A 72,089-nucleotide genomic window follows, 5' to 3' on the forward strand; every position below is an offset into this window, starting at 1 on the left:
CTGTGTTAGGCCGTGGCCAGCACAATGGATTCCTGATCTCACTTGCGTCCTCTCTGTGCTACCGGAGCATAAACAACCGCTGCTTGTCCAGTGTCCTTTCCAAGTGCCTTACCCTTCATAGGATTATAGAACGATAAGGCTGGAAGTGACCTCAGGAGGTCATCAAGTCCAGCCTCTTGTGCTGAGACAGGACCAAGTAAACCTAGACCATCCCTGAGAGGGGTTTGTTCAATGTGTTCTTAAAAACCGCCAGTGACAGGGGTTCCACAACCTCCCTTGGTAACCCGGCCCAGTGCTTAATTATAGCTAACTATGGCCTGGTTCTGAGGGCCTCCGTACCCTCAACTCTCCTTTGAGTTGTTGGGAGTTGAATGAGCTTATTCTTTCCCAGGACGTGGCTCTATATTAGCACTTCTACATAGATCAGTTTAAAAAAAACATCCGAAGGAGTAACTTTCTGTGTTAAAAGGTAACTCCCGTACACAGGGGGAGGACTGAGAGTGAAGCCTCCTTAAAAGTTGATGTGGGATGCCCATGGTTAACATATCAGCCTGGATTTGTTTATTTTTATCCTTGATACAACATTTAATGTTGCTTAATTCTGCCCCAAGCAGTAAGCTGGCTTCCCAGAGAAAAGAGTGCTGTCATCGGAGCTTTTGATGCTAAAGTTCCTCAGACAGCCGTGTTCAAAATCTCACTTCAGAGGGCGGTTTTGTTTGGGTTTTTTTTCTTTCACTATAATCCACAGACATCTCAGTTCAAAACCTACATGGGAAATTCCCTGGAGGATCTTGCTGTAATTTGAGAAATTCAAATTTCTCCTAGTGATTTTTTTTATTGCCTTTTAAAAACTTGTGATAAATAGTTTTTCGCGTTCAAAGGGCTACAGTGTCAAAGCCATCAAGGTAATCTCACTGCCTTGAGCAGGAGCTGGGCACTTCCTTTCACACAGCTAACTATCCAATAGCATCTATAGGCTCAAGATGAGTCCAGCAGCCTCATTATAACCTTTATTGTTGTTCTTGTTGTTTGTGCTAACTACTCAGGAGCCATGAGAGATCAGGACTCTGCATCCTATGCCTAGCTCTGCCACCGGTCTGTTGGGTAACCTTGAGTAAGTCGCTGCCCCGCCTTGTGCCTCAGTTTCCCCTCTATACAAGGGAGATAATGATACTGACCTCCTTTGTAAAGTGCTTTGAGATCTACTGATAAAAAGTGCTATGGAAGAGCTAGATATTATTATTATTATTAACAGTATTTCCAACCCCAAGCACTCAGAAATCATGTGTCAGGTCCACCCAAAGTCATGAGATTAACTTAGCGATCATGAGCTGCTTTTAAAAAAATACATTTTGAGGTTCTTTTTATTTACTTTCTGGTTCGAGCCTTTAGTGGGCACTAAGGTCACATTTTCAAGCTTTCCACTGCAACCATGAGGGCTGGAAAGTTACTTTTCTATTTCATGAAAACTGGGATTCTCATGGAATCACCAAAAAGAACGAGGAGTACTTGTGGCACCTTAGAGACTAACACATTTATTTGCGCATAAGCTTTTGTGGGCTAAAACCCACTTAAGCCCACAAAAGCTTATGCTCAAATACATTTGTTAGTCTCTAAGGTGCCACAAGTACTCCTTGTTCTTTTTGCTGATACAGGCTACCACGGCTACCACTCTGAAACCTGTCATGGAATCACGTGACTCCAGCTGCTGGGGACTTAAGAAAAACAGCAAATATCACAGTAAAATCCCACTTTACCTTGATCCTGCAATTGGGCCTGTGTGCGTAGAGGCTTCTGTCCGCACGGTGAAATCAATGGCGCTCCAGGGAGGAACAAGGGGCCACCCGCTTTGAAACTCATGCAACATCAGAGCCATAGAGCATTAAGTAATTGATAGCGTGTGGCTGGACTGCTGAGCTTGTACTGAGCCACAGTGATTTTAGCAGAGCTCCCTGCGCATGCTGCGACCTGCCTATATGCTGTCCGTTGTGGCATCTGGGGGCCTTAGGGTGACCAGACAGTAAGTGTGAAAAATCGGGACAGGGGGTGGGGGGTAATAGGAGCCTATATAAGAAAAAGACCCCAAAATTGGGACTGTCCCTATAAAATCGGGACAACTGGTCACCCTAGAGGGCCTTACTGTGTAAATATGGGTGAGTTCTAATCATGTAACTGAAAAAGATTCCCTAACTGATCCTATGAAGGACTGTTTGGTAGGACTGAAGAGAAGCCTTAAGTCTCTGGGTACATGCTAACAGAGTGGTAGTCTATGGAACTGGTATTGCTGTAGAATAACCAAACACAAGACATACATGCCCGGGTTGATTTGGCACATCTGTACTTGAAAACACGATTGCAAAAAGGCCTTTCCAAAGAGAAGTTAAGAGCTTCTTTGTATCAGTCCATAAAGCCAGGTTTATCATGATAAATCAATGCTACTCATTGCCATTGCTGTTCAGTGTTGGTTTTTGCTGAGCGGATCCAAACGTCAAGTTCATTCTAAAGGGATATGAAATTGCGGCTTCTCCACAATCAATGTTTCAACTATTGCTATCAAGGGGCAGGCCCGTGTCCTAGCACAACACAAAAGTTCGTGGTGTGGGCGGTGCCTGAAAAGTAGAACTACAGCTCAGGTGCACAGTTGATTAGAAAATGGTGGGGGGTCCGAGTCTTTAGTGGGCACTAAGGTCACTACAAAAATTTGTACCTTTTGTCAAAAACCCCTTTTGGCTGAAAAGTTTTGGGGTTTCAGGTTTTCGACAAACCCAGGTTTGATGGAAAAGTTTTGACCTATTCCCATTTTTGTGGGATGGGTGTTTGTTCCACAAACCTGCTTCATGAGTGTAGGTGATGGGGCTGAAAAGAGCCAGCAGGGTCAAGTAGGGCCTGATCCAAAGCCCAGTGAAGTGACTTTCCAGTGTCTTCCATGGACTTTGGGTCAGGCCCTTAACCCATCTCTCTGCGCTAGCACAAGGACTTCCTATTTAGGAGTGTATCCTGGCCAGGGTCCACAGATGCTGCCCCCCAGAGGTGTGCACGGTCTGAAGGCACTAGGGCTCTAAATGTTTTGTCCAGTCTGCTTTTGAGTCCGACTTCCCATTTCTCTGCTGTGTCTTCTCCATAGCTAGTAGTGTCCAGCTCTGCAGCTGTCTCCGCCACTAACTGGTACTGTATGAGGGGCAAACACGAGTTTGACAGATGATACCCATCCTACGCTCTCATGCCATCTGCATCTTTCAGAGTCAATATGGAGGTACTCTCCTCATCAGCTGCATCAGGAACTGCAGACTGGAGTAAACTCCTGGTCCATCTAGTCCAGTATCCCGTCTCTGATAGCTGCCTGTACCAGATGCTTCAGGGAAAGGTGTAAAAACCCTGGAGTGGGAAATGTGGGATAATCTGCCCCCCATGGAGGACTCATCCTGATTCCCTAATTAGTTTGGGCCTTGAAGCATGAGGTTTAAAATCCCTTTCAAAGTTTTGTTGTAATCAGTTCTGACAACACTGGGTACTCTTGATGCCCATATGAATGTCCAAGTCCTTTCTGAATCTTGTTAAGCTCTTGGCCTCCACAACTTCCTGTGGCAATGAGTTCCTAGGTTAATCACAACATATGAAAAAGTATTTTCTGTGATTGGCTTTGAACTCCAGTTGAATTTCAATGGGATTTGGTGCCTAAAGCCCAGATCCTCAAAGGTATTTAGGCACTTAACTCCAGTGGGAGTTAGGCACCTAAATATCTTTGAGGATCTGGGATGAATTGTCTTGGCCTCCTTTGAACATCACAGCATAAAGATCTTCAGCTTCCTTCCAGGCTGTGAGATGGAGGGAGACAGAGGGTCCTACATGAAAGCAGCTATTTGAGCATCAAAGCAATTACATGACTATTTTAATTGTTGGCACCAAAGCAAACAATATTGAAACTCAAAGAAAAACAATGACTATCTAGCAATAGTGTATTACACTTTGCATGGCAGGCATGACATTTTTACATAAAAATACCAACAGAAACAGGGGGTCAGGACAGAGAGAGACTCTAATCCCATCAGTAATAAGGCTTTTATAAAGTTCTGATTAATTCTGAGGCCACTGAAAGATGATGGCCTTTTAGTAGAATTGGTGGGTGTTTTTTGATGACAAACCAGAAACTGAAAATTTCTACCCCAAAACTGTCCTTCTTCAATTTTAGGTTCAGTTTATGGTTAAAAAAAAGGGGGGGGGGGTTGAAAATCCAAAAAAAAAATTTTTTTTTTTAAGTAGAAATGTTTTGGTTTTCTGTTTTTTTCATAATAATAATAATAATCCACGTTGTGGATAATTTAGGGGGGAAATAAATTCATTTCTCATGAAAAATAATTGGCCTTTTGGATCAGCTGTACAATTTAGCCTTTGGTGATAGGCAATCACACTCAGAGCCTTTGGCATCCCAGTGACTTATTTTAGATGTTTTTTCTTGATTTTTTTTGAAAAACACAAAAAATGTGTACACTCTTTGTAGCCAATCAGCAATGGCCTATCCCAGCGGTTGTGGGTCAGGATCCCAAAGTTGGTCGCAACCCCATTTTAATATCCTGTGATGTGATGTAGACTGAAGCCACCTACAAGGAAAAGTTCTCCATTTCTGTAACTCAGGTTAACTGCATCAAAGTTGCTAACAACATCATCCTCTTGGTGTTTACCATTTGCATGCACCAGTAGCTAAGTTAAAAAGGAAACCAGGCAACTGCCAACTGGATTGTATGATTTTCAGAGGGAAGAATTATGTGAACTTGTTGCATAAAATATTAGACTGAAAAAGGTGAGAATGATTCCTAATAGTGAAAGAAACTCTGAAAACTTGGAATGCAGATTGAAACAGAAATGGAGAAGTCTATTTCACATATTGAAATGATACCACCACTTATTCACAGTGACATCTATGGCAAAAACTACAGTAATTGGGAGTTTTCAAGTTCACTTTGGCTCATTGGAATCCAGAGCACACATTAAAAATCCATCATCTATTTTACAAGGAGTAGAGATTTAATAAGCCAGGCATTTCAGTACGAGAACATCACATCTTCCATTCTGCTGGAGTTTCTTTCCATTAATTAATTCTAGTCTGCTTTTGTATAAAAATGCAGATGAATTGGTATTTCTTTGATTGGGGTGTGGGTGGGTGTTTAATGATGTGAAATTCCTTTAGGTCTGATCATTCAGTACAATGGAAGAATGTGGGGAAAATGAGGGGGGGTGTAAAGACCCATTAAACTCCAGTTATACGGATTAGCAATGTTAATTCAAAAATAGCCTGTAATTTTGTGTATCAGAACAATACTTGATGGGGAAAACAAATGATCAATACTAGAGGAGCGTAGACTCTGACCATGGACATCAGTGGCCCTACTCACATGCTTAAAGTTCAGGGGACTGAGTCAGGACCCTGGTTCTAATAGGAATTTAGGGTGGGAGGCATCCATGACTGGGCAAATGCAGAGACATACATGTGTCTTTACAGGACTTAAATGCTATCCCTGGGCTACTGTTCCATCCACTCCAACTCACGTACACATGAAGACAAATTGCACCATGATAGAGATGACCGTTTCTTAGCTAGAGTAACCAAGGTATGTGCTGACATTCCCAACAGCTGCCAGTCAAAGACCGATTGAGCGAAGAAAGCTGGGGAAATATTGATAGTAATGGGTTCCAAGCTTCCAGCTTTTTGCCCTACTGGAGAAGATGAGGTGGAGAGATTTGTACATCTGAGTTGTCCAACCAGGGAATAATTGGAGACACCTATCGATCATTGCTGAGAAAGTTTCCACCTGGAAGTCCATTATACTGGTAAAGAGATCATTATTTACAGATTTCAGTGTCAATTCAGGAAACAGATGAGTAAACCAACAATTTCTAAGCTGTTAGAAAATCAAGTCGATGCTATGAATATGTCCCCTTCACACAAACAAGAATATATCCCATTAAAATTCATTGTAGCTCATTAAAATTCATTTATCACAGCACAATTTTAATCTCAGTTTAGAAGCATGTTCTCTTATGACTTGTCTGGATTATCAGTCGTTCTCAGAAGCAACATTCTTCTTCAGCTGCATTTTTCTTAGTCTGTGGGTAAAAATACAATGCCATCTTGCTACTTGATCACAGTCCAGTAACGAGTCTCCGAGTTTTGAATATTAAAGCAGGGCCATCTAGGAGCTGTTCTGGTTTCCCACTGGAACTTTGGAAGAGGAAGCTGCCCCAAGAGATGAGCGAGACGTTGGCCGTCTTGTTCCTTTAAAATAACAAAACAAAAATACCAAGAGGACAAATGAATAAGAAAGCCCACAGAGAGGAACAAAAGGAAACATTACATTTCAGGGGGGATGGAGAATTAAAGCAGAAACGTACGGTAAAACCTTATCTTGCAGTGTTGTCATCTTTGAAAATCTCATCAAAGATTCCACTTGCTATTAAGAACAGGAGGAAATTATGCCTACTCAAAGCACTGTAGAAGCTCTGGCAAGCTGTTCAATTAAAAACTGAACTCTCATGAACTTCTCGGTCTCGGGAGAAACCAAACTAAACATGAGCTCTGATAACATCCTCTTCAACATGCAAGCTCAATGTCTTAATTATTGGGTCCATTTTGGCATAGAACAGCACTATGGAATACCTCTTGTGTAGAGAATTTAGTCTGATGTCATAAACAGCTTTTGCAGTATCAATCAGGTAGAACAGTTTCTGTGGCTAAGAAAAGGAATCCACTAATATTTCTGTGTATAAAAGCACTGGGTTTGGTTAACAGTCATTCCTGAGGTCATGTTGTTGCGCTAAGGAATGGGTGTTCGTGAAAATGGTCATGAATCCTAAAATTTTCGATGAATTTAGCGTGTATGATCTTTTTTCACACCAGAAGTTGACTATTCATTGTTCTCCTGCTTCAAATGGTTCAGTCATCCAACCAGGTACCAGAAACATTACCATGTGACTCAGGTGAGCCACCACACAACACAAATAACACACAGAGAATGCCCAAATTAATCAGTTCACAAACAACACGTAGTGTGAAAATGTTTTGTGTAAACTCTTCTATGAATAACCATATAAAGAATGGTTTAAAAGGGGCTTAGGCCTTTTCTACACATACAAGTTGTACTGTTTTGAATCCGCCAGTATAATTAAAGTGGTACAACCTCCTAGTGGGGATGTCATTATGCTGTTATAAATGTGCTTATAGCAGTACAACACACAAAGCAGAATAAAATATACTGGTATGCGGCACCTTTGGACCTGTATAACAGCATCCGCACCAGGGGTTGTACTAATCTTGGTTAAAAAAAAAAAATCACTCCCTTAACCAACATAATCATACCGGTACAAAACCTGTGTGTAGGCCAAGCATAGGTCCATAAAGAACAGTTCAATGTAGATTGTAAACTCTTCAAGGCAGGGAACATCTACTACTCTGTACAGCACCTTGCACAATGAGGCCCGGCTCTTGGGTGGTCCTTAGGCACTGCCATAATAAATGTGGTTATTAATAAGACTAATTGGTTGTACAACTATGGGTGAATTTCTTTCTCATGGCAATGAGTTCTAAACATTGGCTATTGCTGGGTGAATGTGATGCAAGCTTCCACCAAACAGATCTAGCCCAACCTACAAAACTTCTGCTATTCTAGTCCTGTGTCCTTTTTGATGCAGTCCTGCCAACCATGCAGTAGTTTTGTGATATGTGAAACACCTCCAAATTCATTTTGACATGAGGCTTTCACTTCTAGAGATGAAAGGCTAGGGCATTACCCAGTCTGCTATCCACATTCTCTGAACATAATACAATTTTACAATTTCTTTTTGGATCAAAGATCTAATGCAAACCTGGGGCTTGATTCTGATTTCACCTACATGCACATGCATGGAGAGGAGGCTCTGTTAGGATTTTGGAAATGCAGATCAGTTCCTGCCTTTATTCCAGATTTCTTTTGTGACCTTGGGCAAATCACTCAATTTCTCAGTGCCTCAACTGGGCTTCCATGTAGTCTCCTTTTCTCTCACCCGTTGTCTGTCTTGTCTACTTAGACTGTAAGCTCTTGTCTTTTACTATGTGTATGTGCAGCACCTTGCACAGGGAAGCTGTGATGTTGGCTAGGGCTTCTGTGCACTGCTGTAAATGATAATGAATAATAAATAACCGACTTCAGGGAATTTGCTCCTGGTTTACACTGGCGTAAGTGTAATCAGAATCAGATCCTCTGCTGCTTCTTTGGAGGGGAAGGCTGGCCTTGTTGTTAAGCTTGTTGCCTGGGTCCCTTAAGATCTGGGTTCAGTTTTTGCTCCCCCACAGGCTTCCCGTGTGACCTTAGACAAGTCACTTCATTTCTCTGTGCCTCAGTTCTGCATCTGTATAACAACAATTCCCTCCCTCACAGAGTGGTGCTGAGATAATAGCGAGGAGCCCAGACACTATGCCTATGAGGGCAGCATGGAGAGAGCTTGGAGAAACATTTCTGGCAAATAAAAAAATTGCCAAAAAATGCATTGGGGGGCCAGGAGGTGGCTCCAGAACTGCTTGCAAATTTGGGTCAACTTTGCCCAATAATTTCCGCCAAAAATACCCAGAAAACATTTTTTTCTAAAAACAACATTTTGTTTAGACTTTTTTTTATTTCAAAATGGCATTTTGTTTTCACATTTGGCCAGTTTAAACAAAAAAGATAAAAATCCCCTCAAAACAGCCACAGCGAAACGCAACACTAAAAATAAGCATCACCATCATCATAGTTTCAAATCGACTAAATGGTGTTGTTTCAAAACAAAATTATTATTATTTTTTTTAGAGTTTTTCAATATGATGAAAAATTGGGGGGAAACTGATTTTGTTTCAAATCGAACTGGATTTTGGGGGAGGATTTTCTGGCTTGGCCCCTGGACCAAAAAATCCATTATTCACTTAGCTCTGAACATGAATGCCTACGTTGGACTGGATTTCAGAACCTGTCCTGTTTCCTGGGTAGGAAACTCTGCTATGATCAGGATCTGAGTCTGAATGCTAGCTGGGAATATGGAGCTTAGGCCATGCACAGGTCCACGCCTCTGAAAGGCATTCTCACTTTTCAATGCGAAACAGTCAGCACACAATTCATGGTGCTTCATCAGATGGACATCAGGGCGAAAGTAACAGGAAAAGCTCCAATCATTTTTCTTAGATAACGATCACCTTGTGTAATTCTTCCTGGCATGGGAGCGAAGGCCTCACCCACCAGTGGGAATGGAAACCCATGTGCATTATAAACTGTTCCTCTGGAGCTGGTCAGAGACCTCACTGACTCAGGAGCAGGCACGGACACTTTGAGGCAGAATGAGTAGCTCCTTTGGGCTCATCTCTCTCCCCTCTTTCACCAGATGCTACACGAGAATGAAAGGCGCTTTGGACTCTATCCAAGTGGATGCAAATCAAGCCAGTCTGCAGTTTCTTGATGAGTTTGTTTGTTTGAGTGTCAGCTACGTCCCCTTGTTTTGTGAATATCCACGACATCAACCAGGGCAGACGGAAGTGAGGGCAAAACAGCAATAATAATCATAAGGATGTCCTTAGCACTTATTACCTATAACACTTGCCCGATCCTCCTCTCGCTGCAGGTCAGGAGTAACTATCCGGCAGCACAATGCAGTTATGACACGGTAAAACTGGTGCGAGAGGCGAATCAAGTGCCATGTGTTAGAAATGCAGTACAATCATTAACTAATTGTGGATTGAGTCCTCCTGACAGTGGAATAGGGTTTCCTCAGGTGAGTAAGGTTTGCAGGACTGGGCCCTCTGTGAGTTCCCCATTATAGAGATGGGGAAACCGAGGCAGGGAGATGAAGTGATTTTCCCAAGGCCACACAGATTTATTATTGTTATGTGTATTACAGTAGTGACTAGAGGCCAGCGCCCCATTGTCCTAAGTGCCGTACAAACATATAACAAAGATTAGACCTTAGAAATGCCTAAGACCCAACTTTCCACTCATTCCTTTAGGCCATGCTACTTCCAACAGCCCCCTCTGTCGTGTTCGTTCTTCATGCCATAGAAACGTTTGCTAAGACTATGCGTCTCAGACGAGCATAATGAAACTGGAAGATGTCAATGCAACATTAAGTATTATTAAGGATACAATTCTGTTATGGAGGTCATGGATTCTGTGACTTTCCGGAACCTCCATGATTTTTTCTGGGGCAGGGCTGGAGTAGCTGTCAGCCCTGGGCCACCGGAGCAGCAGCTGGGGTTGGGTTAGCCCCCTGGGGCTGGCGCGGCAGCGGTCAGCCCCTGCCGCAGGAGCAGCATCAGGGCTGGAGCAGCTGCAAGCCCCTGGCAGAGCTCTGTTTGTCTTCCCCCCTCAGGGTATTTTCAGTCAAAATCAGGGACAGGTTGCGGGCTAGCGTGAATTTTTGTTTATTGCCCGTGACTGTCCCTGATTTTTACTAAAAATACCTGTGACAGAATCTTAACCTTAAATATTATTGACTGCATTTTCAAAGGGGCTTCAATCCAATATCGAAATTTGCACTTGCAAATTTGCCTGCATAAAATATTTGCACTTCAGCTTGGGATTTCTGAGGACCAATTAGGGTGTTGACTATCTAACTCTTATTTGCTCCCACAAATGCTATTTATTTGGGCCAATTCATTCTTGTTCCATGCATAAATGACTGTGCCTGGAAAACAGGGGACACAGATTTAGAGGCTGCTTTTAAAAATCAGTCTGTTGAATTACAGGATTATAGTGAAGGGTGAGCTAGTGAGTAGGCAAGGATGTTACCTCTTGGTCCAAAGTGCTGCAGGTAGCAGTGATTGCAGTAGGGTTTGTCATCGTACTGTGAAAGAAGAACAGCAAAAGGTTTAGTGACAACTAAGGGCTAGTTCTAGGGACTAGGTTTTTCCTACACCCAGGAAATCCCTGAAGCACCACTTGTGATAATATCTTGTATACTGTTTTAGAGTCTTCCTTCCAGTTTGTCTCTGAGTATTCACAGTGTAGGTGTGGATTGATAAATCCCTGCATAGTTTGGCACTTCTGAACTAAGAAACCATCCTTCATTCCTTGTTTTACTTCCTATCGCAGATCTGGTCAGGCTCCCCTGTTGCCCGCCCTCTTGCTTAAGAACATACTGGGCCAGACCAATAGACCATCTAGCCCAGTATCCTGTCTTCCAACAGTGGCCAGAGCCAGGTGCCCCAGAGGGAATGAACAGAACAGGGAATCATCAAGTGATCCACCCCCTGTCACCCATTCCCAGTGTCTGCCAAACAGCTTGCTGTGAGGACTCCACCCGCTGAAGCCCTGGATGTTTTAAGCTTCCCTGGGCCTCAGCAGGCTGCAGTATCGGTTCCTCTCTTGGTCTTCCTTGCAAATTTCTTGGGTGCTGGCTCTCAGTCTCTTCCCTTGTCATGGGAATGGAGCCCCTCAGCCAGGGCCAGCTTTAAGCCGATTCACCCAATTCCCCGGAATCGGGCCCTGCGCCTAAGAGGGCCCCGCGCTCACACCTAAGAGGGCCCCACTCCGGGGGTCTTTGGCAGCATTTCGGCGGCGGGGGGTCCGCTCTGGGGGTCTTTGGCGGCATTTCGGCTGCGAGGGATCCTTCGGTGCCGCGGAAAACCCGGAGCAGACCCCCCACCGTGAAGTGCCGCTGAAGCCCCGGACTGCTGCCAGGTATTGGAATCGGGCCCCCTGGGTCATAAAGCCAGCCCTGCCCTCGGCCCACCTGCCTTAGGCCCCAAGGTCCAGCGTTGACCCCTACGGTACCCCAGTAGCTTAAACACCGCCTCTCCCAGAACTCCACCCAAAGGTCTGAGCCCACTGCGTTACAGTTTAACTCCCTCAGGAGGCATGTGGTAGGTGCTGCACACAGATACTATGCACAGAATTCCAACACATTATTGCTCTTTAGTTTATTTATGTGATTTAGTTAATCACATAAACACACAGACTCATATAAAAATAATAAGCTCTACACACATTTCCCTTCTCCAGCTTATCCTTCCTTTGGGAGTCCTGGGGGACCGCCTGTGTTCTGGTAGGTAGGTAGGCAGGCAGCATTCCCTATTCCGCCGCCCACCTCATCTGGGTCCTGCTGCAGCTTCTCTCATCTTTAGCTCATGACAAATGGCCAAGTAGAGAGCAAATAGAACAGCTTATTCCTTTTATACTCTCCTTTGTCTCCTCTGTCAGGTGACTCCCTGGTCAGCCTCAACAGGTGACCCCAGAATCCTGGGAGCCAGTCTGTTGTTTAGAGCGATTCCATTTCAGTGGTTGAGCACTCAAGTCAACAACCCTCTCTTGTTATTCCTTGGCCACCAGCCTTTGGAATTCTAGTCCAACATGGAGGTAACAGGACCACCAAGAAGGTAAAGAGCCCCACATCCAAAATGGAATCTGCAGCCTCATAAAGAGAGTTCATGCAGGGAGTTCATAATCCCATACAGAACTCAGAAACTGTACAGAAAGATTCCCCCACCCGTCACACATCCACATTTGAGATCTGCTGGGTGTTCAAGCTTAGAACTCCCATGTTTAAATGTGGGGGAGAGAATGGTGGCAGGATGTTTCCATTTAAGGACTCTGAGCTCTGGAATTCACTTTGCTCTTTGGTGTTGTCAGACATTGGCTGTGTGTGCGTGTGTGTTCCCTCTGTGTGCTACCCCAGCTCTGTGCAGCTAGCTGATGCAGCAGACCTCGATCATACCACCCAAGAAAACCACAGACCCGTTTCAGTAGCGAAGGCGCCCAGCCAAGTTTATTGCTGACAAAGCACAATCCTAGCTCTCCGGATCAGTGTCTACGTTACACTAGCACATGTGTGCCCGTGACAATGGACCACCTCAGTCAATGGCGGGACTTTCCAGTGCCCTGCTAGGCTGACCAGAGACACTCTGAGACCCTTCTTTATACACCAATACAAACAAGTTACGTATTGCCCCTCTGACATGATTAGTTACTGCCCCCTGACGTGATTTGTTACCACCCATTACCTTGTACATACTGGTTTGATCAAAACATCTCTATCCATCACACTGTCATCCTGACCTTATCACTAAGAGGGGGGTCAGTGTATCCTTGTATCATCTTCAGGGAGAGTGTTGGTACTATACTTGGTATCGGGGTGTTCTGGTACCACCCTTCTGGAATGTGTTTACGCGAGTGTCCTGTGCCCAGCACTTCTCAGGAATGTGTGTGTTTTTGCAATACCAGCCCTGTTCTTGCCAGGTTCTGTGAGCCTGCTCACAGGCTGTCTCTTGCTAACTTTGCTTTATATTAGCAAGGCTTGACCGCTACTTTAGTTTAGGCCTCATGCCGGGCCTCTGATACAAGGCCTCATGTCTCAGGCTGTCTTTCTACTATACTTGGGTCAGAGAGCTTCCAATCATGCTGCAAGAATCAGCTTTTTATCTGGGCCTTCATAGAGGAGGCGGATTGAGCGGGAAAGGCATGATTATTTGTATTTGTGGAAGGGTGTTGATTTGGGCATCTATTGGGGTTCTTTATGACTGTATTGGAATGTAAAATATACCTAGAGACTGCGGCAGATGCTTGTGGCAGAGGGCAAGGGGCACTACTTGATCACTAGCAGACAAATTGCAGTTTCTTTTTTTGTCCCTTTCCACAGGTGTTCAGGGGAGGATCGGGAGGCAGGGCTCAAGACTGCAGGCCACTCAGCTATTCCTGTGACATGGTGGGAGGATTCATGTAGTGGGAATGGTCTCACCGAAAACACCCTGTTTAGGCAGGACAGAGTGGGCAGCAGATACCATTACCTGCTTTAGAGCTACCGTCAGTTCAAAGCACAGGACCTGGAGTGCTTACGGATCAGTGTTCTCACTGATGAGCCACAAGGTGGGAGACCTGTGGGAGTTTGTTACGGACATTGAGAGCAGGATAAGCTGCTCTTTAAACATCTATTTGCAATGTACAGAAAAAATAAACATGTCGTCATTGGGGAGTTCAGTCGGGGAGACATATGCAGGAAGTTTGAAGCTGCCACTATTTAATCGTCCTTGGAATTTCTGAAAACTATAGACGATAATTTTCTAACACTAAGTATATTATATCCAACTAGGAGTATTTCTATATTAGACCTTATTCTGACAGATAAAGAAGAATTGAGCATTGAGCTAACAATTAGCGGTTGCCTAAGAGCAAGTGCTCATGACCTAATTACATTTGTTATGTGCAAAGAGGATATAGTCCTGCCCATTAATATATATATTTGGCATTTTAAAAGGGCCATTTTTCTGATGCTGGAAACAATTAAGATCAAAATTGATTGAAAGAAAAATGTTAAAAAATGGATGATCACTGGGAGTGTTTAAGAAAGCTTTACTAAATAAATCACAATCCTGCAACCCTAAAAGAAGTCTTATTCACATAAAATACCATCCTGGTTAAGAAAGGAAGTGAAATCAGCTATAAAAAATAAAGTACAGTATATAACAAATTGAAAAAGATGGAAGTTGATTGTAATGACTATAAATTAGTAGTTATGAAATTCAGACAATTGATAATGGAAGCTAAAGGTATCAGTGAAAAAGGTATGGACATAAATCAAGAACAAAGGAATTCCTAGAAATAACAGAGGTTTTTTACTGACAGATATGGTAAAATTGTCAATAATTCTGCAGAAAAAGGAGAAGGGTTGAATAATTTTGTTGTTGTGCATTTGGAAATAAGCTGTATGATGTAGCCCCATGTTAGAGGGATAATGAAATACTTTTTATTCCAACAATACCTAGGCAAGTTGTTATAAAGTAACTCCTAAAGTTAAACATTTTTAAATCTGCAGGGTCAGATAACTGGCACCCATGAGTTTTAAAAGAATTGGCTGGCAAACTATCTGAACCATTGATGTTGCTTTTTAAAATATCTTGGAATACTGGGGGAAAATTATGGTGTGCCAATATTTTAAAAGGATAAACAGGATGACCCATGTAACTATAGGCCAGTTAGCTGGACATCGATCCTGGACAAAATCATGGAATATGGAGTCATGGACAAACTCAGACTGGAAATAAGCCATAATTTTTAACAGTGAGAGTAATTAGCCATTGTTACAATTTACCAACATTTTTATCTATGATCTGGAAAACAACATAAAATCATCAGTGATAAAGTTTGCAGATGACATTGAAATTGGGGGAATGGTAAATAATGAAGAGGACCAGGTCTCTGATATAGAGCAACCTGAGTTGCTTGACAAGCTGGGCACAAGCAAACAATATGCCTTTTAATATGGCTAAAAGTAAATGTATATACCTAGGAAAAAAGAGCGCAGGCCATACTTACACAATGGGGGACTCTATCCTGGGAGCAGCGACTCTGAAAAGATTTGGCGGTTGTGGTGGACAAGCAGCTGAATATGAGGTCCCAGTGCAACACTGTGGCCGAAAGGGCTAATGTGATTCTTGGATGCATAAACAAGGGATTCTCGAGTAGGAGCAGAGAGGTTCTTTTACCTCTTGTATTTGGCACTAGTGCAATCTCTGCTGGAATATTGTGTCCAGTTCTGGATCTCTGACGACCAGAAACTGGGAGTGGAAGACAGGGGTGGATCACTCCATAATTGCCCTGTTCTTTACACTCCCCCTGAAGCTTAGATACAGGCCACCATGGGAGATATGATACTTGGCAAGATGGACCATGATCTGACCTAGTATGTCAGCTCTTATGTTCCAGCATGATCCAATGGCTGGAAGTTGAAGCTAGACAAATTCAGATGGGAAATAAGGTGTACATTTTTAAGTCAGGGTAATTAACCATTGGAACAACTTACCAAGGATCATGATGGCTTCTCCATCACTGGCAATTTTTAAACCAAGATGGGATGTTTCTAACAGATCTGCTCTAGAAATTATTTTGGGTGAGTTATGTGGCGTGTATTATACAGGAGGTCAGACTATGGTCTCTTCTGGCTTTGAAATCTGTGAATCTATGAGAAAAGATGTTGACAAATTGGAAAGGGTTTAGAGAAGAGCTACAAGAATGATTTGAGGTCTGGAAAACCTGCCTTACAATGAGTAACTGAAGAAGTTCAGTCTATTCAATTTATCCTAGACAAGTTTAAGAGGTTGCTTGATGATGATCTACAAATACTTAAATGGGAAAGGCATTTCTAACTGCAGATAACTCTTTAATCTAGAGGATAAAGATAGCATAATATCTGGAAACAAAGCTAGAAATAAGGAGCAAATTTTTAACAGTGAGTAGATTAAGCATTGAAACAGCTCTCCTAAGGATGTAGTGGATTCTCTATCTCTCAAAGTCAGTAAATCAAAATTGGATGTCTTTTTCTGAAACATATGATGTTGTGCAACCAGCAGTCTTGAGCTTCATGCAGGCATCCCAGGCCTGTGCCATGTAGAAGATCAGACTTGATTATCATCAATGGACCCTTTTGGCCTTAAAAAGATTTTTGGCCCTTAGAAAGATTGCTATTTCCCCCTCTCTGTCTGCCTGCTGAATCTCTCCACCTGCTTACAGAGAGAGTTAACTCAATGTAAATATGTCATTATCTGTAACTTACAGCTTTCATTCAATTTTGCCATATCAATCATATGAAGGTCAGTTTCACTCTATCCACCAAGGAATTGTAGTCACCTTTGCAATGAGATGTGACAAATGTCTCATGAAAAACAGCAACACTCCGAACAGTTCAGGACAGAAAGTGAAGACTACCTTATCCAACCAAAACTGCAGAGGGAATCTAAGTAGTTATAATATAATTACCCATCTTTGAATTTGGACATGACATCAGAGTTAACTTCCCTACTCCTGTTTTAAAGTCCCATGGCACCTTTGATGACCATAAGTGGTACCAATCCTGTTTTTGAATCTCATCTGAAAGACAGCACCTCCACTGGGCAATGGTTCAGCACTCATTCAGAGCCAAGCGTGCTACCTGCAATACCACTGATAACACTTCCTGCAACACCTAGCTGCCCCATCCAAGGCCTGAGCTGGCCCAGTGCTACTTAGCTGTCAGAGGTGATGGATTTACAGCACCAGGTTGTATAGCCGCAAATATTTCTTCACTGGTTGAGCAATATATAACAGGTCACGTGAGGCAGTTTAGACGTAATGGGGAAGAAGCTGTGATTTGCACTATTGTGTTGGAAACCTGGATTGGGAGCAGGCACCACTCAGAGTAGGGGAGACATAAAGACTCACACAAATTACATTTTAACAGGCAGGAGGGATATATTATAATTCACTTAAAAATATACTGTCAAATTTAAAATCATTGTTAAAGAAAACCCAAAGGCTGTACGTGTGTTATCAATATTTCTTTATATTATTCAAATGGAAAGAATGTTTTCACCACAAGCGCCAGCTTCCTCCTAGTCCCAGGGGTGCTCAACTCCTGTGCCACCCCAGGCCCCGCCCCCATTCCACCCCTTCCCCCAAGTCCCCACCTCTTCCTGCCTCCGTTCTGCCCCCGCCCCGCCTCTTCCCACCCAGTTCTGCCCCCTCCCCTGAGTGTGCTCCATCCCCGCTCCTCTCCCTCCCCTCCAGCACCTCCTGCACGGCATGGAACAGCTGATCACAGCGGCTGGGAGGCGCTGGGAGGGAGCGGGGAGAGTTGATCAGCAGGGCCACCGGCAGGCAGGAGGCATGGTGGGGGGAATGCTGGCTGCCAGTGGGTGCTAAGCACCCACTAAATTTTTCAGTGGGTGCTCCAGGACTTATGGTTTTCACCATGGAGCTCTTTATTTACATTTCTGTATAATCTGTGAAACTAGACTCTAGAGAGAGACGAGGTCGGTGAGGTAATATTGTTTATTGGACCAACTTCTGTTGGTGAGAGAGACAAGCTTTTGAGCTCCACGGAGAGCTCTTCTTCAGGTCTGGGAAAGGTACTCAGAGTATCACAGCTAAATACAAGGGGGAACAGATCATTAAGCATAAGGAGTTAACACATATTGCAAGAAACAATTCTAAATGAAGTGAGCAATTGCTGCAGTCATAGGACAATATGCCAACCTCTTCATGCATCACCTGGAGGAAGAATTTCTAGAAAAATGCTGCATGAAATCAATGATATACCTGAGATACATCAACGATTATTTTCGCTGTCTCCACGGATGACCAAAACTCCCTCCTAGAGTGCCCCCCAAACTTCAACAACCACCAGCCATCCATCAAACTCTCTCTAGAACATTCCCACACCTGCGTCACCTTCCTGAAAAACACCATCAGCTTCAACAATGGAGCCCTAGAGCTAGATATAAGGAAATCCACGAATCACCACACTTACCTCCACAGATTCAGCATCCACCCCAAACACACCAAGAAATTTATGTATAGCCAGGTCCTCAGATACCATAGAATATGCTCTGAGGAGAATATTCGGGATGCACACCTTAACATGCTCAAAACCGCTTTCACCAAATAAGGACTCTTCACCAGAGAAGTAGATCGCATCATGGAATGAGTCACCCTAATTCCCTGAGAGAATCTGCTTCAATACAGAACAAAACAAAAAAACACCCCACTGACCCCACACTCCTAGTTGTCACCTACTAACCCACACTCGAACCCATGCAGGGTATCATCAAACATTACAACCCATACTTGATGGGGACCACATCCTGAAAGAAATCTTTCCTGTCTTCCAGCTTCTGGCCTTCCAACCCCCGACCCCCAAACTTGCCAAGCTCCTTATCAGAAGCAAACTCCGCAAAGACCAGGATACACCAACTGAAAGTGGCAGCAGACCCTGCCAGAACAACAGATTCAAAACCTGAAGCCATATCGCCACTGCTATGATGATCAGTAACCCCTACAACACACCTTTCAAGAACCCTGGATCCTACACATGCCTATCACAAACATCGGTACACCTGCGCCAATGTAAATTTCTAGTGTAGATCTGCCCTACCTCTCCTTTGTCCTATGACTGAAGATGTGTTAATTTTCTACTTGATTTGGAATGGTTTCTTGCAACATGTGTTAACTCCTTATGCTTAACAAATTGTTCCACCTTTTATTGAGCTGTGACACTCTGATTACCCTTCCCAGACCTGAAGAAGAGCTCTGTAGAGCTCAAAAGCTTGTCTCATTCACCGACAGAAGTTATTCCAGTAAAAGATATTACCTCACCCACCTTGTCTCTCTGATATCCTGGGACCAACAGGAGTATAACAACACTGCAAACTGGATCCAAGTCAGTTTCTCTTGGCTTATTGCACTTCTCTTTATGTGCATGATGCTTCAATGTTTGGGTTGCAAACAGTACATGGGGAATTTTTAAATGCAAACAAAAAATGTGTTGCACTGAGTGGTTTGTTTGTTTTTTTAATATTTAATGAGAACAGTTAGACGTTTTTTATAATTTTCCCTCAGAATCTGTTAGGCCGAAACCTTCTGCTAATAGATTATTTCAGTATATGAATTAGACGTATGGAGTTAGTCCATGCTAACTACTCCACTCTGTAGGAGAGACACTTTTCATTTCCTTTTAATTTTTCTTCAGTTTGCTTCCTTGTCTCCCAAAAACTGCACTGAGTCCAAAGCATTTCAGTGGGGGCTAAAGGCATGTCATTATTCCTCCCCCAAATGTTCCTGCTAATGGTATTTAAGTGCTGGCACCGATGTGGGTGTTCTCAGACAGAGTAAAATACAGAGCTGCTACAGGCGAGTTTGGGATGAGAGCAAATAAACTGACTGAAGGGCTGGGAAGGGGAGTGGCAGAGAGGGAACTCAGCAAGAGGGTTGTTTTTGTTATGGCCTGTCTTTAAAAAAAAAAAAAAGCAAGCAAAGTTTAGCATTTCAAATAAAGTATCATGAGCATTGCTTTGTACCACAGACCTCTTTTAGCTTCGCATTGCAGCTCGATATTAGCTGATGGCAGTGGACAGATCTGATCCTAGTGCAGGTAGCTGCTATCCCGACCTCTGGCAAGCCAGCCTACCTCTAACTTTCCTTTTTCAATGTGGCTCTCTACTTCGGGAGAGGGAAAAAACTCCCAAATCCCAGAGGAATTAAAATTGTTGGGACCTGATCTAAAGTGATCGAAGTGGATGGAAAGATTGTGTGTCTCAGCAGCCTGTGGAAATGGAACCCAGAGCAGAGAGGGCAAGTCCTGCTTAAAATGGGATCAGGAATAATGTGTGTGCTTGATTCAAACCAGCGGTGTCTAGAGCTTTGCAAGCAATGGCGTCTGGATGTGGTTCAAAAGCAGGCTGGCCATTTGGAAGCAGCTGCAGCTGGAGTTGATTGGAGACTGCACCTGGGAATGAGTTAGAGTTGGATGGAGCTTCTAAATAATGGACCTTCTCTTTGGGCTGACGTGATCCATTTTCTCATTATGTGCTTCTTATCCCGTTAAAGTCACTGGCCAGAGCCTCAGCTGGTGCAAACTGTCATAGCTCTATTGAAGTCAGTGGTGCTAAGGACCCTTGTGGTTCGCTTAAATGGCATAATTGGCTTGCTGGATTTGAGGAGACATTGCAGGCCCGTATTTTTGTTCTGTGTTTGTACAGTGCCTTGCCCACTGGCGTCCCGATCCATGGCTGGGGCCTAGATGCTACCGCAGCACAGATAATTAATAATAGTGTAATGTTGTGGGTTAGATCATACCTCAGTTAACCTGTTGGGTGTGGCTGCCACCCCTCATTTAAAATATTTGTAAGAGACACTTAAGCAGCCTCCACCTAAAACAAAGGCATATGCGAGTCTGCCCAGGAATTAGAACTGTGTGGGCTGAGGGCTTTGCTGAGCATTGTTTGTGGGCGAGGATATGTGTGGGAGAGGAGAAGTAGGAGAGAGAAAGACAGCACCACAGAAGCAGAAGGAGCAAGAAGACAGTAAGAGAAGGCTGGTAATGTGCTTCTAAGAGAAAGCTAAGAGAAAGCTTTTTAGGCAGAGTTCTGGTTGGAAAGGGAGGCTTGGAACAGCAAGCAAGGAAACTGTCTCCTGCTATTTGATTCCTGCTGTGTTCAGGCAAACAGGACTTTATGTATAATCTTTGTAAAGAAACATGATTGCATCAAAGGCAATACCTGGCTCTATCACCAGTTTGTCCCCCTAACTGGAACAACCCGTGACACCCTGTATTTAGCTAATCGCTCAGGTCAAAGGGAATAACAGGAACAAAACCCAGGTGTGTGTGGAGGGGATAGTTTAAACATCACTACCTAGTATTTCCCTTCAGTTCCTGAAATTAAAATGAGTGGGTGGATTTTCTTCTGTTTACCCCATATTGACACCTAGCAAATATGGAAAAAGGAAACGCCCGGTGTGTCAGGAAACTTCCTTAGCAAACAAATCCCAAGAGCCTGGGGGGTCTTTATGACCAGCCAGTGCTGCTGAGATTTCCCACCTTTAGGAGCACTAGGTCTTGTCATGAGCTCAAAGGATACTGTACAATATTACTGCCTGGCATTTTTCATTCTTCCCGCGCTGTGCATGGGGCTTTGGGGGCACTCAAAGAGTATGTCACCGACCAGACATTTTGAATCTCGATCATTATCTAGTGCTGAAAAACACCTCTAATGCCCCCCCCACACACACACACACACACACACACGTGAACTCCAAGAATCGCCTTTCCCCAGAGCTGCAATTAACTCGTGATAAATAGCACCATTGCCACTAATGTTGCACTGCAGCCTGATGATTAAATGGCTGGGTCTGAAAAAACTCAACTTCTGCTTTTAAGCAAATTCATACAGTATTAGAGGGTGCATAGGGAATGCTGGTTACATGATGAAATCAACTGAGCCAGAGGTCAACATTTGCCAGGAAATAGTGACTGTCAGGACTAGCAGTCACTTTAAATCAATCCACTAGTAAAAGGAACTTCCCACAGACACAGTGGGGATGGGATGCACATATTCAGGGAAGCAGCTTCGCTTCCAGAATAGGTGAGTGTCTGCTATTTCTGGTCTTATCCACCAGGCCCGATGGCTATGAGGCTAGCGAGTTAAACAGCCAGTCTCTTCCTCTGGAGACCTGGATTCAACAGCTCAGTGGTTTGAGTGTTGGCCTGCTAAACCCAGGATTGTGAGTTCAATCCTTGAGGGGGCCATTTAGGGAACTGGGGTAAAAATCTGTTTGGGAATTTGGTCCCTCTTTGAGCAGGGGGCTGGACTAGATGATCTCCTGAGGTCCCTTCCAACCCTGAGATTCTATGATTACAGCAGAGCCGGGAGTCAGAGCTTTCAGAAATGAAAAGGGACCTTCGCAGATTGCTTAATTAAAACCCCTGCTTCTAGGTTAGAGATGTCTAGTGACTGTGCCATAGCAAGCTACCTTATTCGACACTTTGTTTCGCTGCCTGACTGACCTTAACGTCAGTTACTTCTGCTACCTCCCTTTATCCTTTTAACTTCAGCACCTTGCTCCTTAGTTTAGCCCCAGTGTCTCCTAAGGATAGTTTCTTGTGCTCTTCTGTACTGAGCCGCTTTTAGGAGTGTGCCGGTACCTTGCTGCCTTTTCGGGTAGTTTTTTAGGTTAAACAAACTAGTTCCTTCCATCTCTCCTAGTAGAAACTCAAGACTCATTTTGGTTGCTCTTCTTTGAACCCTCTCTTTTTTTGGTATTTTTTTTTTTTGAAGCCATGGCAAATTCCAACATTTTGACATTTCCTTTCATTGTGAAATGTTCACATTTCCTATGAAACAAATTTTTTTTGGGGGGGGACTTGTTTGGGGTCAATCAATACATTTTGTTTCAATAAAATCTAATCCACAAGGGGTCCAGGACCATGGCCTCCTAGGCTGATTTTGACATTTTAAAAAGTGTAGAATATACAGGTGCCAGAGCAGCTGAGTGGGGAGTAGGTCTGGGCTCAGCCCGCCTGGTGTAGATCCGCAGCCAATTGTTACTGTCCTCGAGAAGGGGGAAATCAGGCTGGGGATCGTTCCTCATTAGGCTGTTTGGGGAAGGGAGGGGTGATGTATATATCACCTTAGACACAAGAAGTTCACATGAGACAGACACAAAACAGGCTCCCACCAGCTTCCCACTTCTGCCTAGTCAGCAAGCAGAATTTGGCTCTGATCACATGTTAAGGGGAATGCACTGGCTGCGCTGCCCAGGTTACTGTGTGTTAGAGACAACATCATCCTAGTGCCTTGTCCTTACCCAGATCATCACCACAGCCCTCTGGGTAAGAACCTGAAAGATCTCTTGGCCTTTCTGATTCGTGAACCTGCAGAAAGCAAGTGGGGGCTGTGTTGTTTGTAGCACAGAGCCAGGAAGGTCTGCGGCAGCACGCGCCACCATCTTCATTTGTCTCAGTGATTGGAGATTTGAAGAGTGTGGCAGTAGGACTGATTCTGGTTTTAGAGAAGAGGAGCATATGGTTGGGTATGTTGCAGAATCAGAAACTGCATGCAGATGCATGACAGCTCTTGGGTGTCTTGTATAAATCAGATCCTGTATGCAGAATCTGTCCCAGGGCAGTACTGCAGACAAATAAAGAGCAGCTCTCTCTGGCTACCCTGAGAAATCAGCCACCGCGGATGTGGGCAGGTCAGGTGCATGCATGCCCACAAAGACCTGAACACCGCTGCCTGCACTGGGACTTGGAAGCAGGGACACATTAAGGCATAGGCAGCCTGGGGCTTCAACTCCTGGAATCATGTGATGACGTGAATTCCAGTATTAATTTAAAAAATGGTTTCTAGCCCTGATGGTTAGTAAGAAGAGCTTGAAACTTTGGCCTGAGTCTGCAGAGAGCCTGAGACAATTGCTCTGAGAGACGGAACTGCCCCGGTAATCTCAAAGGATTATTTATTCTGAAATCCACTGCTCTTGGGACCCCTGCCGATCCCCCTCTAGTCGAGGAATGGGGATACCTTTGAAAATATGGCCCCAGCTGTCTAAATCCCTTTTGAAAGTGGGATTTAGGCTCTGAAATCATTTAGTGGCTAGCTCCATTTGGCCAGCCAACCAGTTACACAAAGCCCCTTTCCATTTCTCCCCACCACCCCCATTTGAGGAACATCTCAACCCTCTCCAAAAACCCATCCCATTGATTTGGAAGCATCCCTAAAGAGTCATCGACTTTGGGTTAGACTAGGAAAATCTTCCCAAGAGTTCACTGATGCTCAGAGGCAGTCTTCAAAAGCAGGGCTCTCGGCTCTATTGCTTGAGGTATGTCAAACCGCCCTCCCCCGGTGGTACTCATCGGCTGCCCCTTCAGATCTGAGTCTGTTTGATTTCCCCAGTGTAGAACTGGGCAGGAAATGGTTTTCCCATCCCAGGAAAACTTTCACATCCTGAATTGTGATGAAAAGTCGGAATCTCAATTTTTTCCACCTGTCAAACCTCAGATTTTTTTTTTAATAATTCAGCTCATTCAAAACATTTCATTTAAATTTAGATTTTTTAAAAATTGTTGTTAGCAGAAATTTCTAACCAAAAAGTGTTTCTGAACCGGAATTTTTCATTCTGAAAATGTCGACACGAGTCACGTGGACAATTTCAAAACTTCTTTTCTCCAAACAATTTTTCAAGATGAGCAAGTCATCGAAACTGGCCCTTGCCTGTGAACAGCTTCGGTTTGGGCAAATTGGTATTTTCTGATGAAAAAACATTTTGCTGAAAAATTCCTGTCAGGCTCTCCTAGCGTGTACAATACCGTGTGCAACCTGTTCTCTGGCTCTCAACACACTCACCCCTGTCCACCTCCCCACACCAGAGTGTGACAGACACACGGTGGTTTGTCTTTATCGCTCTGGCAAGCTGGATATTTTTAGTAAATGGTGGTGCTACCCTGGTGCTGTAATAGTTCTAATCTGTTTGCTGTTCTCTGTGTATGTCCACTTTCTATCAGCCTTTATCTCCCCAGCTTTCACACTGAAAAAACTTCTAAGCATATTGCATGCAGCCTTTAGTGCATCCCAGTGCGAACCAGCCCTTTGAAATGGAATCAGGAGATGGATTATTGTGGGCATGCAGGAACTCATCGAGGCAGGCAGATAAGAGACAGTTCATTTCCTACCTCTGCGTGCTGGCCGGGGCTGAGCTGCCGTTTGCACTGGTAACACTTCAGACAAAGGGGATGATAGTCTTTGCCTAGAGAACGCTTCCTCTCAGCTGTTAAGAGAAGAAAAAGGTATGAGTAATTATACTCCAAGCACCTCATTAATAGTGGAACATATGTGAAATGGTTGTCTTTGATCCGTGGAATTGCTTGCCAAGGAAGAGGGAAGAGTGGGACTCTTTTTCTCAAATCAAAGCCAGGGTAGAATCTTTAATACAGGGACAATTTGGCTTTTTTCTGTGAGTTGGTTTCAACAGCACCGCTGTGGCTCTGCCTTTTTGAAGTTTACTCTTTCTAAACTTTACACGTTGGAAATTTCACGCCTAACCAGGATGAAAATTGCCTTTCTTCTTCGCTTCAATCAAGTGTAGGGTTTGGGAGGTTTTTTTTTTTCATCTTTGGCAGGATTTCTCTCCCAGGTCACACATTGTTTAGTGTAGATGCTTTCTTGGTTTGTGTTTGTGCTAAGAATAAAAAGACACACAGGGAGACACATCATGCAGTCAACTTGGGTACCTAGTTGTCTTATTACTATTTAGAATTTTACTCTGAGGCAATTATGTATTCGATCTTGTGTCATAATCCTGCTAACGGGAGAGGGCAGTACTTATTAGCTCCCCAGGCGGAATATGATCAAACTCAGAGATAACATAGCTCAGGATCAGGCTGAATGCATGGCTTGATGCAAACATTCTTGTGGGAGTGAATCAAGAAAATCAGGACAACGCTACAGCCACATACTGCATTTCAGGAAACATACAAACGCGTTTTATTTATCTTCCCTGTGGAGCTGTCAGACAATTATTGGGCATTTATTTCCCTCGTATATTTTCCCCGTAGAGGGGCTTTGGTCCTGGTACATTATAGTCATCTGTATAAGGCCACAGGGAATGCCAACCAATAATAATACTTAATATCTTACATTTGTAAGGCACCTTTTTATCCCTACGGATCTCACTGGACTATGTAAACTGTGTTTCTCCCCATTTCTAAAGTTCTCCCCACTCCAGAAATTTAGCCAGCTCTGGGGTGTAATACAGCATCTGTTTAACAGCACACACCAACCTTACACAATGGTTACAGGAAGAAGACTGAAACAGCAGCAGGAAGTTAGATGGGCAGAATATCTGAGTTGGATTTAAACCAGGACACCAGGGTTAACATCTCTACCCCTGTGAAAAGGGCGATAAGAGCTTTACTCATCACCAGCACTGAGGGTTTCCATTTAAGAGCTCGCTCAGTGAGTGGTTTCTCTAGCAACACAATGGGGAGCTAGTTCAGTACTGATCCGGTCCCCGATTCTGCACGTGACAGCACTTTCTGCATAGTCAGTTTCACCACATCACCATAGTCAGTTTCCCCTGGTGTGTACTGTATGTGTGTGTTTCCACATCAAGCGGGGGAATGTGATTCTAAACCCACAAACATTAGCAGGGAACTCGGGGGCAAGCCTTAGAACAACTTTTACATCTTTTTTAAAAAACTGGCTGGATTTCAAGTTACCGATGTCTCTTTAATGTCATAGGATAGATTCTGTCCTCTCTTACAGAGCGATACTAGTGACTCCAGTGAAGTCCAGGAGGAAAATTGCCGCTTCAGATCCAAATTCCCTTTAACTCTGGAAAAGGTTGGACTCTGATCCCAACCCCAGGGCTCAGGCGTGTTGGGCCGAAGCTGGAATCTGGATGGGACCAGACCGATAGCTTGAATTTGGTGAAATGTGGGTTCTAGATCTGAACCTGGCGACATGGGCCCATATCCAGCCAAAACCTGAAGTAACTCTATTCCAGGGCAGCTGGGCGCTAGGTTGAGTGCTGTATAGGGAGCTTTATGGACCTACACAGAGGGGCAGAATTTCTGCTGGGCAGTAAGAATGCCCCGGCGCATCTCCATTCCTCTGGCATGTCCCCCCCGCTTTCCTCCAGCATGCCCCTGCCCAGCCCTGGATCACCCCATGCATTAGGGCTCTGCGGAAGCCGCACAGTGCTGGTAATGATGAACCGGGCCCCTAGAGTTTAACTGACCCAAGTAGGGCTTGGAATTATTCAGATTCTTGCAAGTGTAGGGGCTAACCTGGAGGCCTGACTCAGGCCAGGATGAAGTTTGGCACCAGCCATTTAAGAGTATAACCTGAAACAGGGCTGCAGCCAGATGACAACAGAGGCCATGAGTGGTGCCCAGTCATTACACTGATCCCATTGGCAGCCCCTTTAAGCTCCTTCTTGGATGGTGCTCAATTAAGCCTGGGATGGGTTACATGTAATCCCTGCATTTTCTAGCCTGACCAGCATTTATTTCTGATTCCCGTTGGATTGGCCCACTGGGAGCGGAGAAGGAACAATCTCCAATCTCCACGCACTTTGCCCTTCTCCACTGGTCACATAAGAGCTGCGGTGATGTGTCAACTCAACAGGATTGGTGCAGATTGGGGCTTAGCAAGAGGGCCCCTGCCTGTGTCTCTCTCCCTTCAATCCCTGGGCAATCCCCAGGTGAGTTCCACCAGCTGGGAGTCCGGATCTAGGTTCCCACAGCACAGTTGATTTCGGTCATTCTGGCTCTCGCATCTCCTGAGCATTGGCATTGGAGGTGGCTGTGACAGGTGCAGAAACCCGCCCCTTCCAATATGGGAAGGGCAGTATTCCTAACCTTGCAGATTTGCCCGTGATAACCACATGGTCAGTAGCAGGTATATCCGTTCTGAAGCACTTCTGATTTCCCTTGTAGTAATATCCTACGGTCACCCTCGTAATACCCTGCAGTCACCGTACCTATAGTACCATAATTAAACGTGTCGTGGGTTCCAATCCCCTTAAAGCAGAAGCTACAGGATTCATCAGGCTCAAATTGCTTGGTTAAGAAAGGACTGCATTGTAAGTCATTGCAAGCCAACAAACCCGCTCTGCCAGCAGTGGCTATCTTTGGAGAGGGATGGACAGGGGCATACATGTTTGAACTAGTGTATTACCAACAAAGGGAGGTGGTGTTGGCTAATGGGTAGCATGCCGGACTGGGACTCGGCAGACCAGGCTTCTATTCCAGGTAACCTTTGACCAGTTGCAGCATTCCTCTGTGCCTCAGTTTTCTCATCTGTATAATGGGGATAATGATACTTCTTTTGTAAAGCGCTTTGAGATCTCTGGATGAAAAGTGTTATAAAGACCTCAGTAGTAATAGTATTAATTAGCACAGACCTCTCTGGAAACAGGCAGATTCTGAGCAACCGTTTCTAGCAAAGTACAAATGCACACATGACCGAGGGGGAAGGGAAAGGATCCTCCTCCCCACTTTGTTGTGCAGGTTGAAGCAGCTTTCCTAAATCAGATGGTACATCTCGGGCTGGTTGGTAGAAGAGATCCTAAAGCAGGATTTTTAGATGCATCCCACAAGGGACGAGCAAGATGAGATGGCCCTTCAGACCCCTCTTTATTTTAAACATTCATATTGTGGCTAATGCATGTCATCCCTTCAGCCGCTGAAGCCCATTTACTGGCCTGAATTCTCCATTTGCTGACTTTGCTGTCACATCGGACTTTTTCAGAGCAGTGGAACAGAATCCTGTCACTTTGCAGCACAAGGACACGCTGCTGGGAGGCGAAGCCTTGCCTGACACAAACCCCAGGAGAAAAGAGGTGCATGCATTACGCCATAATAATATGCTCGACAAACCTCCAGCAAGTCAGATGCCCTCAATTGTTGTCTCCGCTGCTATCGTCAGCCAAAGAGGTGGAAGAATATTTGGCCAAACGTGAAATAAACAGATGTTTCCTGACAAAATGTTTAAAAATTAATCAGTATTTCAGTGGGATGGCCATTAAAGCCCAAGCTGTCATGGAGGTTAAGGGCTTTAAGAGTACAGACCAAACCTCCCCTGCTCCTTTCTTGGGACTATGCAGTGGAATTTCAGCAGGTCTTTTCGTTCCCTGTTCCCGCACTTCCCCCACATAAAGTGCATACGTTCTTGCCCCAAAGCAAGAGGAAAAATTCAAGCCTGCCTACCAAGATCCAATTAACTTCACAAGGGTGTCTCCTCCAGGGAAGCCACTGAACTCTTCTGTAATGACACCTGGCAAAAGTGGTCATTTGGTAAACCTCACCAAGGCATTTTTTTAGGTTCCATTGTCCACAGCTATAATTATGCAATTGTCTGTGAGTGATTACAGTGAAACTACTGATGCGAACTATAGAAGCGTCAGTTTTTACTACAGTGGATCAGGTCCAGGGTGGATAAAAATCAGTGATTAAAAAAAATCGGATTTTTATTTAAATCGGATTTTTTTATTTAAATTGGATTTTTTTGATAAAATACTTTTTTGAGGAAAAAACCTATCTAAAGATAGTTTTAATTAAGTTACATTATAAATCAAAGATATCTCATCATGGAATAGGGATTATAAATTCTAATTCTATAGTATAAGACAATATAATCATGTAATGTTTAAGACAAGTTTTGTAAATGAGTTCCAATAGTTTATGGATTAGGGACCCAATCTTACGGGGTTCCAGGGGCTTCTGTATAGATTATTTAGGATAAACTTTCTATCCACCCAATGGGACTCAGTGCTCAGTCTAGAAGATACCATCAGAAATGCTTAGGTTTGCAGTTCTCTAACTGTGGATTTGTGTCTCCAGAGGTAACATGCTTGTTAACAGCAAAAATGTTTTAAATAAATAAATAATATAGAGAGGTGAGAAATAACGGACCTCTATCCTATTGTTCCTCTGCAGACTTGTGTACACTGAGTCAATCCCTTACCTCTCTCTAAAAGTGCAAAGTTTCAAAAAGTTCAATGAATAGAAGATTGTTGGGGGCGGAATAGATCTGGACAAGGAGAAGAAGTCTGGAGATACATGTGAGAAGGGAGGGACAGGCAGTAGAAACAAAAGTGAAACTGTTTGAGCAGCATATTCCAGAAGTCTTGAGGTCTTTCTGGGTGTAGCCTTCATTGATTGGAGATCTACCATAGCATTCTCTCACTAGAAGGGAAAACCTATAATGGCAGCAGACCGTAAAAGAGACCCAGTTTGGGAATATTTTAATGAAGTTCCTCTACCTGTGGGTAAAACAGGCATGCGTGCAAAATGCAAACAGTGCAACAAAGAAATGCAAGGCCTGGTTGCCCAAATGAAACAACATCATGAGACGTGTTCCTTCTCAGGAAGAAGCTGCATTGAAGATGGTGAAAGGAACATGTCTGAACATCAGGATCTTCAGGTTGGTAAACTTTTTTATTTCATACTTCTTTCTTAAGGACTGCCTGTCTTCCTTCTGGCCTATTCTTGAATTCTCATGTTTGAGCAAAAAATATAGTTGTTACTATGGTACTATCATTTTAGATGCAGTTGTGATAAAAAATAAATAGCTGAAATAGGCAGATCTTCCTTTTACAATTTCACCTTTAAAGTAGTACTGAGTGTCAGTGAATGCAATGAGTAATACTAAATGAGCGGTATGGTAATAATAATTAAATAACTGCATTGACTTATTTTGTTTAGGGGAATCCATCCTCAACATACAGGATTCTGAAGACTATCCACCTTCAAGATCACCATCATTTTCTATAGTTTCAGAGTTATCTGCCAATGATAGTGTTTCAGTCGCATCATGTATGTCACATAGCCACAGTAGATCACCTGTAGCAAAAAGAGAAAAAAATCTCTATCATCCTGAAACAACCATAGATAAGTTTGTGATAAGAACCAGCAGATTACAAAAAGAGGTAATTGATGAAAAAATTGCCCGGTTTGTTTATGCAACAAACTGTCCTTTCTGTATGATTGAGAACCACACTTCATTAACATGGTTCAGTCATTAGGACCAGGATACAGTCCACCCAACAGAGCAGATATCCTAGGCAAATTGCTGGATAAAGTGTATGAAAGAGAAATTGAGCAGTGTGCCAAAGGGCTAGAGGGTGAAATTGTTAACCTGAGTCTTGATGGGTGGAGTAATGTCCACAATGATCCTGTTGTATGTGCTTGTGTGACAACAGAAGAAGGGAATGTCTTCCTTACAGAAACAATTGATACATCAGGAAATGCGCACACTGCAGAATACTTACAAGAAGTCGCAGTAAAAGCTATAACAAACTAAAAAAAAAAATTTAAAATGTCTAGTACACAGCTTGGTCACAGACAATGCTGCAAATGTATCCAAGATGAGAAGAAATTATTTAGAAGAGAGTGAAGAGTCCCAAGCTAATAACATACGGTTGCAGTGCTCCTTTGATGCACCTCCTAGCCAGACTTCAGTGTTGCAGAAATAAAGGCTAATGTTGTTGAAATTGAAAATACTTCCGAAACAACCACTTTGCAGCAGCAAAGTGGGAGGGACCAAGCTAACTCTCCCACAAGACGTGCGATGGAACTCAGTAGTGGACTGTTTTGAGCCCTATATCAAGAACTGGCCTAATCTGATGACAGTTTGTGAAAAAAAATTGTGAACAAATAGATGGCACTGTCACAGCCAAAGTTCTCAACATTGGGCTTAAGAGAAATGTTGAACACATGCTGAGTACCCTGAAGCCTATTTCTGTAGCCTTGAACAAAATGCAGGGAAATAGCTGTTTTATTGCTGACGCTGTTGAAATTTGGAAGGAACTGAGTGAGATCTTAAAAAGAGACATATGCAATGACAGAGTTAAATTACAAGCATTAAAAAAACGAATGGGACAAGCACTGTCTCCAGCTCATTTTCTTGCAAATATTCTCAATACTCGGTACCAGGGTCAAAACTCAACTGCTGAAGAAGAGGAGTTGGCTATGACATGGACATCCAGCAATCATCCCTCCAAAATGCCAACTATAATAAACATCAGAACTGAGGGTGAACCATTCAAGAAATATATGTTTGCTGATGATGTTTTAAAGAAAGTCACACGAATGAAATGGTGGAAGTCACTTCAGCACTTGGATTCAGAGACTGTTGAAGTGATAATCTCACTTTTAACAGCAGTAGCTTCTTCTACCAGTGTAGAAAGAATATTTTCTTCCTTTGGACTAATTCATTCCAAATTGAGAAATCGTTTGGGACCTGAAAAAGCAGGAAAGCTTGTTTTTCTTTTCCAGATTATGAACAAACAGGAAAATGAAGGTGAAGACGACTGAGTTAGCTGCAGAAGCCAATATTTTAAGTTTCTCATGTTGACCTGGCTGGCATAGTCAATTTAATTTTTGTTTTTTTTAATATTTCATTTAACTATTTTAGTTAAAAACAATTTTAACAAAAACAAACCTGATTTTAAAAAACTTGAATGTTTTAACTAAATTCAAAATTTCATATGCTTGTTTTGTAAAAATATTATATGTTTGCTGTTGAAGAAAAAAATCCAAAATACATAACGTTGTTGTTTTAGTTAAATAAAACAATTTAAATGTCTGTCTGGTGATGTTCTCCTCCTAATACAGCATGACACGAAAATCCTCCAAATATTAATGATTATCCTGTTGAATTGGAGATAGTTCACCTCCCAATGACTTCATAAATATCTGCTTCGATTACCTTTGGTAAATGAAATAACCAAACAATCATTCATTTTCTGATATAGCTGTAAAATTAATCTGAAAAGTTTTCAAAATAAATCACTTTAATAATATATAGTGTGTATCTTCTAAAAATGAAACCTACATCTATCTCTGAGTTGTGAAGAATATGTATTAAGGTTATAACAACCAACAAGAATGCACTTTTATGTTGAAATCCATTATTAAATCGAGTCTTCCTGACTAGTGATTTAAATCAAATTGATTTAAATCAAATCCACCCTGATCAGGTCATTGGTGGAATGGTACACTGAGAGGAGGAATGGTCCCCTTGTTAACATGCTAGCCTAGGAGTTGATAGTCCTGGGTTCACTGCTCTGGCACAGACTTCCTGGGTAACCTTGGGCAAGTTACTTGGCCTTTGTGTGTTTTGTTTCCCCATGTGTAAAACCAGGATAATAACATTTCTTGCCCTCACTGGGATGTTGGGAAGATAACTATATTAAAGATTGTGAAGCACTTTGAGATCCACTGATGAAAAGCACCGTAGAAGAGCTAGGTGTTATTAGTCTAATAGAATGAGTGGGCAATACGTGATGCTTTGGAGAAAGGTGGAAAAATCCCCAATTCAAGTGCCTCTAGTCACTGGTGCAATTGTATAGGGGAATTTGGGGAAATTCCTTCCTTGGGGCCCCAATTCAGCCAGGTGTTTAAGCTCATCCCTAACTTCAATCGCATGACTTCAGTGGGCCTGCTCACATGCTTAAATACCTGTTTGTACTGGAGCCTGACAGCTGCCTGTAGCAAACACATTAAGCACGTGATTCAATTAGCCAGATCATAACATAGCAAGCCATTAGGCCAGGCTGAACAATGTTGAAATTTCAATTAAATATTTCACTGAAATTTTGATGAGGAAATAGGAAAAAATTCTCACTATATTTCCAGCCCATTTTTCAACTGTCTCTAATAACTATAAATATTGCTGATCCTAAAATTATCCATCCGTTTTAAAAGCCCACGACTTATGTGACAGAGCTGAGTGAATAACTGACACTAAATAATTTTGTTGCCTTTATTTCTGGGTACATATTTTCTGTGAATGGATCATGAAATGCTCCCAAATGTCTTCAGAAAATAATTCTTGGTCTGCAGATTGTTCGCAATAAACTATTCACCAGTGTTTTGGTTAGTTACATAAGCGACGTGGCATTGTTTCCATCCCCTGATTTGACAGCGCATTTAGCTAATAACACAATGTGAACGGGGAATTGTCATTGAATTCAGTCTCAGTTTTGCTCTCAACGAATGTTTGAGCAGCCAAGCTTCACATTCGATTTTCACCAGCGTTCTCACTAGCTGAGCTCAAATGCACACGTGTTAATGGAAAGGGAACATAAGAGGGTCATGAACACATGAAAGCCACATGTGATTTGGAATTCAAATAAAGATGTATGGCACCTCCCCCTCTATTCCCCCCCACCCACCAATATTTGCTTAGCTCTAGTGTTTGACTCCATTATCCATTGCACTGTATAGTATTTGAGAGGAACAATATCAGAATTTTACAGCTTAATGCACCTCCTGACAGCTGTGAAACAAACTGCTCTGAGCTCTTCATTCCTCTGCAGTTTGAATCACTTGCCATCTCCTCAGCTTAGAGCAATTTATGGGAGAGCCTAACTGTGGAAAAGCCAGTCAAAGCACAGAACATGGGAAAGACTGACTATATAAGGCATTCAGAATCTGGTACTTTGCTCGGTAGATGAAAATGGCCCATGAACGTAACTGGATAGAGAGTAGGAAACAATGTGACTATAATAACCTTCTTGTTTCACACTCCTCTATTAGAACCTTCTGGTCTCCTTTGATGTGCATTAAAAAGGGGAGGCCAAGTCTAATCTCAAGAAATGGGATCATCATGGGACAATGGTAAAAATGCCAGAAAGAGGGATTCTAGCAATGAACAAGCATCTCGATGAGAATAAGGAAACCAGTATTATCCCTAAAGCTTCTGTCTCTCTCTGCTGCACTGTAGAAATTCTTCCCCAAAGCCTGCAATAGCGTCCTGCAATAGACTTAAAGAAACAGTACCTGTATCCTCACAGGAACCAAAATAATTACCAGGAAAATAGATTTCTCATACAGTTACAACAGTCCCCACATACAGTGGCTCATAATTGTACCTTGCATACCGCTTCTGAAGCTTAGCAGGACATCATGAAAATTAGGTCATTTCTCAGCCCTTTAAGAAGACAGATTATTAGTCGCTGCTAATTAAGGCACATAATAAAAACCATCTTGAGAATCTATATTTGCCTTCACAGTTTTAAGTAGAGCTAGCTGGAAAGATTTTTTTTTTTTGCCAAAAATGGCTTTTTGACCACATTTCTTTATTCATTCCTTTATTGGTTTGGTGGAAATTGTTTATTTTCATTAAACATTTCAGGTGTTTCAGTGAAAAACTGGAATCCAAAGCCTGAACATTTTGCAGCAAACTATTTCTGGTTTTGATTTGGATTTCAGTGAAGATTTTCCATTTTTGGTTTTGGAAAACCAAAAAACGTTTCATGAAAACACTGAATGTTTGTTGCTTTTTGGTGTTGGTTTTTCATTAACAAAAAATTGAAATACTTTCATGGGAAATTGGGGGGAGGGGAATGGACATTTTCTCTACATTTTGTACAAAAACGAAATGGCATTTTCCATCCAGGTCAAGTTGTAACATTCTTCGGTGAGATTTGTTAACCGTGTCGGCTTCATGTTCTGAAACAGCCTACTTTAAATGAACTGTCAATTAAAGTGTCCCTCACCCTCCATTTTCCAGAGACCAATTTCTTCCTAGGCAAGGCTGCTTTTTAAACCCTCTGCCTCCATGTTTCCCCCCCCAACCTGTATGTAACCATATTCCAGACTGACCCAGTGCAACCTTTCTGCTTGCTGGCTGAAATGTTCACTTCAGGGTCGGGTTAAAGCCTGGGGCTGTAAACTTCAGTCAGGCTAGACTGTGGACTATCTGAGCTTGTATACACAGGAGCAAGTGACTGTCTAGAATAACTATTCCGCTCTAGCTAGTCCAGAATAAGTCCCCATGTGGACGCTTTATCCCATATAAAAGTGACCATGGAGACAAAGTAATTATTCTGGAATAGCATCACTTTGATTCTGGAACAGAGCGTCCACATGAGGGAGTTACTCCAAAATCGGTAAATTATATCAGAATAGCTATGGCAGAATGGTGAATCTGGAATAGCCAGGCAGGTCAATTTCCCCCATGTAGACAAGGCCCTGGAGCTTTACGCACCATGCAAGTTTTGGTACTTGTAGACAACACAAATAGTCCCCTTTGGGGTTTATTTGCAAGATCTGACATGAGATCAAGCCATGCAGCATTGCTTCATGCTTCAGCTTCCACTTCACTTGCTTTGTAATCACCAGTGCATGGCCGAGCGGGCTGAGTCTAGTGGGCAAAGTTATTTTGGTGGGATCAGGAATTGACAAGGGGAAGAAGATGGAAAGTGAAGGTATGAGTATACGCTGATATGTACGTTCTAGAAACCTGCAACATGAGCGTCTCTCAGCTGGGCAGCTGTGAGATGGAGAGATCCATTTTCTTCCTTTAGAAGATGATTCAGAATGATTATTCCCCCTCTTGGAGCTCTAATGAACCCTCCCGGCATGTTGCGCCTGTGATGATTCGCGATCAATATACCTTTGAACTCAGGGTTCCATTTTCCTACAGCAATTACAGAACCGGCCTTGCTTTGTCCCAAGGACTCCGCCATCGCTCGCAGCTATATCTCAAGCCGTGCTGCTGGGCTCCATAACATGACTGCAGCACCTAAGAAAGCACCCTGGTGCAAGTCGTGGCAGAGGGGACCAAACTGTAGCAGGAGAATGGAAACGTCACTCTCCTCTTCCTCCCAAACCAGACTGCAAAGATAGCCTTGTGTAGAAATCATGCGTTGCAGCCTGTTTTGCCTCCCAGAAACTACACCTCTCCCTGAAGCACTGGTGCTTGGGGTTTTATTCACAAGATGGCCAGGAAGAAACTAGTAATGAAAGACGTAGCAGAAGATCCTCAGGTAGTGTAATATCAGCACAGGTCTGTTAACTTGAATGAAGCGACGCTGATTTACCCACCAGCTGAGGATTTGGTCCATCATGTCCCAGCCTCTAAACAATGAGCAGAACTCATTTTTCTCACGGTGAAGTGGCTCAAAAGAGTAGAGAACGCATACAGCCGTCTGGCTTCAAATGCTTCTCAGGCACCACTCCAACACCAAATGGATGACACTACGGGGAAGTTCAGAATGCCCAGAGGTATCGTCAGATCCTCTCTCCTGATGCCAATAGGTAGCCCACATGCAACAATCATATCATTTTTCGTTTGTTGTTGTATTTTAAGATAAGAATAATTAAACAAACTCCGTCCTGTTAGCAAAATCATTATGGAGGGTACATACATTGCTTCAGCACAGTATATGCATTGTGCAGCCTGGTACGTTGCGACAGCACAATAATGTGGCAATCATGAAGCATTGTATTGGAATTCGATCCAGTGACTTGAGTTGATTTTAATGGGATCCATGTAGCTAAAATTCCATACAATAAATTGCAAATATTTACCTCCATCTTTTTCTGGCACTTGTCAATATACAGAAGTTTTACCCTGTAAATCCATTAAATCTCAGTTTCTGTTTAACTCTTGAGGGTTAAGGTTCCAATCATTAATTCTAGTATTATGCAGAAAGCTATAATAATTGCAAGAACGACCATGTTTATTCCAAGGAGTCCGGTGGCACCTTAAAGACTAACAGATTTATTTAGACATAAGCTTTTGTGGGTAAAAAACCACTTCACCCACGAAAGCTTATACCCAAATAAATCTGTTAGTCTTTAAGGTGCCACCGGACTCCTCGTTGTTTTTGTGGATACAGACTAACATGGCTACGCCTCTGATACTTGTGTTTATTCCATATTACTGCTAGCTAATAGTATACAAGCAGCCTGATTTCACTTACTCTTATGTAAATCAGGACTAACTCCGCTGAAGGCGATAGGGTTCCAGATCTGAACTGATCCAGGGTATGTAAACTGGTTTTGTTAATGGCTGATACTTTATTCTAATATACAGCCCACTTGGAGATATGCAGACCCCTCTTAGTAACCCTAACCCTAACCCTTTACCAGGAAAGCCCTGTTGTTGTAGAAGTATGTCCACTAAGACCGATGGACGGTTAAGCACATGTCCGTTCTTTTCTTAAATAGGTGCACTGAGTGCGACATTTATTGTTGTTCTTTGTATTGCGATAGTGCCTAGTGGCCAGCCATGGCCCCATGGTGCTAGGTGCTGTACAAACACAGAGCAAAAAGACAGTGCCTGCTCCAAGCAGTTTACCCCTCTGTTGTCTCGTTCTCATATTGTGCAGCCAGGCTGATGGAGGGGCTCAAGGAAGCAATGAGACAGCATTAGTCATGTACCAATCCTCTGCCGTGGTAGGTTGTTGCACATTACGGTAACCCACTTGGAGAAGAAGCCTCCGTATTATCTGCTCTGCTGTGTTCATCCGGCTCAGCAACCTCTCATTTCATCATCCCTCTTGGTCCCTTGGACAGCCTGCTAGTCCAGTGCCGTGCTAGAGGAGAAATAGCATTGATGTGGGACTGGATTAGTTTTACAGTGGAGATGAGATACCTAGTTACAAAGAAAGAGACCTAGTGGCTAGAGCCTTGCATTAGGACTCAGGAGACCTGGTTCTGTTCCTGGCTCCCTCACTAGTCTGCTGGTGATCATGGGCAAGTTGTGTCAGCTCCCTGTGCCTCAGTATACCCATCTGTGAAATGGGTATAACACCACTGACCTCCTTTGTAAAGTTCTCTCTAATAGCTAGGTATTATTCTTATCAGCTAACCTGCTAGATGACCTTAGGCAAGTCACTTCTCTCTGTGTGCTTCTGTTTCCCCTTGTCTGTCCTCTCCATTTGGACCATAGGCTCTTCAAGGCACAGACTGTCTTTTGCTGTGTGTCTGTACAGCTCCTAGCATGTTCGGGCCCATAGCCACTACAGTACAAATAATAATCCCATTTGGTAAACAGGGGCATTGTTTTCCTGCTGTCATTTTTGAGACACTCTCTGCAACCCCAGGGGGCTTTGTACGTAGGGAAGGTGTTGGAAGACTCAGAGAACAGCAGGACAGAGCAGAATTCAACTTGGAGCTAGAGACTCCGGTTTCCTGGAGGGTCCTAGGTCATCAAGCGAAGGTGCAGGGGTTTGCTAAGACACAGATCAAGGAGTGGGCCAATGTGACTTACACAAATCAGAGTAATAAGGAAACCGAGTCCTTCAAGGGCTACATTGTGAAGAAGATGAACCTCAGTTATACAGCTAACGTCGGTAGTCATGTGCCAAACTGTAGATGCAATTTGCTTCCATACACAGCAACTTATAGCATGCTGGGCTTGAGACACCAAACTATTGAGTCCCTAAATTGTGAGAAGATATGGGAACTGTTTCTTTAAATCCAGAGGCGGAAGCCAGTCAGGAGCGGGTTAAGGAACCTCTGCAGTGAAATGTAGAATGACATAGTGGCTTTAGCCCTCACAGTTATTTCTTAGTGCAAAGAGTTCCTTGTTCAGTGTTAGAAAAAAAGTGATTTTCTTTGAGTCTTTACTCCTGTCACATGACCATGCAAAATTGAAAATTGCATTTTCAGCTAAACCCTATTGGCCAATGAAAAATCTTTTCAAGCAAAAATGTTCAATGGATGAGATTCTTTAACTGAGTCCTTGACCTTAGTCAGTGCTTCTATACGTGATTATGGAACATGAAGCGGTCTGCAGTGGGTTCTTTGCTTTCCTGCAAGCCAAGTTACTGAGGGATTTAGTTGATGTTGACATCATTTGGAACCGAAAGACACAGCAAGCGGATGAGAAGGAACTTCGACCCTGCTAATGGGACAGCTACACAAAGGATGGAGGGTTTTTTTAACTCCCATGGAGGAACAAGGATTTCAACATCGACCTACAGAATCCACTGAAAGCTGAGGAGTCTGCCAGGTATACGGCAGAGCAGAATTTGAAGCAGGGGGGTGAGTGCTCACGGTGACACCCCAGAGCTACGCACACCTCACTGCTCTGCAGCAGACTCACTGTGTCAGGGACCCACAGCTGAGCCCAGACCCAGATCCTGAGTCAGCAAATGAACCTGGCCCCCCAATTGGTGGAAGATACCAGCAGGCACATTCTTAAACCCTGTAGCAGGGCTAGCTACTCAATCATGTTCTATGCTCCTCCCGATGCAGCCGGTCTGCTTTCCTTCTGAAAGTCTGGCCTGATTCTTGGCTTCTGGCTCTGCTCTGCTCCCTAGACTTGGTAAGTTGGCTCTTGATCTGGGCTCTGGCCACTAGGCCAGCCTCCCACCCTGACTATTAGGTAGGACGGCCCCGCATTCAATCTCTTACAGCTTGGCCAAGCCACTTAGTCTCTCTGGGCCTTGGTTTTCCATTTGTAAAATGGGTATAATAGCTCGGCCCTGCCTCATGGGGTGTTGTAAAAATAAATGCACTAATATAGGCGATATGCTCATGTTATGCAGTGATGGAAGCCCTATAAGAACCTAGATCAATAGAGTGCCCCAGACCCTCCCCACTGAAATAAATGGTGCGATGTTGCTTGACACCAGCTGAGGGTCTGGTGTGGTGAGGTTGGATTACTGCTGATCTGAGCATAATTAAAAGCAGTGGTGACCATGCAGTGAAAAGCTCCATGTGCTATCACCAGGCATTGTGCCGCCCCATTTTTTCCTTTTGCGGTTACCTGCTGATTGATAATGGAGCTGTTTTAATGCTGATAGCAAAAATCCATCAGTGGCTCTGTCCCATCCCCTTGCTTCCAGTATGCTGCAATGGGACTTATTAAATGCACAATGCATCACATACTTAGGGGGGGGGGATCTTCCCTTCATTTGCTAAATTGCAAGGCATGCTGCAGCCGTGCTCAGCACAGAACATTCCCCTCGCCCTAGGGGAGAGGCTGTTCAGAACAACCTGCGCGTGTGGGTGCCCTTGGTGAGGTGCAGCATTAGTATGTCAGCGCAGCTCTCATGCCGGAGCTCATTTGCATGAGGTGTCTGTAGAGGGCTCCTCTCCCTGTCGAATGAAATTCAGCAGCGAGGGTAACACAAGGAAAATGAATAGACTCTGAACTTTAGAGCCTCCTGCTCTGACACGAGTGTTCTCCGCAGAAAGGCCTAGCGAGTGGTGTGGGATCCCAAAGGTACTTGGTCACGCACGCTCTTTAGGGTGCATGTTTTCCCTCTTCTGTGTTTTCCTGCTCCACTTAGCAACTTACGCCATCAGATCCCTTCTGTTTGAGGAAGCAGAGAAAGCTGCTTCATGCCAAGGCGAGTACTGGCCAGCAAACAGTTTCACTGAGCACACACAGGGTACAACGCAGCCAGGTGCAGGTCACTTAGGCGCTCAAAGGGCCTTGGCTCTGCAGGAGCAAGGGGCTAGCAGCGGTGGGAATAGGTGGAAGGGCCGGCTCAATACACCGATGCCTTGTGAGTAGTCTGTCAGGTGCTTTTTTGGCTCTCAGCTTTAGCCCAGATGGGCCAGATTCTGGTCCTTGTACCTGAGTTGAGTAGCACGTGGTCCATTCCTTTCAACAGCAGGGCAATGTACTTCTCCTCTGGAGGAAAGGGAAGGGCATCTGGCTCTCTGAATGTGCTCCCCCGGCTAATGACTGCAATGTGGGGTGAGTTAAGAATAAGGTAGCCACAGTTCTCATTCCCAGCATTGCTGCGACGGCAGCATCTTAGCCAGTCTATTAGCCGGGATGCACGAGAAGGGGTGTTTAGAATGTGCTTCCAGTCATAAAGGGATCCCCTGCCAAGGGGGAAAAGCAATCCCCCCTTATCTTCCTCATGTTGTCTTCTATTGCTGTTCTCTCTCACCGTGGAAATCAGCGTGGATTCCGTTCAACAGCTTACCTGTCACGTCCCAACTGACCTACAGCAACTAGGAATGCCAGCAGCAAACCCTGATTCCACATTGCTCTGCTAAGTCAGTTACACCCTGTGCTCTACTGGATTAGGATAGTGGTGTTTTCATACCTGCTCTGCACAGACCTAAATGACTGCCCAAGACAAGAGGTGGGATGCGGTGGGGTGGGAAGGGAGGGGAGTGGGAGAGTATTTTACATCCCATACTAGTAACCGGTGCATAAATTATCAAGAGTGACAGGAGAAGGTACACCAGAAAGCTCTCTGCTGCTCCAGAATAAACTTCCACTGTACCCAGCGATAGCCATCACTTGTCGTGAATGCAACAACCATGAGTTCTATGTGTACGGAGCAGAAAATGAATGGCCCTTCTCCATGACGGAGAGCAATTCAGCATCTATGTCCATTCCTTACACTGCACGGCAGTTATCGGTACACTCCACCCACTGGTCTGCACTGGCAGCAGCCCCTATACACTGCACGGCAGTTATCGGTACACTCCACCCACTGGTCTGCACTGGCAGCAGCCCTTATACACTGCATGGCAGTTATCGGTACACTGCGCTCCCTGGTCTGCACTGGCAGCAGCCCCTATATACTGCATGGCCGTTATTGGTACACTGTGCTCCCTGCTCTGCACTGGCAGCAGCCCCTTTGCACTGCCCGGCCATTATTGGTACACTGCGCTCCCTGGTCTGCACTGGCAGCAGCCCCTTTACAGTGCACGGCAGTTATTGGTACACTCTGCTCCCTGGTCTGCACTGGCAGCAGCCCCTTTGCACTGCACGGCCGTTATCGGTACACTGCGCTCCCTGGTCTGCACTGGCAGCAGCCCCTTTGCACTGCACGGCCGTTATCGGTACACTGCGCTCCCTGGTCTGCACTGGCAGCAGCCCCTTTGCACTGCACAGCCCTTATCGGTACACTCTACTCCCTGCTCTGCACTGGCAGAAGCCCCTTTGCACTGCACGGCCATTATCAGTACACTGCGCTCCCTGGTCTGCACTGGCAGCAGCCCCTTTACAGTGCACGGCCGTTATCGGCACACTGCGCTCCCTGGTCTGCACTGGCAGCAGCCCCTTTGCACTGCATGGCCGTTATCGGCACACTGCGCTCCCTGGTCTGCACTGGCAGCAGCCCCTTTACAGTGCACGGCCGTTATCGGTACACTGCGCTCCCTGGTCTGCACTGGCAGCAGCCCCTTTGCACTGCACGGCCGTTATCGGTACACTGCGCTCCCTGGTCTGCACTGGCAGCAGCAGTTGGAGCGGGAGGGGGGTTGCCAGAGGGAATGGCACTGGGAGCAGTGCAGAGACACAGGGCCTCAGTGCAGGCAGAGCAGGCTGCTGGCTCATCCAGAGCTGGGCATTCCTTATTAGCCAGGAGACCAAGAGCTGAGGGCAGAGTTTCTTGCCAAAATCATTAGCAGGCTTGGTCGCTGGCCCTGTCCGTTTAGTGCGGATCTGCCTCAGCTCTCTAGAGAAAACGGCCAGGCTACAGTGTCGCAGAGCCTCTTTTTTAAGGCTGTGCTGAGGTTTCTGCTTAAAGTTTTGTTTTGCCATTTCTATCTTGGGTACTTAGCAGAGCTCATCACCACAGTACTGAGCCCCCCAGATATCCCCAGTGAGGCAGGGCAGTGCTGTGCTGTCATCCCCATCGTACAGACAGGGAACTGAGGCACAGAGAGGCTAAGTAACTTACCCAAGGGCATACAGAAAATCTGTAGCAGAGCAAAGAACTGAGTCCCAGTTAGCACCCTAACCACGGGGCCAGCCATCCTCCTCCTCCTCTTCCTCATTTGCTCCCACTTTAACCTGTATTTCTCAGCCTGTGTTAATCAGTTTCTTTTTGTGAATCAACTGCATGGGCCAGATCCCCGGCCGATGTCAGTCACTGGCACCAGCTGAGAATCTGGCCCACAACTCCTGTGTAGCTCTTCAGCATGTCTTTAGCTGGGCTGTTATTTTCTGTGCCTGGGCTCAGAGACGAACGGCATCCCAGCGTAAGTTAATTCAATAGTAAGTCGGTGGGGGTTGGACCACGTCTTTGAAGGAAACACTCCTCCAAGTGCTGAAGGCTTTTCAAGGACTTTGACAAACAATCAAGTACAAAATTGTATCCTACTTCTCTGTATTTCTTAACCACATTTATACTATTAGGAATGTGTGTTGTTTGTTCCTTGAGAATCAGTCACTCCTGCTGGTTATTCCTAAGGCTGCGAGTCTTTCACGGAAGTCACGGATTCATGGAAGTCATGGACCGGTTACTGGCCATGACTTTTTGGTTACTGCCCTTAACCTGTCCATGACTTTTACTAAAAATACCCGTGACTAAATCGTAGCCTTACTTATTCCCCACCGGAAGTCATAGCCATTCTTTGAGATGACATCACTGGCAGCTATGGAAATGGCTGTGAGGTCACAAACAGAAGACTGTGATACCAAGAAAGAAATAAGAAAGAGCTGTTGACATCTGAAGGATCAAATCCTGGACTATGTTCAGCCCTGGCATAAATGGCTGCCTTAACTTCCATGGGAAGCCCACCTGCTTACACCAAGGCTGAATATGGCCCATGAACTTAACACAAATAATCTTAATTATTAAAAGGAGGGGAGAAGAGGGGCCTCTAGCAACAGATGACAAAAAGAAGGGGAATGGACCATTTCTGTCTCCAACAAGTTCAACATCCTTCTTCTAAAAAGAAACCCCAGCGAAAGACTCACGTTGAATTATAACAGCACAAAGTACCTGACCACCACCAGGGAGGGAAGTAAATTCTTACTAGTGCTCTTGGTCAGTTTAGGTCACATGGTTCATTCCTGGTACATGAGCTGCTTTCAGGCCCCTCAGTTTGGTGAGCGGGGTTGTAAGGGTAGCTGGGTTTTGAGAATGTTTGCTATTCCCTGTTAAATTCTGCACTCTTGCCATTCCTCTTTCTCAGGCATCAGTTTGAAGGCACAATGTGAGTAATATTCCCTCAAGTTAATATTCCAGCTACACGCTTATTCATTACCGACTGATGCTTATTTTACGCACAGACAGTAAGATTAGTAGCACCATTGGCTCTGCTGTGTTTTATAGTAGCCCCACTCTTTCACTTTCTGATGAGACCAGGACATTCAACCAAAGTAGGTGGCCCAAGTTCATTTTCACCACCTCTGTCCTCCTCAGTGAGATGAATTATAGACATGGAGCCTAGCTAATCAACCTGCTCTCTCGGCTATTTCAGAGAATTGGCTGTATCTGAATTTGTGGTGAGTTACTTGATGCCAGCGGTTGATGAGACAAATTCACACTGCCCTCATTGGTTAATTTAGTTTAATGTACAAGGTATTAGGGTGAGCAGTTTCTCTGCCTTACTGACGTGGTTGTATGCCATGTGGTTGTAGCCGTGTTGGTCCCAGGATACTAGAGAGACAAGGTGACGGAGGTAATATCTTTTATTGGACCAACTTCTGTCCCATAGAAGATCACCTCACCCACTTTGTCTTACTGATGTGAGTTGTGGCTCCCATTGATGTCAATGGGGAATCATTGCCCAGGATTAGCTAAGCAGAGGGTTTCCTTGCTGTATGTTTGCACCACCCCACATCACAGGGAAAGAGGGATACCAGCTGCCTTTGCGGTGCCATTTACACATCTGCAAAATTTGGTTATTTGGCTTAGTCAAGTCCTGAGAGGGCTGTGAGGAACTTCAGAGGGACTCAGTCAGGCTAGGAGAATGGGCAACACGATGGCAGGTGAAGTTCAATGCTCATAAATGCAAAGTAACATGCACTGGAAGGAAAAAATTAAACTACTCACACACCGCACAGGGTTCTAAATTAACTGTATCTACTCAGGAAAGGGACCTGGGCATCTTTATAGACAGCTCTGGTCAACGGTCAAAGAGGCAAACAAGATGTTAGCATGCGTAAAGAACAGGATTGAGAATTATCTGGCAATATACTAATGCCTTTATATTAATCAATGGTGCGGCCTCCCCTGGATAGTGTGTGCAGGACTGGTGACCTCAGACAAGTCATTTCATCTCTGGGCTACCCCATCTGTAACATGAAATAATAGTCCTTCCTTTTCTCCCACTCTTTGTCTGACTTGCTCATTTAGGCCGTGGCTACTCTGGGATTTGCCAGAGGTGGAGCTGCACCACTGCAAACCCCTGGACATGACTTACACTCATGCAACATGATGGGTAGCAGTGCAGTTTATCTTAGTCAGTATTGATCACAGCTTATTACATGGATGTGCAGAACCTAGCACTATGGAAATCCATAAAACCCTGCTGGTGTGTCTAGCCAGTGCTGTAACATGGATATTAAATAATGTAGATAAAGGGCTCGCAGCATCCTGTCCATATACTGTAAGCTCTTTGGGGCAGGGACTGTGTCTTTTCTAGTTTCTGTAGAGGGCCTGGCACACTTAAACCTTCTTAGTTATAGCATCTGGTAGAGAGGCGTGTTTGGGGTCCATGCCAGTGTTATACACACCCGCCTCACCAGGGCTGCCTACCTAGTGCTTGTGCTATTGTCAGACTTTCTATGTCTGCATGTGGACTGGGTTGAGAATAGAGACGAGAACCTCAACAGTCAGATGATGGTTTTGCAAAGCCAGGGATGATTCCAATCCAGGATCCACTTTAACCAAACCATCATAGTTCCGAGCACTGGGTCAGGTAAAAGCATCTGGCTTTGGCTTCTCTTTAGTAAAAACATACATCAGGTGGTATTTATAAAAATGACTTATCGCCTCAACCCTGTGAACTCAGCTAAGAAACCTGAGCTTGGAAAGAAGTAATGTTTCAGCACATCTGCAATGTCTGCACACCTTCCATCATACTTTCCATGAGTCTTCTTTAATCTCCTCATCACACACACAATAGCCTGTGGATCATACAGAAGCAACAGGGCAGGGCTGCGTGTTCTTTACAACGGCGTCTCTGCCTCTCCCTGTCACTGTTGTGGATCAGTTTCCACTTCGGTGCTACTCTCCGTGGGTGTTTTGTAAACTAAAATGAAAGGCCGCCTCCTTTGCTGCTGTAAATTGGCAGAGCTCCATGGACTTCAAAGTCAGCTTAAGTTCGAACGGCAAATGTATCGTCCCCCTGAGTTTGATTAGATAACATCAGGGACTCCAGAAGCTTCTTAAATGCCACATAATGGAAAAATGAATCCTAAGCATGCGGCACTGTATAATGTTGGTTCTCAGTCAGTTCACCACCAGCGACGACAGTTACTCAGAGAGACATGGTGGGAGTGAGGTGATATCTTTTATTGGGCCAACTTCTGCTGGTAAGCGAGACAAGCTTTCGAGCCACACAGAGCTTTTCTTCTTCTACACTGCCTAGTTCCTCAGACATTAAGGTACCAACGAGATGATGGACCTTATTTATAAGGTCGATAAGGTAACAGTCAATACTAGCATGAGACAAGGCTTGTCTATTGGTCACATTATCTGGCTCTTAATAATAATAATCAGTTATATAACACCTCCTCCTCAAGCAATCTGGTTCAGTAGTGACTGACAGAAAACTGCCACCCACTGAGCTACCAACACCACTTACAGGGGGATTTGTGCCATTGCACTTTAGCTGAGGTTTCTGCAGAAGGGAATTGCCTGAGTGCAGCATGGGATCCCCTCCGTCCAAGGGAAACAGGAGTTGTGTACATTTTGAACATCAACAAATTACACTAAGTAAATGCACTGAGTGCACCACTGATGTCTCCCCTTAAACTGAGTAGGGCTGGCTGGAAAACAAGAATTCCATTTAGCAAAACATTATGAGGTTCTGAAATTTGTTTGCATTCTTTATCAGAACGAACCCAAGACCTCTTGAAAATTTTCATGAAAAACAACATGAGAGACAAGCCCAGTTTTGTTTGAAGTATTTTGGCATTTGAATTTACAGAAAAAATAAAAACTTTCCATGGACAACATAGATAAAGTGTTTGGTTTTTTTCCTTTTTTTTTTTTAAACCTCTTCTAGGTACAAGCTCTTGGTGTGCAGTTAGGAGCCAGTGGTCCATCTGAGTTGGCCAGGACTCAACTAAAGGCTAGCAGAAGAGGAAAGGAAGAGATCCTCCCCCCACACACCTGCTCTGGCAGAGGGATGTGAGGAGATCGGTGTAGCCGGCATATCCAGATGTCAGTGAGGACTCGCATGCTATATTAGAAATGGGCCAATTTACTGAAGCGTAGCTGGACAGGGACTTGCAAATTCAAATCAGAGAATTGATACGAAGGACAGGTTGTGAGGCAGTAGAATTCGCTAAAAAACTGGAGTTCATCCATTCAGCAGCTCGGCAGGAGAAATAACAGCTGCTAGTGAGGAAGGTGCAAGCTGATCACCCTCTTCTCTGTAAGTACAAAACAGTGTCTAAGATGCATGATGTGAAAGGGGATTCCGATGATTCTCACAAGAACCCCACTTGCCCATGCCCCAGGGCTCCGGCTCTAGGAAGATAAGGGGAGATAGATGTAGGAGACTCTGGCAGTACTTTGTCATCTGAGGAGCCCTGTACATGGGAGATCTTGCTGTGATAAAGCAGCACAGACCTGCCTCTACACAAGGAAGATCTGGCCCCTAATATTCGAGCCGCATGCCCAAACTCCTCATGAGTCATCCAGTCCTTCAAGCTGATTGGCCTGTGGGACACTAAATTCACCACATCTGGAATCATATGCTCAACTCTTCCTTAGTCCTTTATTAAAGCCAGTTAGCCAAAGTCCGGGTGTTGTGGGGGTGGGGGGAAGAGGGTCCGTGAGGAGGAGACATCAGTGAAGCCAGTCAGATGTATTCTTGATGTAATCTTGTTTGTTTGCAAAACGTGTGCACGCAGTCCGTTTTTCCCCTGAGCACAATAGAAACAATAGAAACAGCAGCAGGCAGTTTCCTTGCTCAAAAATCCCCATAACTGCTCTTCCAGCAAGTTCTGTGCCCAAGAAGTCCTGCACCTCTGCGTCCTCTCACGGTCATGCTCACCGCTCCTTCACTTGGCTGTCTGCCTCCAGCACAGCACACACGCCATGCAGCCTATCTCCCCCCGCCTTCGTTAGCCCCTCGGTCCACACGCACAGCACCTCGGCCCTCAGGCCCGGCTCTGATGCGGCCTTTGCCTGTGGCAGACCGCCCCATTATTGGCAGCTGTTTTGACTACAGAAGGAGGTTGGATTGCTTATTCTGTCGGGCCTGAAAGAGTGCTTGGCACCTGTAGCGGGGTGGTTATCCGCTCCTGCCCAGAGGGGTTTAAAGACAGCCCTGAGAGAGGGCTGGGGCAGGGGAAAAGCTCTACGAGCTGGGCTGATTGGGGAAGCAGCCGCAGCTGGGCCACGCCCCAATCAGGCCTCAGCTGGCCTGTATAAAAAGACTGTGAGCCCTAGTCCAAACAGTCTCCTTCTGCCTGTAGAGGGAGAAGGACCTGGCTGCAGGGAGCTAGAGACAGGGTACCTGGGTGGAGCAGGGCTGGGGAAAGGCAGAGGAGCTGGGGAACTCCTGCCTGGAAAGCCCCAGGCTGCGGCCTAGCATTGGGCCAAGGGGTACTGGGGGTGGCAGAGGGCAGGCCAAGGCAGCAGGTCCAAACCCAGCCTTGCCTGTGATGAGTGGCATATACTGCAGTCTGCCCCAGGGCGTGGGGGCTAGATGGTGACTGGCAGTAGCCATACACTGAGGCGAGGTGGGGTTAGTGGGTGGGGGTTCCCCTGGGAGGGGAGACCCTGAGACAAAGGGGTTACTGCCAAGGGGCAGCACCCCAGCTAACAGGGCACCGGAGTCCAGGGAGGGACACAGTGGCAGTGGATCACCGGCCTGCAGAGGGCGCTCTGAGGGCTGGAGAGCTAATTCCCTGAGAAGACCAGCAGGAGGCACCGCAGGGGTGAGTCCACACTGCTACAGCACCCATTGATTTTCACAAGGGCTGTGATTCTTTCGATCAATCCCCGGCTGGCAGCTATTAGCACCTTTCAGTGGGAGCCAACAGTAGCGTTGGCTCCAGAGACGCTGGCGAAAGCTGCAGGGCATGGCCTATGGAAAGCAATTATAGCCAGTTTTCCATGACACAAATAAATGTCATCTCAAGCCATGCCCCATGCTTGCAGGTGTGGGTTTGGTCTATGGATCTTCTGTGTGCCGGTTTTTGAGTGAGCTGCTCCGTCTTGTCGTGCACTCTGACCAAGGTAGGACTGGTATTTCCTGCCTGTAGCAAAAAGGCTTCTCTTTGATAGCTCTTCGCTTCTTTTTTTTTTCCCCACCCAGCATCTCAGATTTCATCAGCCTTTGTGCGTGGTGGCTTGCTACAGAGTTGTAATAACCCTGACGCAAGTGCAGAGTGAACTTAGTACAAATCCATTTCACCTTGCTCACGTACAGCTACAATCCCATCCTGCCTCTTCCTGACGCACAGACCTGACAGTGGAGATATCCTCTGTGAAGGGAGGTTACACAAATAATTGCTCAGGAAGAAGACAAAAGAACAGTCAGGGAGGATGCCGTTTAAAAAGGTCAGGTAATGAAAGAATCTATTCAGAGCTGCACATTAGCAAAGCCACTGGTGACCCTGAGTTACTTCCTCCCTTATCAGGGTAATGTGACCTAGATATGGTTCTGGTGATGCAAACATTCCCCTGACTTGGATCATATAGGGCCCAAATCTTGCCACCATGGATATCAATAGTACAATACCCATTGAAATCAGTGCAAGTGACAGGAGCAGCATACTTGCATAGTGGCTACAAACATTATCTGTCCTGTGATCCCCTGGCATGTGCCTGTCCTTCACTGAGTTGCTGTGGCTGGCAGGGCTGTTTACGTCAGTGATGTTAGTCGTGTGTGTCCTCTCGCCGTGCATTGGTAATGCTGATAACGCCTGTCCTCTAACCATGCTGGCAGCATCTGAAATCCAAATGAAGGTCACATAGAACAGGTCCCCTCGAGTCATGGAGAAGACATCAAATTGGAGCTTAATGAACAGTCTCCTCAGTCCAGTCCAGGCCAGGACTAGGGAGCACAGGGGCTGTTCATTTAGGCCCCTATTCTGGAAGGTACTTAAGCACATGCCTAACTCTAAGCATGTGAGCAGTCCCAGTGACTATCAATGGATCTAGTCATGGACTTACAATTAAGCATGTGCTAAAATGTTTTGCTCAATCTGTGAGCTAGAGAGCCAGCGGGAACTCCCGGGTGTCTCTGTAGGCCAGCAGCCTGAATAAAGAAACCCTCCTATAGTCACTGTAGGCAAGTCCTGTTTCTTCTTTACAGGAAGAGCATTACGCAGACCACAGAAGCCTTTTGAGTCATGACACCTGACAAACTAACCCGATTTGCATTGGAAATGTAGATCAGAGGCACGGTAAATACAGAAGCCAAATGAGCAGTTGGCCAGAGGGCAATGGCAAACCTCTCTTGAGCAGCGTTCTAAAGCAAGGGGAGGCTGCCGAGGCTAACGCATTCTGCTGTTTAATTCAGGAGTCCTATAACATGTGAAGCCCCCACACTGCTGACGCACAGCTCTGCAGCAGGGGAGGCGTTCAGATGACCCCCCCACACCCCAAAGTGTTGACAGTCAGTTTGAATCCGCATCCAAGGGTCCAATTGACTTCACTGGCACCGGGATTTCATCCCCAGTGTTCACCCCAGCATTGGTCCCATTCCTGCAGCCCTAACTTACGGTTTGTCTTCACTGCTGAGATAATTCAGGCTCCTATGCAGGCATTGCCCCTAATCCCTGTTGCCATCCACACAAACTGAATCTGGCAGCACTTTCAACTTGAACTCGTTCGCTCAGCTGGAGCTAATGCTAATAGCTAACGCTCCGCTGAGGCGTTCACTCGGGTTGGTAACCCACCCACTTTGCAGTGAGGATGCGGGCTAAATTAATCAAGCACTGATAATTCTCCAATGCCTTCCCACAACTCCTTGACGGGCCCGGAAGGACAGACACTTTCTCCCACAATTCTCTGGGAAAGAATCGTGGGGCAGCTTAGGTTACCGCAGCACACAGAACCATGGGAAGTGCCCTCAGAAGTCCTGGTGACCCACGCGGCTGTGTGCAGCACCAGTGAGAACATAGTGACTAGGGAAGGGCTTTGCAGTGTGGCTGCTCATGTCCATGTTAGGTTTACCCAGGTGTTCAGACCTGGGTGGCAATCAGCCGAGTTAACTCTCAGGGAAGACAGACCCTTCAGCTTCACTGTCTTTGCACTTCCAACGATGGAAATCAGGAGGCACTCCACTCAAGTCAATGCATTTACCATAGTAAAACTTGGTAGAGAGCTATAGCTGGTCAAAAAGTGATTCTTCCCTCCCCCCCCCCCCCCCGCCCCCCGAACAATTTTGATTTAAATGATTTTTTTTTCATTTTGCTTGAACGTTTTCTTCAAAATATTACAAGTTTTCATCAAAAAACCCCAAACCAAAAATGATTTGTTTTGGGGTTTTCACTGAAAATTTCAACAATTAAAAAAAAAAAATCATGACAATTCCTCTTTCATTGAGCAAATACTTTCCATAAAAAAACAAAACAAAATATGTTTCAACAAGAAAAGCTCTGACCAGCTCTAATGAGATTGGACTCAGTCCCTGCGAACAAAAATAGAGACCACTCCTGCACCAATATTGAAAATAAGGACAAAACTAACCTTGATTTCATAGATTCCAAGGCCAGAAGGGACCATTGTGATCATCTAGTCCAGCCTCCTGTGTAACACAGGCAAAAATAATTCCTAGAGCAAGTCTTTTAGAGAGAGAGCCAATCTTGCTTTAAAAATGTTCAGGGATGGAGACTCCACCACGACCCTTGGTAAGTTGTTCCGATGGTTAATCGCTCTCACTGTTCACAGTCTGAACTTGTTTAGTTTCAATGGAGCAGGATGGGCTATGGGAATGGAGATAGCATGAAAACTGCTTTTTTGCAGTATTCTGGCATATCTGCGTCTGTTGGCTGTGGTCTCTGTCCCAGCACTTCCGTCACTTATAACCTGCTCCAACAGATCACTGCACATGGAAAATGCCAGTCTCTGTGGATCTGAACATTGTATTCAGGCAAAAATTGATCTGTTTATCTCTACAGCAGTATATGACACTAAGCTTTAGGGCCGGTCTACAAACAAAGTTGCACCTGTTTAACTAAAGATGTGGGGTAAAATCCTGGCCCCACTGAAATCAATGGGAGTTTGACTTCACGGGGCCAGGATTTCACCCACAATGTTTAAACTGATTTAGCTAACTGATGAAAAAGGCTGTGTGGACACACTTAAATCGATTTTAAACCAGGACAACATTGGTTGTGCTTCTGTTGTCCATACATGGGTTTTCATCCACTTAAATCAGAGGTCCCCAAACTGGGGGATGCCCCCCTGGGGGGCACAAAGGAACATTCGGGAGGGTGCGGCTGGGGCCCAGGCAAGCTCCCACGGGGGACAGGGAGGGAGTGCAACCCAGCTCCGTTCCTAGACCCAGCTGCCGGCCCTACGCCCAGGGCCCCGACTGCTGGCCTTGTTCCCCGGCCGAGGCTCCACTCCCGGTCCCTCCCCTGCCCCCAGCTGTGGCCGCAGTCCCCCTTACCCATGTCCACGTCCCCCTTCTTGGAGCTGCAGCCCCACTCCTGGCCCCAGCTCGGGGAGGGGCAGGCAGACAGAGATTGGGGGGCATGAGGTAAAATTCTGGGGACCACTGATTTAAATAAATAATTTTATAACTGCTTTTAAGTTAAACTGGTGCAATTTGTGTGTGCAGACACACAATTATTATTATTAATTATTACTAAAAATAAAAATGCATAATAGAAATGCAGTATGATCTGTGGTGTTTCAAAAATAAATATTTCAAACAGCCATTTCAAAATATCAAATAATATCAGTTCACAAACAGAACAGTACCAAATTTTTATTCTTAAATTAACCCTTTTTTTTTTTTTGGCTGAAATTTGTGCCTTGCAAAAATCTAATGCAAATTATTTCTTTAAAACTCCATAATTTGTCCAATTTGCATCATATTTCTACCAAAAAAAAAGCATCTAGACAAACAATCTCTTTATAAAGTTTATTAAGCCAGATGTGATTTTAAATGATTGAATTATAAACCCATGAAACGCAGGGATTATAGTGGATACAGAGGCTGAACCATGCTGGTAGGTAAGGTTATAATGAAGCACGCACTATTGTAACCACTTAAGCAGATACATTAGCTGCTAACAAAGAAGAGCGTCTATAAAATCATGCAGTTCCTGTGCACCAAACCATGATGTTTTAAATAATCCATCAAAACATTTTTTTAAAAAGGAAAATAATGAGGCTATTGAAATAAGACCTGCTCTATGTAGCAAGCCACAACATTTCCAATAATGCAGTGAATGACCCATTCTTAAGCAAGTAACAGAGGAATTAATTTGCTACAATGAAAATGCCTAAGAGGGCTTGTATAAATTTTGCATAATGTTTGGAAGATATATATCCCCCATAATAAACTTCCTTCAATTAGAATGAATTAGCTCAAGGTCATTTCCTATTAATGGGAGTACTAAAAATCAAGGAAATCACTAGTTATGGCATTCACCTCCCCTGCAACCTCTCTCCACACGTCTTGCCGTCCAAACTAATATCCAAATGCACTCACCTCCCCAGCAAACTCCCTCTTATTTCCACTAAACAACTGCCCACAGTTACACATTCAATTCCTCAAAATCACACTCAACTTTACTTCTGGCCAAGGCAGAGTTAAGGTTGTTTGGTGCCTGAATTGTGCATTCCCATGCTTTAAAATGTTTGGTTTCTCTTTAATTTAACCTTAACTCTGAATTTCCCTGGTTTCTAATAGTGTCTTTTAATATGATTTACAACATTCTTGTAGGATTTTTTTTCCCCCTGAAATTACTGAGATAGTCTCCCACCTTTAACTCCCGCTCCTGAAGGGTGGGGAGTATATATATAATATCACATATGTGCACATATGCTCTCTTCACAGTTAATCGAAACCTCAGGAAAGTGCATTTTTCCAGGCAAACTTTTCATGATGTGTCTCTATGAAGAAACGATGCAATGAGAGCAATGGGCTGTATTGTCCCCTTCCTGGATTTCCCCCCTATAAAGCACAGGAAATTCGGATTGTCCATTCACGGAGTCTCTGCTTTTATTATTTAATAATGGGGGTAATGGGATTTGTCCCCCAGCCAACCACTGCAGAACTGACAGGGGACTTGACCCAAGGAAGCCACAGAGTACCCAAGGTCAGTGCTATCTGAATGGAGACCATTTGCATCTGTTCTGCCTCCTAAATCTCAAGCCCCATAGCCACCCAATGGGCTCTCCCATGGGCACATCATCCCCCAGGCAACTGCTTCATTCAGCCCCTCTCAGGGGCCATTTCAGAGAGTGGGAGGGAACAGCACGTGAGTTAATACTGATAAGGTCACCGTGAACAGCTTATGGTGCTCCCACGGGGTAGACCAGAGTGGATGTTCCTACAGCAAGCACTGATTTCCCCCGCCCCTGCCCCCGCCCCCCAGTTCTGCCTCCTCTAATCCTTGCTCAGTCCCACCCCAACCAGTGGAACAGATACCCCTGGAGCATCCAGGGGCTTCCATGAGGTGATGGGAGGAGGGCAACGTTCTGCAGGTAGCTACCTCCTTTCTGGGCCCCATCACCACCTGGATCCACTCATTTCCTCTGCCTCTGCCCGCACAGGGGTAATATGGCTCATGGTGCAGAATTACCCTTTGGTCACAGATGGGATCTGTTGGCTATGGAGTGGAATGTTAATGAGGCATAGCAATAAGGACCCCACCCTGCTATGCAGATCTTTGCTGGGCATCTTGGGTAATTTTAACCACAGGAAACAGAAGTAGGAACAGTGGGGAGACAAAGGGCAAATGGAAGAAGCTGCTGCTGGCTTTCACTGGACTAACCTAAAATGAAACAAGATGGATTCTTCCAAATACCAAGCTCTTCCTGGAAAACCGAACCCTCCCCCCCCTTCGAGTGCTACCTATAAGCGTGGATTTGTGAGCACCCCATCAATATACGCTCCCCTACCCTTTGTAGCCTTCAGGTACTGAGCTTCTGATAAATCCATCCCATAGCCCAATACATCCCATGCATGCTCCTCAGGGTAGCTGGTGATTTAAAAATAAACCAAAATTCATCCTATAAATCCTTTGAAACAACTGCTAACTTAAAAGTGAACAAACCTTTTCCATGTACCTTTTTGCACTGTTGACCCATCCTTGTTTCTCTGTCACATGTATAATGCGTACACTGTAGCAGTCCTAATTCACATGAAGCCAAGCGGTCTTATAAGGGCCTACTGCACCACTGCAAATATGATCTGAGAAACTATAAATCACTTCTAGGTTCCAAAAGCTATTTTGTGGCTTTATCTTAGCTTATCATTTCAATTAATAAAAGCAGTTAACACATTTCAGAGTACATTTTGAAACAAGTTGAGTAAACTTTTCCTGTCCATTGCCAAAATATTTCATAGCAAATTTGGAAGGAAATTCATTTTAATCCTATTTAATTTTGGAGGACTGATCTTGAGGTTTTCTGTCCAGACATCCACATAATTCAGAACTGATTATATTTATACATAGAGAGACAATGTATTAAAGAGGTTGCTTGGTGAGGTAATATGTTTTATTACACCAACTTCCGTTGGTCAAAAAGACAAGTTTTTGAGCTTTACAGAGCACCATCAACTTAAAAATCAGACTTCTGTCTGAAAATGCTTTTCCTTCAGTTATTAAAAGTATCATCTAAGACTGAAAGAGATTAGAGAAAAAGTTTCTCTCTATTTTTGTTCAGTGTATTCACTTTGTGCAATTGCCAGCACTTCTCATAGGGCTGCTGCCCCGGTATAGTCAGATTCTCCAGTTTGTGGAGAACACACAACAACAGGTGAATAACAATATTTTAAAAAACAGGAAAATGTGATTTTTTTTTTAATAAAAAGCACAAAAACTGGAACGGAATGAGAAGCAGGTCAATCACTGAAACTACTTTTAACTGGCTGGCTGAAACTGATTAGATATGCAGCGGATGAAGTGACATTATGAATGGAGGGTCACTAACTGCAAATGTAAGAGAAGTCGAACAGAAAGTGCCTGGCTTCATTTACCATTTAAAGACACGTACGAAAAAAGGGCTCTTGCTTCCAATGGAAGAAACTTACCGAAGTAAACAGGCTTTCCACATATAGGACAATATGAAATCATCTTCAGGGCTCCTCGGCACAGCACACAGCATTGAGCAGAGCTGGTATAAAAGCCGTCTTTTGCTAAAGCAACAGGAAAACCATGGCCAACAGCAAGATGATGACGTGTGGTTTTGAAGCAGGATATTGTGGTTGTAGGTAAATGAGAGCGCTGTAGTGTAAGAAGCTGAGTTCAGGGGCTTTATTACGGGAAGAATTAATTTATCTTTTGGAACCAAAAACACAGACTTTAAGAAACACTTCTTCTCCATCACTAGAAGAGAAACACTGGAACCAGTTTAACTTCACCCCATGTGCAGCACTCACAATATCTGGTGCAGATGCTGCTTATACAAGACTCTTTGATCACAAAAGTGCCTTCTTTGCGTCTTTTGCAGATCTTTTCCCCCAAGGGACGTGAGCGGGAATGTTTACACTGCTATTTTTAGCGCCATACCACAAACCCGTGTCAGTTGACTTGGGTTTCGAGACTCGCTGCCGCCTGGGTTTTTTGCCATGTAGACATACCCTCCTTGGCAGAGCTGAAAGTCCAGCCCTCCGGTCCAGTGTTCGTCTCTCTGGAGTGGGAGGCACCTCTTCCTTTTGCAGCTTCGAAACACAAGTACAGATTTCCCCCCCAAACCAGTTTTGTGTCTAACTTAGGTTATGTCTACACTTGAAAAGTTTTTGCGCTGTCAGTTTCAACGGCGATCGGGAGCCGGTGAAAGAAAAGCGCTGGCGTCAGATCGGGTTTACATTTGCAGCACTTCCATCGCCAATGAGAGCAGCGCACAGAGGGCAGCTACCCCACAGTGCAGCTCTCTCCATTTTGAGGATAGGTCTTGTAGGAAGGGGCGGGGTTGATTGCGGGGCATCCTGGGTCCCTGCACAGCCTCCTCTTCCCAAACACTGATCCACTCCCGTAGCTCAGCATTGCGCCCAGCAAGGGATCCTTTGCTCCGTGGAGCAGGATTTGTCACCTGGCCAGATGATAAATGAGCACTTGCTAAGAAAACAGGAAGGGGAGTTTCAAAGTTCCCAGGGCTTTACAGGGGGCGGGGCAGACGTCTGTTTACCTGGCGTCAGAGCAGCAGAGCTGCTGGCCAGAGTGGTCACCTGGGCACTGTGGGATATCCTGTGGAGGTTAAAAGCTCTGTAAACAGGAAGAACGTGTCTTCACTTGCACATCACCGCAAAAGCATCACCGGTAAGAGCTGTACAGCTCTCATGGAGGTGGTTTTCTTTTTGTGGTGAAACGTCTGAGTTTTACTGCCAAAAGTCATTGGCAAATGTAGACGCTCCCATGTTTTTTGCGCAAAACAGGGACTTTTTCCACTTTAAATGGCAAGTGTAGACATGCCCTAAATGTAATGATTACACCTGGTGCCTGTGTGAACCCCTGATGCACCTCAAACAAACACTATCCATCCAAATCGAAACAGCGGCCCTGCAACATACAGCGAGACAGTGTACCCAGGCAGCACACACGAGACACTGAATTCCCCAATGGCCCTCAACAACCCCTCCACCAACAGCCCTCTGAAAGAAGATGTGTTTGTGTGGTGTGGCAGGGGGATTGACAGATCTGGGCTGAGCCAGGCCACAGTGTTCCAGCTTCACGGGGCTCCTACAGAGTAAAATTGTACAGTCTCCAGAGGACTGTACTGCATTGGTCTGATCCCGGTTATTGGGCTCAATACAGGGAGAACTGGGTGGGGTTTAGTGGCCTATGATGTATCAGAAGTCAGACTAGATGATTGGGTGGTCTCTTCTGGCCTTAAACTCTATGACTATAAGAAACATGATCCAGAGGTTAGGGCACTAGCCCAGGTCTTGGGTTCAAAGCCCTGCTCTGCCACAGATTGACCACGGGCAAGTCACTGAGTGGCTCTGTGCCTCAGTTTCCCCTCTAGCCAATGGGATAATAGCACTGCCCTGCTTCACAGGATATGTTAAAGATTGTGAGACCCTCAGATACTATGGTGGGGGGGGAGGTCAGAGAAGTATCTGAAAAAGACAAAATCCATGGGAAGTGAAATTCAGGGGAATTTTAACCAAAGAATTGTTCTCAGGTTTGTCCAGCTGTAATTTAACTTCCAAACAGGCATCTGTCAGCATCTCAACCTCAGGCGCTGTGAAGTGCCTTAAAACAGTGTGGCAAACTGCACTCACGGTGTTTGCGAGACAGGAAAACGTGACAGGAAGTGAGTGCTCACCCTGCTTCTGACCATTGTTAGCTCACAACTTAACTCTTACGGAGCCTCTGTCTACGGCATTTGCTTGGCGGTTGTCGCTCACTCTGAGCGGTACCTCACCCAGGCAGCACATAGCAGTCAGTTGGCAGGGCCGTCCCGTTAACAGACCTTCCCAGCAAGTCTCAGTCCCGGAAACAAAAGAGAAACAGGAGCATACAGCATTGCTCCAAGCAGGGGATTGTCCAGCAAAGTTCAGTGTCATAACAACGGTTACAAGTTTACCCAGCTCTTGATACCGCTCCTAGAGACAGAAGGCTGGAGTCTCCATTGCCCGGCACCTCACACATTCATTTTACACAAACATTGCCCTGATGTAAATGCTACCACATTAGAACTCTAACATACTGCACCCAATCTGCATTGGCACAAATGACATTACCGACCCAAGCAGCGAAACAATCCCAAAGCCTCGTACGACAGGTTAGAAAAGAAATGAGGACAGTGGTAAAAAATTCAAACATTAGCACTAGGCTTTTACCCTATGGCCGCCAGTGAATCCCATCCAGTCTGACGGCCCTACAGAAGAGTGATTTTTAAGAGCTTGCCAACTTTTTTTAAAAAATTACATTTCAGTCCGATGCACAACATAACACCTAAGATTGTTATATGGGCAAAAGAATAGCCTGAACCAAAACAATCTCTCTTTTGGATCACTCACTGCACATTTGGCAGCATTTTGTGTACAGTTTCACCATCTCTCCTTTGCAGTCAGTTTGTTCCTCTTTTCTGCTTGTGAGAGTGTTTCCGACAGCAGCAGAGGAGAGAAAAGCATTACATATTAACATATGATGGGGAAACCACAAAATGGGGCAAGGCGGCGAGGGGCAGGTGCAATTGCCGAAACTGCTTTAAACTCATTTCTTTAAAACTGACTAGATTTCAAGCTTCCCGTGTCCCTTTAAGCTGTCATAGAATCATAGGGTTGGACGGGACCTCAGGAGGTTATCTAGTCCAACCCCCTGCTCAAAGCAGGGCCAATCCCCCAGACAGATTTTTACCCCAGTTCCCTAAATGGCTCCCTCAAGGATTGAATTCACAACCCTGCGTTTAGCAGACCAATGCTCAAACCACTGAGCTATCCTTCCTCCCTCAAGGCCAAGTCTACATTAAAAACTTTTGGCAGTGTAGTAATGTCCGTTAGGATTGTGGGTTTGCTTGCAACATTTTTATACTGGCAAAAGCACTGCTCGGGGAGTTGGTATAAGTCATACCAGCAAAAGCCAGTATAAGCTGCATCTACATTAGAAGGGTTGGCCAGTATGGCTCTATACTATACCCCTTTTCTAGTGTAAACAAGGCCTTGCTCACTAGTCAGTCCTTAGCAGTGTAAATTTCTGGAGCTGAGTGAAAAGCAAGGGGAAAAAAATCTGCAAATAATCATTAAAAATTCTAAAGGGAATTTTGATCCAACCAGATATTCAACCCTTTTGTATTCCCTTTCCATAAATAGTCAAGTGCTCAAACTCGACTACATGACTACTTGCTAAACCAAAATATTTACCTTAAGTGCTTGAATATACGCTGAAAGTACATTTTGAATTCTATATTCAGTTGTAATAAGCACATTTTGCTCTGTATGGGTTACTTACATAAGTCATATGGTGCTGTTTCTTTATTTTGATTGGATGTCTTGGGTAACTCAACAACATGGTACATTCCACTAATGAAATCATCGAACATATAGTTCTAGCTTCCTGAAGTATCCATTTAATTACAGAAATGACTGCTAAATAAGTTCCAGAAGTTAATTGCATATGTGATAGTGTAAATTGCATATTTGGTGGTAATTTTTGCAGTCTGAACAAAGTGTAGACTAAGAACTGTTCCCCAAATTAGTTTATATATAATTTCTCAAGTCGCAACAAATGTGAGAATTTCACAGTCTGTTCATGGAAAATTCATAAGCAGAAAAAAAATTGATTTCCAGGAAAAATACTGTACTAAATGGCTGATTCTGTACTGAAGGTTTTGTATTAAAAGGAACCATTTGTAATTAAATCTCTTAACAGAATGAGGAAGAACAAGGGCCTTGTCTATATTCAAAGTTGCACCCGTTTAAATAAAAATCTAATTTTAAAATGATTTAGGTAAACTGGTGCAAAACCCTGTGTGGGCACTCTAAATTCAATTTAAACGTGGTTTATATATGGATTTCGGTTAAATCAATATATCAATTTAGTTTAATTCGATTCTTTATTGCATTCAGTTGTATCGATATAATCCAACTTTAAATTGAATTAAGAGTGTCTACACAAGGAGAGTCAACAAACTAATTTAGTTAAATGAGTGAAACTTTGAATTTGCATTGGTTTAAATCCGAAGTAACTCCACTAACTGGTTGAAAATTTAAATAGCAATTTGAGAAAATTTTTGTAAATCTTTAATTCATTTTCATTTGAAATGGCACAAAATGTTGAGCGCCTGAAATTTTCTGTGAAACAATTTAGTCAGAGTTCGAGCTGGTTAGAAAAGGGATTTTCCCTCTTGTGACAAACTTTTAGAGTTTGAAACTTTTCCCTCCCAAATCTGGACAAAAAGTCAAAATTTGGAAATATTTCACAAAATGAAATTCTGAAAAAAATTCATTCTTCGAGTGCTTGCTCATGTTGATTCCAAGTAAGGGGGGAGGGATTGCTCAGTGGTTTGAGCATTGGCTTACTAAACCCAGGGTTGTGAGTTTAATCCTTGAGGGGGCCACTTAGGGATCTGGGGCAAAATCAGTACTTGGTCCTGCTAGTGAAGGCAGGGGGCTGGACTCAATGACCTTTCAAGGTCCCTTCCAGTTCTAGGAGATGGGATATCTCCATTAATTTTTTTAAGTAGGTGTGAGTGCACCGCATGCACAGTCATTGGAAGATTTTTCCCCTAGCAGTATCCGTCAGGTCAGCTGTGGAGCCTCCTGGAGTCGCGCCTTCATGGCGGTGTATATAGGTCCCCGCCGACCCGTCGCCTCTTCAGTTCCTTCTTACCACCAGTGACGTCATTTGAGCAGCTCTTCTCTTGCTACGGCAAGCAATCCCCTCCTGGACTCTTTCTAGTCGTATCTGTACATAGTTTAAAACTTAGTATTAGTTAGTTCAAGTAGTTCTTAGTTAGTTAGATAAGTTTCAGTTCGGCGTTCCCCACACCATGTTTCCCCTCCCGGGGACTGGGGCATGCCTCTCTCTCAAGGGTTTAAGCCATGCGGGTTCTGTCTGAAGCCTATGCCAAAGGGAGACCCACGTGACTCCTGTTTAAAGTGTTTGGGGGAAGCCCATCAGACTGAGAAGTGCAAAATCTGTAGAGGCTTCCACCCAAGGACTAAGAAGGAGAGGGACTTGAGGCTGAAACTGCTCCTCATGGAGTCAGCCCTTCATCCCCAGCCGGCACAGGCTTTGTCCCCCAAACCCAGCACTTCGATGTGAAGCACGCCACCCTCAGTAAGAGAGGCCATGGCGCCGAGAAAGGACTCGGGCTCCAGGGACCCTCGGCACCAGCACTTCCCGGCGCCGAAGACCTCCTCCAGTGCGAGTGCCCAGCACCACTCCCATTCGCCAGTGCCGCACAAAAGAAAGAATACTGACAGAGGTCGCTCTCCCAGTAGAGCAGTGGAACAAGGAGGCACCAGCGGGGTGCGTCCCATGCTGGGACACCCTGCTCCAGCTCCGACTCAGCCAGCACCATTGACTCTGGCCTCACAGCGAGGTCCGTCGAGTCTGGTTCTAATGAAGTCCCCAATGTGGGAGTCTCGGGAGGAAGACTTAGACCGTCCCTCCACGCCAGACAACTTTGAGACGGCTAGGGACCACATAGCAATGACAATGCAGTCCCCTGCATAGGCACCGGCACCACAAAGAAGCACTGTGTCCTCTAGGGGCAAGCCAGCGATGATGTGGCACTGCTTGCCCGCACCTCCGCACTACTTCTATGCAATGTCTTGCCCCACACTGCCTTGGTCGCCAGGTTTGGAGTACTCATTGGACTCGGAGGCGGACTCGTACACCTCTAGGCAAAGCCGGCACCGCTCCAAACAAGAGGGAGGGCAGCCATTGCCAATGATGTCATGGCCACCGCAGTGGCAGGCACCAGCTTACTGGCCCTTCTGGACCCGGGCCTACCACCAAGCCCAAGGGCTGGGGTCCAGATCCTAGTCAGTGATTTTAGAGGCACGGGCCCCTCCATCATCAACATCTGTAGCCTGGGAACCTCCATGGGGACAAGAGATGGAAGGACCATCTACTATACCCGCCCTTCCCTTTTGTAAATGTAAGTAGAGTCAGGATGAGCTCTATCCTGACATCTGGTGGTGAATTGTGGCAAGTTGTGGAAAAGAACTTCAAGGGCTGGTCTTGTTTGCATAGTCACACCCACCCCGCCTAGCATGAGCCCACAGCCGCCCAGATGGTCACTTTGGCTGCTGTGGGATCCCCAGTTTCCCTGTTACTGGGGCAGGAAGAATAAAGTGTTGTTACCCTGATTATGTGAATCAAGGCCAGTGGAACTGTTTTATGACAGAGGGACTCACCATCAACTAAGTAGCACTCGCTAGACAAGGGACATGGGTTCCAAAACCCAGTGAATTGAGAGAGGCTGGGGACAGGTATTTGTACTTGATGGTTTGGGCCCCTTTTAAGGGCCTGAAACACTAATTGCACCTCTTCCTCTTCTCTCCACTGTTGAACAGCAGAGCTAATCTTGATTCCATTAAGAGTCTAGTTACAGGCTGCTGTGCTGAATTCACTTTGGGCCAATGGTGCACCAGCACTGGGGTTCCCCTACTATGAGCTGAAATCACTAAAGAGCTAGAATTACTAAGAGCTGAGATCACTGAGTACTGTGTTAACTAGTGGGGGAGCCTGAAGATATATTGCTAAGCGGCTGGCAGAGCGGAGCAGTTTGCGGGATGGTTGGAGCGGCCCACGGGACAGCGAGTGGACCGGAGCGGAGCAGTTTGCGGGAGGGCTGGAGCGGCTCATGGGATGGCTGGTGGGCTTGTGGTGAAGGCTGCAGCAGAACCCCACGGAGAGGCGGGGGGGTAAAACTCTGCAGTTAAAATTTTGAACTCTGGGGCTGCACTAACCAGGGACAGAGACTTTTGGGGTGTTGGACTTTTGGGACTTTGGGGTGATCTTTCGGGTTGTTGGACTTAAGACCCCGAGGGGAAAAGCATACTGCCAAACTTACTTGGGGGTGGGTCTTTTGTTCATGGTTTGTGTTATGTATCCTGTTTGTGGTGTTTCCCCAACATAATGCAGCATTCTTTCCCTCCTTTATTAAAAGGCTTTTGCTACACTCAGACTCTGTGCTTGTGAGAGGGGAAGTATTGCCTCTTAGAGGCGCCCAGGGGGTGGTATGTAATTGTCCCAGGTCACTGGGTGGGAGCTCGAGCTGGTTTTACGTTGCGTTATTGAAACGGAACCCGTAGATACTGAACCCAGCCCTTGTTGCTGCCAACTCAGACGGGCAGAAGGGTTACATAAACAAGGTCCTGCAGAAGGTCAGAAGGGAGGTAGCATAGGCGCCGACTCCATGGATGCTCCAGCCATGGAGGACCCACGGAGAAAAATTAGCAGGTGCTCAGCACCCACCCACAGCCAAGCTCCCCCCTCTCCCTTCCCGCCCCCCAGCACCTCTTCTCTGGCGGCAGCCCCTCTGATCACTCCTCCCACTCCCTGCAAGCATCTCCTTCCCTCCGTTAAACAGGTCAGCTCTGGGAGGGAGAGGGAGGAGCGGGGACACAGCACACTCGGGGGAGGGGGCGGAAAGAGGCGGGGAAGAGGTGGGGCGGGGGCTTGGGGGAAGGGGTGGAGAGAGGGCAAGGCAGGGGTAGAGCAGGGGCAGGAAGAGGCGAGGGGGGAGGGGACTTGGGGGAAGGGGTAGAGTGGGGGTGGGGCCTGGGCGGAGTGGGAAGTCGACATCTATGGGAGGTAGCATCTATGATCTTAATAGCACCAGCGTGGCCTCGCCAGCATTGGTTCACCAAGCTTCTAGACCTGTAAGTGGACACGCCAATAACCCTGCCCCTGGTCCCAGACTTGATCACGCAGGACCACGGCCGCCTCCAGCATCCCAATGTCCAGTCTCTCCATCTCACGGCATGGAAACTCCATGGCTAAATCCCTCGGAGCTCACCTGCTCAGACCCTGTTAGAGAGGTCCCCCTTAGCAGCAGGAAGCCCTCCACTAGGGCCACCTATCTGGCCAAGTGAAAAAGATTCTCCATTTCGACATTACAAAACCACACTCCACCTTTACAGATATCAATTCCGTTTATCCTGGACTATTTGCTGCATCTAAAACAGCAAGGTCCATCAGTATCATCAATAGAAGTGCACTTGGCAGCTATCTCGGCTTTCCACACTGGTTCAGCTGGTCGGCCAGTTTTCGCGAACTCCATGGTGGGCCACTTCCTCTAAGGATTAGATAGGCTGTACCCTCAAGTAAAACATCCAATTCCCCCATGGGATCTCAAGCTTGTGCTCTCTAGACTGATAGGACCTCCTTTTGAGGGGGGATAGCTCAGTGGTTTGAGCATTGGCCTGCTAAACTCAGGGTTGTAAGTTCAATCCTTGAGGGGACCATTTAGGGAACTGGGGTAAAAATCTGTCTGGGGATTAGTCTTGCTTTGAGCAGGGGGTTGGACTAGATGACCTCCTGAGGTCCCTTCCAACCCTGATACTCAATGATTCTATGAGCCTTTAGCAACATGCTCCCTCCTTTACCTTTCGTGTAAAGTAGCGTTCTTGATAGCTATAACTTCTGCCAGGAGGGTGTCTGAGCTTAAGGCCTTAACCTTGGAGGCCCAATACATGGTCTTTTATAAGAACAAGGTGCAGTTGCAACCACACCCGGCCTTTCTCCCAAAGGTAGTTTCGCAATTCCATATAACCAGGACATCTTTCTTCCTGTGTTCTTTCGTAAGCTGCACACTAGAAACAGGGAATGAATGCTCCACTCCCTGGATGTCAGATGAGCATTAGCCTTCTACATTGAAAGAATGAAGCCATTTCGAAAATCAGCACAAATATTCATTGCAATTGCGGAGCATATGAAGGGACTTCCAGTCTCGTCCCAAAGGAACTCTTCTATAGCACCCTGTATTCGGGCGTGCTATGACTTGGCAAAGATACCTCCCCCAGCGCTGATGGCACACTCCACAAGGGCGCAGGCATCCTTCATGGCGTTCCTGGCACAAGTTCCTATCCAAAATATCCGCAAGGCAGCAACGTGGTCATCAATCCACATCTTTTCATCGTACTAAGCCATTACAGCAGGGCAGATACGATGCAGCTTTCGGCAGAGTGGTGCTACAATCAGTGATTCCATGAACTACGAACCCACCTCCTAGGTAAGGCTTGGGAGTCACCTACTTGAAATCAACATGAGCAAGCACTCGAAGAAGAAAAACAGTTACCTCCCTCTCGTAACTGTTGTTCTTCGACATGTATTTCTCGCATCCATTCCCAGTACTCCCCTCTGTCAGAGTACTCCAGCAAGAAGGAACTGAAGAGGCAGCGGGTCGGCAGGGACCTATACACACCTCCAGGAAGGTGCGACTTGAGGGGGCTCCACAGCTGACCTGACGGGTACCACTAGGGGAAAAACCTTCCAACAACTGTACACACGGGGCATGCACTCCTATTTGGAATCAACATGAGCAACACATCTTGAAGAACAACAGTCACGAGAGGTAGGTAACCGTTTTATTCTGGGTAAATTTGAAACAGTTTGGTTTGATAAGTTCAAAATGTTTCATTTGGTTTCTGACCATTTTACATTTTTTAATTTTTTTATATAAAAAAGTAAATTTCAAAATAAAAAATTGAAACTTTTTATTCTGAAAATGTCAAAACAGGATGTTTCAACATTTCCAAAACTTTTCCAATTTTTTAAAAGGAATTTCATTGAAAATGACAGATTTTGCAAAAAGAAGATGGTTTAGTTGAAGTATCATTTTCCAGTGGAAAATTGTTTTGACAAAAAATGTCCAAGCAGCTCTACTGAGAACATTTAGAGTCAGAAACCTGTCAGAATAGAAAGTGTGTTCTTTTCCATTTGAAATGAAGAAGAATTATGACATTTTTAATGGTTAAAAATATTTAATTTTGGTGGGAGAACCTCACATTCTCATTTTCCCCCCTTTTGAAGAAATTGTAAAAGTTAGAGAACATTTTAGTTTGAAGAAATCTGAATGTTCTTATAAAGCATTCCTCATTCTTCAAAGCCCAGAGTTTTGCTAAAATATGGTTTGGAGCTTGAGTTCGGAGGATGAGGTCACAATATTAGGAGCAGTGTCCATTTTCTGTAATTTCCAGAGATTTCAATGAGAGGCACAGGGATGAAAATGGTAGCTGGTGGCAAAACTAAAGAGCATTCCAAGAAAAAAAGATATTAGTCTCCTGGTCCATATTTTACTTTCTACAATTCTCTAGTGAAACAGTTTAGCTAAATTCAGACTGGATATGGTTTTAGCCAAGTGATTGTTTTTTGTGGAGCGTTTTGAAGACAAGGAACATCCTTTCATCCTGTCACAGTCACTTGAGCCGTGTGCATGTAAGAGCCAGCAGAGGTCCGTTTGAGCGTAGCTGGTCTGTGGCTGGCCAGAGAGATCAGAAATCCTCCTGCCTCCAGACCATTTCTAGTTTTGCCTACAGAGAAGCAAAACCTCAGGGCCTCGGATCAAAGAGGAAGGTGACATTTTAACAGGTAAATATTTTGTTAGAAAAAGTGCTGAATGTATTTTGGCAGCCCACAGCTCCTCCACTCCTGGGATGCTGGCTTGATTGATGTGCACAGCTGAGACGAAAGGCTAACAGCCTATTGCTTTAGAGTTTCCAGGCTGTTGCCTGGAAACATCACCTTTGTTGTTTCTCCTTTCTGGCAGCCCTTAGCTCTAGGAATCCGGAGCTATTTACCTGACACATGGCTCAGAGGAGACCCTGTGGGCCTGTTAAGTGGTGGTCCCCCTTATTCTTAGCAGGCCACAGCTCCAGCACTCCCTGGTTCCTGAGCAGATACATGGCTAAGCCAAGACACTAATGTTCTGCAGAGCAGATTCTCCTTCCCATAAACCAAGAGCTCTAATATTTACCGAGCTGCTATTACCTAATAACGTACTGGGCTTCTGAGAACCAGAGGCAATATGGAGGCAGATGCTGGTTGGCCACAGCAGTCAGTCAGCTAGCAGCAGTGCATGGGGGTCTTTAGCTATCGTGTGCCAAGACTTCTCTCACGCTTCCTTTTCTTATGCTGACATATGAGAAGAAGAAGACGAGTACAATTACATCGTGTCAGACCTCTTGTTCAAAGATCCCCCTTTGCTCTCTGGACAGTAAGGGCCAGATCCGTGGCAGGTGTAAATCAGTGTAGCGCTGCTGACTTCAGTGGAGTTGCCCTGGTTTGCACCAGCCGAGAATCTGGCCCTTTGTATGCCTCACAACACCCATCTGAGGTTGCTCTGAAATACAGAGCAAAACCAACAGGATCGTGCCCTAGCACTTGGCATTTCCAGGCGATTCAGCTGCAGAAGCAGCACCATCTTCGAAAGGAAGCAAACAGAATGACCTGATTGTAACCTATAGGACTAGGGTAGTATCCCTTGAAGTAATTTGTGAGCCCGACTGTGGTGCTCACTGTGTTGTAGGTTTTGGAAGCTGACAGAAGCCAGTCAGAGCCCTGTGTATGTATAGCTAGTGTGCGTTTACTAAACACCGTTATTTGGGACCCAGCTGGGCTTGTGTGTTTTTTGCCACCTTGTTTTAGTTGTGTAAAGAGGAAAAAACACAACACTGATGTACAAAGGATAAACTCCAGAGCCTGGGACAGCAGCTAAGTCTGAGCAAATGGGCTTTGCCTTATGTGACTGTAGGATGAAGACCTCAGCTCCTATTGACCAGGCTGCAACTTCTAGTACAAGCCCTTCCAACCTGCTTCTCCACATCAGCACCACCATGGCCCACATGGGATTTTGGCTCCATAGATGGGAGCACAGTCCTGGGGACACTGAACAGAGATTCTTCGTGGTGCAGAGAGATTACACAGCTCCCTCCAATGTGGATTTCGGAGGGGCCCAAGATTAGGTAGGATGGCTCCGGACTTGGCTCTTGTTGTTATAGCGTTTGGGGCGGTAGGAGGGGTCTAGCAGTAGAGTTTTGAGTGTCTATGGTTGTGCCAGTCCTTGAGTCCTTGGTTCCCCTCCCCAGCTGCAGTGTGGCAGTAAAAGGAGCAGAGGAATTCATTCAAGCCATGATGTTCAAAAGTGGCCTAATTCTAGGTGCCTGAATTTAGACATCTACGGTTAAATTCCGGCCTTAGTGAAGTCAATGGGAGTTTTGCAGTAGACTTCAAAGAGGCCAGAATTTCACCTCAGGGCATGATTCTTAGAGCTACTAACCATGCATAACTACATTTGAAGTCAATGCGGGGAAGGGGGTGGGAGTGGGGGAAGCAGGTATGCAGATTAGTGGGCAAATTAGCCGCCTTTTTCTGCAAGAGGGTGAATTCCATGTCTCATGCTTCAGACTCAGACATGACATAATACGCAAGATTCTTGCTATGCCGTCTATTGCACTCTCTATCAGTCTGCTCTTCCAGATGTCAATTTGAGCAAACATGCTGACAATAATCAGTTTCCCTTTTAAAATGAAAAAGCCTGCTGGCAAAATGAAACATTTCCCTTTTTAAAACAAAGAGAGGGATGTGGGGAAAAGGCAACAACAACAAAAGAAACCAAAGAAAAGAAGCCAGCTAGACCCAACAAAACTTTCAAAACCCACGCTGGCATAATTTATGCCCCTTTTAAAATAATATTAATTTTTAAAAATGGACTCTGGCCAATTACTAACAATCCCTTTTGAAATTCAAAGCCACGCTGGCACGCTATAAAAATTCCACACTAGACCAAATATTATGCAGGCACCAAAGCGACATGTCTTGTTTTAAGGGGAGGGAAAGGCATTCTTTCTAAAGGCAAGTTTCTGGGCTGAAGGAATGAGAGATAAAAACACTTTGCAAAGTCCAGCTGCAATTGGCGAACCTTTGTAGAGACAGTTAGAGCGTTTTAAAACGGTTCCAAAAATTTGATTTTTAAAATGTTTTAAACTGTTTAATGTAAACAAAGGAAGGTAAATACCCAAAAGACCCCTGAGGCATTTACATTGTAAACTCGACAGCAGGGCCCATCTTTTTGTTGTGTGTTTGTACAGCGCCAGCCATTGCAGAGTCCTGGTCCCTGACTAGGGCTAAAGCTGTAACGGTTTCACTGAAATCATTATTTGAAATGGGGATTTAGTTAAAGTGGTGCAAAACACTTCTTAATCTGGTTTCTGTACTTGTCTGGCCCACATCACCATTGGATCCGAGCACCTTGCTGTCTTTAATGCATTTATCTTCCCAACTCCCCTTTGAGGTAGGGCTGGGCTGTTGTCCCCATTTTACAGATGGGGAACTGAGGCACAGGGAGGTTAAGTGAGTTGTCCCTGGTTACCAGGTAGTCTGTGGCAGAGCCTGGAGCTGAACCCAGGTCCCTTAAATGCCAGGCAAGTGCCCTACCCATTGCACCATCCTTCCTCTCCTGTTAAGGCAAGTTAGCTTAATTCAGCAAGAAATTGACTTAAGATGAATCAGTATCAGCTAGGGTGAATGGATTTAGGACAGCACTTTCAAACCAATTTAACTACATCGATTTAAAAGCACCCCTTTAGTCAGACTCATGCACCTTGCCGTATAGACAAGGCTCCTTGTTTTCCTTCTCACTGGCTCATTCCCATCTGAGAACTGTTACCTGACTCCTCAGAGCCATTGTCTCTGGGTATTCTACCGTTTTTGGGATGCTACTGTTCAGACAGCAGGGGAGCTCAAACGGCTCATGGCGTCTTTGAGGGGTTCTCTGGGTGACAGGCAGGTTTCCTGTTCTTACAGCGACTCAGATTTAAAGAGACAAGCTCATATTCCCCTGCCCCAGCCTGCACTATATAAAACTGGCAACATTTATATTAAATATTGTCCTCCCAAGGCTGAGCAGAGTTGACCTTCACCCTTTGGTGGGCCAAGTCTGACAATTGCAGGAAAATTCCTACCATCACTCTAGCCCCAGACAGCTCCACCAGTGCTAGCAATGGGTGGGAGCTTTAGTGCAGACCAGCTGACAGCATTTGTATCATAGAATCCTGCTTCCAGCACAATGTAATGACAGAAGCATTGGCAACTGGGCTACATTAGCATCCAGTTGTCAGCACGAATGGAGCCTTTTCCAATGCTGCAGCAATGGTAGGGACGCTCCCTAAAATGGTCGGTGGAGATAAGCTATTGTGTCAGACTCTCTGCACACTCAGGCAGCAGAGATGCTCTTGCGCAGGGGTCACAGTCTGAAAGACGTTAGGGCAGTTAAGGGTTAGAATCTGAGACTGAGGTTAGGGGAGTTAGGCCACAAACGCTAAGTAATTTCAATAGAAATTGTGCCTCTAAATCTCCTAGGTAGCTTTAAAAACCCCAGTCTTTGTGCTTCATAAAAATCATAGCTTGGATTCTGCAGCTTCCTACTGCACTGAGAAGAGGTAGCCACTTCCCCAGCCTCCGCATAAAAGCAGTGACAGTTCGACAGCTGATATTTTCTCTGCTGCAACACACCCCTCATGTTATGCAGAATCTCTACTCTGTTGTCCAACTAGATAATCCATTTTAATCAAATGCACATCAATACTGTCAAGTACACGGGACAGGATGGAAATCCAGTAGTCGGAACAGCACGCTGTGTGCCTGACCTAGCACAGCTCCATGGCACAAAGAGGCTGATCATTTAATCTCCAACTCTAATTCTGTCTTCATCCCTTCGTTAGGATCTGGATACCAAGACAGTTGGACTGCAGTGCCATAAATATTCACGCCCTTTTATACATAACAGCTCTTTGTTTCTGTCTGCACCTGCTTCATTATTCCATTTCATTAGCTCCAGTTTTAATGCGAACCCGCTGTTGCCTTTCTAATTACCAGTACATGCTTGCTTATGACTTGGATGCTCAAACTTGACCATGGTAGCCTGTTAGATCCTAAACCAAATGAAGTAATGGAAGTCTTCCCATTGACTTCAGTGGGCTTTGGATCAGGCCGTTTGTCCCTTTTGGGGCCCAACCAACAATGATGGAACTGTCACATAGAGCTGGGTGAGTACCTGATTTTTTGATTTGCTGACAAT

General features: G+C 45.0%; 1 protein-coding gene across 1 annotated transcript; it reads right to left on the reverse strand.

Moving 5' to 3' along the window:
* Window positions 1-3,872: 3,872 nt before the first annotated feature.
* LOC101936691 (cysteine-rich protein 1-like) lies at window positions 3,873-57,689 on the reverse strand. Its single transcript, XM_008174414.4, has 4 exons — window positions 56,644-57,689; window positions 24,964-25,058; window positions 10,782-10,836; window positions 3,873-6,271 (listed from the first exon to the last, which is right to left on the reverse strand). The coding sequence occupies exons 1-4, from the start codon at window positions 56,684-56,686 to the stop codon at window positions 6,189-6,191; spliced, it is 276 nt and encodes a 91-aa protein (XP_008172636.1). The 5' UTR covers window positions 56,687-57,689; the 3' UTR covers window positions 3,873-6,188.
* Between the last annotated feature and the right edge of the window lie 14,400 nt (window positions 57,690-72,089).

Source organism: Chrysemys picta, chromosome 6, assembly GCF_011386835.1.
Source record: "Chrysemys picta bellii isolate R12L10 chromosome 6, ASM1138683v2, whole genome shotgun sequence".
Lineage (NCBI taxonomy): Eukaryota > Metazoa > Chordata > Testudines > Emydidae > Chrysemys > Chrysemys picta.

Excerpts from the sequence above, each read along its gene's own strand:
- LOC101936691 (XM_008174414.4), bottom strand. The coding sequence starts at position 56,686 with ATGATTTCATATTGTCCTATATGTGGAAAGCCTGTTTACTTCG. Across the intron at positions 25,059-56,643 it reads TGGAAAGCCTGTTTACTTCG|CTGAGAGGAAGCGTTCTCTA; the intron begins GTAAGTTTCTTC and ends TTCTCTTAACAG. Across the intron at positions 10,837-24,963 it reads GCCCCGGCCAGCACGCAGAG|TACGATGACAAACCCTACTG; the intron begins GTAGGAAATGAA and ends CTTCTTTCACAG.